Genomic DNA, 72,089 nt, shown 5'->3' on the forward strand with positions numbered 1-72,089 from the left:
ATTTAGTTTACATTACAAACTAACCTGTCATACGATATCAACTGGAAAGTATTTCCCCTTGCGATGCCTTCCTTGATAGTTTTTTGCATCTCTCTAGGGTATTGAAACTCATTCCGTACATCTATTTCTGCTTGGGCTCCCATCTCGTCAAAATATTTTACGAGCTGTCAAAATGTAAACTCAACCATAGCTGAGATAGGTAAGTTCCTTGTACCTTTCAAGACACTATTAAAGCACTCTGCGTCATTGCTGGTCAATACCCCCATCGATATCCATCGTCACATGCAAGGGCCCACTCCACAGGATTCATCTTGCGGACCCAATCGATGGCATCTTGGTTAATAGCCTGTATTTGTTCTGAGTAAGCATTACACTTTCGTCATTGATGAGTACTCCCTACTTTCTATAGAAGTTGTTTCAGTTCCTTATTTTTAAACTTTGTGTTAAAGTTACTACAAACACGTCGAAGGCAGTGCTGATGATATCCAACAAATTGGAGTGAAGGATTCAGCCAATGCCGCCTCACAGCAGCTACAATACTCTCAGCTCGATCAGACATCAAAGGCACTCTCTGTCGGTCCATGACAATATGTTCCTTGATATTTGAAATGAAGAACGACTAAGACTCCAAACTCTCCTTGTCGACAACTACGAATGCAAGCGGTAATACTTTGCCATTGGCAGTGACGATCGTTGCTATAAGCAACACACCAGTGTATTTGTCGTATAAGAATGTGCCATCTATGATTGTAACAGGCCTACAATATCTGAATCCATCGATGACGGGTTTGAAAGACCAGAAAACAAAGTGGAAGACGGGCATAATGGTTGTACCTCTCATATATCTATGCTTCCATTGAACGATGGTGCAAGGATTAGATGTCTGTAATGCATGCTTGAATTTAGGCAACTGCCTATTTGATTCATCCCAATTCCCGAATACCATTCTAATTGCCTTTGCCTTGCATGCCACGCCTTCTTGTATGATATATTGTAGTTCATGGTCTTTCTGATATCTTCGATGACATTCTTAATTGGCATATCAGGTTCATTCTGCATACGACAATCAAATATGAGTTAGATTATTTGGGTGTGAACACTATAAACAAACATATATATATATATATATATAAATTTAATTTTTATACTTACCGCAACTTGTCCCAAAAGATGAGAAACAGTGTAACTGGAGCTAATATTAGTGTGATCCCTGTTCATTCGTGGGTATAAACAATGGTGAGGACCCCTGTACTACTTTATTTCAAAAAGACCATATTTCTTACTAAGAGATGCACGTAACCACCAATTGTAACTGTGCTTGCAAGCAGACACCCAAAGGTCTCGCTTGGAGGTTACAACCTTATGCTCTCGATTATTTATTGCGTGGTACGATTTCTCAACATATACAAGTTGCTTCTTATCGATGAAAACCATCCCTTTGTCCAACTCTGGATTTTCATCATTCCAGATCCAGTTACAAGAACGACATCACGGTTACTCATGTCAAAATCACCACCCATGTGAATGTTCTCATAAAAAGGGATTTCAGGTCTAGGTGGAATGGGAACATTTTCAGGGTTAACAGGGGCGTCAGCATCATCTTCTTCTTCATCATCATCTGATCCGGCCAATAAATTTTCTTCATCACACATTTCATTCTCATCATCATCTAAGACGACATCAGGACCGTACATGTCATTGTCAGCAAACTGCACATAGTTCACCGTTTCTACCATATTACCAGCAACTCCAACTGGAGTGGTATGATGGCTACAGGTGGGCACATCTTATGTGTTATTGTGAAATTCATAATCATATCCACCACGTGAACTTGATTCCACACCATGGCCCTCAAATGTCTGTTATGTGTAGCCCACTGAATAACATTGATCTGGTGCATACATAGGAGTCCGAAACGCTGTCATGTCAATCCCCTGTGTAAGCAATGTAGTGAAGGGATGAGAATCCATCTGTGTCATATTCGGGACATTGTGTACAACCTCTTTATCAATGTACACTTCCAAACAATTTGATGATTGGAAACTTGCACCGATACTTAATACGGTGTTCAACGTCTCATCGTCATTGATCGGTAATATCTTGTATTTGCTGATTGCTTGCCACTGGCGATAAGGATATCTACATTTGAAGTTCAATCGGACACTTTCGCCGTAACATTCCACCTTGGACATGAACATCTCCACCAAATTGCTAAGCGTGGTGCCAAGTTGCACCCCATATATCCCTTTCAGCTCAGCATCATATGACACACCTTCATCAAGACCCCGAATTATGTCTCTCCCTCTGTAGAAGATAATTGAAATAGTCTCCATATACTTGCTTCAATGAAACAAAAAATATTAAAATATCAACAATATACTTATATCAGATTTTACTTCTAAAAGAATTATATGAATTTTAACTCATTCAATTACAATTACTTGTGAGGCAAGAACTTTATTTAAGTAATCAACAATTGTAATCCAACAATCATTATTGATTTTTTAATTAAAATATGAGTTAAAATAATTATTATGTTTTGGATTTTTTAGCTTTTTAAGAAAAAAGGCTTACAATATATAAAGAATGTTGGTTTGTTTTGGCATAACTGTCTATAGAACTCCTGTGTTCTACTTTTTTCATTATTTATTACCATTAACATCATGCTCTTGTGCACGGTAAGTGTAAATTTTTTTTTTCCATGTTTCTTCTTCTTTGTTTTGGTAATATTTCAGTGTTGATTTGATTTTCTTAAATTAACCTACTTTTATTTTTGTGTTGGTTATTTGAATTTGTTTAGGCGGACACTTGGTGGAAGGAAGTTGTGGGAGTCAAAAGATAAATTTTCCTATAAGTGACATTTATATCATAAGTGACGTTTTCCTATAAAAACCAACCCTCTCATTTTTTTCAATTTATATTTTGTAAGATAGAAGGAACTCTAGACGTGAAACATTACTTCAACACTACTAAACATTACTTCAATTTATATTTTCTCCCATTTTTATTTTTCTCTCTATTTGTTTATTATTGTTTATTTTCTCATTTTTGTTCACTTATTTTTATTCATATAAAACAATGGCTGAGGTTTCATCTCTACGTAGAGTTTTTTTTACTCCCTATGTGGAGACTCGTATCTTTTCTGCGTGAAGGTTCTTTTTCTCCATTTAAGATTTATTTTATATTTTGTACTCATATTTATTTTATTAGATGAGTTATTGTTAGATGTATAATATATTAAATCTTGTGTTTTGTCATAAAAAAATAAATGTAAAAATAAACAATTAAGACTTGTACTAAAATTTAAATTTCATATTGTAATTTTGACACAAATAGATATGCAATGTGGAGATTATTATATAAATGAAGGATGTCACATTTAAAAATAAAAGCAAAAAAAAAAAAAAAAAAGAACGCTCCCTGCATACAATCACTATCGAGAATTTTTATGGTACCAAAAAAAAAAGAACGCTCCCTATGTACTACCAAAAAAAAAAACTCTCTTTTTGTCCACTTCAAGAACTTTAATGTAATTTTACCTCAGCATATAATTGTAAAAAAATAAACGAGTGAGAATTGAAGGATCCAAAGATATTAGGTAAATGCTAATAACAACACTCATTTTTAAACTTTATAAATTATTTTGTATATGTATTAAGTATTATTGTGTACTAAGAGTATTAATAATGTATAAATAAAATCACCCAATTTAAAATTCTAATAATTTTCTAGTATTTTTTCTGTTACCCTAATTTTTCCATTTAGTTTTGTTGGATAGTATCTTTTCCATTTATAAATTATCTTTTCGGTTACCCTATCTTTTATGTTACCCTAAAGTGGTTGTGGTTGGATAGTATGAGTTTAACACACATGTCGACATGGCTGCGAAATGTTTTCTAATCTTGATGAGGTAGACGTGTATATTAATAACTTTTTTTTTTTTTAATAATGAACTACATTATTATTTTCTACTAACATAAGAAGTAAAAAAATAATATAAAAAATATATAAAGAGTTTTTTGAAATCTTATGAGTAGGAAAATTGCCCCTCCTACTCCACTCTAGGTCCATTATTGCTTCCTTGATCATTATTGATATATGCTTCATGTACCATGTACAATTTTAAGATTACATCAATAAGGAAATATTAAAGATTATGTAACATGTGCAAGTTATGTCATTTGTAAATTTCATCATTATAAATGACATAATTTTTTGTGAGAGTGCTAATTAAAAATAAAATTTGAATTATAACCGAATATCAAATCAAGCATAACTAAACAACTCTTAGATTGACTTAATGTAATTTTTATTAGAGAACTGTAAGAGACCCACAACTTACACACTCATAAATTCGCCTACAATGATGTGACAAAGGTGTTGAACTCTACATAATTGAGTGTGTGATAAATCAAAAGTTGACACTTGAGACTTGTTTCGGTAAGTCACTATATTAGCCAAAAAGTCAAAAGCTCACTACAAAAAAATCAACTTCCAATATCAATTTTTTTTGTGTCTTTTTATTAAAAAAAAAACAAAACAAAATAAAAATATCACTAAAAATAAATCAATTTTGTAAAACAACCCTTAAACTGCGACATAATTATGGATTTCAAACATTTTTCTTTTTCATATCTTGTTTAGGGCCTTTTTTGTACTACAATTTTGATAAAAGTTGTTTCTTTTTTTTTTTTTTTTTGGTCTTGACTGATGAAGATTTTATTTTATTGTATTTTATTTATTTTTTGTCTTGATTAGGTCATAATTTCATTTATTTTTTCAAACCTCACAATCAAAAAAATAAAAAAATAAATAAGAAATTGGACAATTAGGGAATATAGAGAAGGCTGATGGCAGCTTGTTTTTGGGATATCCGGTAACAACCAGCCAAACCTGCCCCAACTGATTTTATGTAATGTTACTTGGCCCATAATGTGGACACCCAAAAAGAGACAAAAAATAAAATATAAAAAAAAGAATAGTGTTATATGAACAAATTAGTATATTAATTAGTGTACAAATTGATGATTTGACATAATTTAAGAGGTTTTTAATATTTATAATTTGTATAATGATTAGGATTAATAATAATGTCATAACTAATGTTGGTATAATAATTAGTATATTAATTAGTGTATGTTGCACCACCGATAAAAAAATCTAATAATTGAGTGAGGGTGATTAATTTAATGGGCTTTGAAAAGAATGTTGAGCAAATATATATTTGAATAAATTCTAACTATGCTTGGTTTTAGTTTTCAAAAAATACTTTAAAGAAAATTTTACTTTCTTATTTTTTGTGTTTTTTTGTTTTTACTAATTTTTTTTAATATTTTAAGCAATTTTTAAAATTTTTAGGCATATCCAACTTAGATGTATCTAACAAGTACAAAATTTGTGAAGAAAACCTTTTAAAAATTCACTAAATACCCAAAATATAAAAAAAAAATATAAGAATTCAGTATATTTTTATGTATTTATTAATTTTTTAAAATATTTTTTACAAATTTTTTACTTTTTAGATACATTTAAGTAAGATGCATCTAAAAAGTAAAAAAAATATTTAAAATTTAAAAAATATTCACTAAAAATAAAAAATACGAAAATAAAAAAACTTAATTTCAAAAATTCAAACCAAACACACTGATGAAATTACGGTGGGACGTTAATATAATAAATAAATAAATAATATAAAAATAAGCACAAAGAAAAAAAGGCACATACGACGATTATCGCGTTACATCAAGCTAAAAGTTAAACATAAAAAGACGATGAAAACAAATCCTAACTTTCAAAATATAATTTTTGTATCTATCATGAACACCTCGTTACCCTAACCTAGGGTGAGTGGAACCTTGTAGAAAGATTATCCGTTTCGGTTAGGCTGATGTACAATTTAGGGGTTGTTTGGAATGTTTTAAATAAGTGTATTTTTTGTCTTTTTGAACTAAAAAATTGAGGAAGAAAATATGGATGTTTGGGTTAACTTTTTGACTTTTTATGAAAAATGTGTAATAAAAAATTGTAAAAATTGATTTGTAGGGAAAAATTAGGATTGAGAGTTGTGCAGCCGTAATTGTTGACTTTTGGTGAATAGTGTTAACTTTTTAACTTTTTGGATAACTTTTTGACTTTTTTATAATATGCCAAACTTGGCTTTAATTACACTTTGTTTGATTATTTTTCTCACTTTAGTTTTTAATTTTTTTTTTTTTGTTTATTTTACTTTGACCTTAAGATTAATTTTTATTCAAAATTAGATAGAAAATATCACATCACATAAAAAATATATTATTATATTATAGTTTCGGTTTGTATTAGAGGTATAAATTACATATAATAAAATATTTTTATAACACGTGGTTGTCAATGTGTTATTGTTTGTTTAATTTTGGATATAATTTCATTTTTGTAATAAATTAGGAAAAACTTAAAGTATGAAAGGCCAAAGTGAAAAATAATAATAATAATAAATAAATAAATTTGTAAGGATCAAAGTGAAAAAATAGCCAAGCATAAAATGGACAGTGTAATTTATCATTTAAATGACCCTTCTTATCTTTTTGTGCATAATTGAAAAGGATAATAATAATAAATCTTATTGATTAGACTTATTTACTTATTACTCATGAGTGAATTTTATTTTATTTTATTTTATTTTTACCTTGGTGAATATTTGAAGCTTTTAGATTTTTATCATTTTCCGTTATTAGGCAAATATACTTAACCACTTGGATATTTACTCAGCCACTTAAATATTTTGTGCATAATTTAAATGTTTTTTTTATCATTGCATATATCATGTTTCTTAACTTCAAAATTTTAATTTTCTGATTTTCATTATTTTTTTTTAATTTTCTTCAATTTGTACTTTTGTTAGAGCATCTCCAAAGGGATAGTTAAAAAAGACTTGTTAGGCATTTTAGTCAGTGTAACTCTAATTTTGATTCCAATGGGCTGGCTATTGGGCTAGCTACTTTACCATCTTATTTTTTTGGTGACTACAATTGAAGAGTCCCAGAGGCTCTCCAAACAAATATGTATGTATATATCTTAGATTTTTTCTTTCAATTATGTTTGATCAATTACGAAATAACTTATTTTGTATTTTGTATTTTTTTTCTCCTCATTCTACAGGTTTTGAATGTTTTTATGGGCAAATTTATATTAGTAAAATATCAGAAATTAGTATTTTTTGTTTTAAAAATTAATTAAGTTAGTCTGAATGATTAGTTAAAATAAAGAGTATAGTTGAAGAACACAATAACTAAAGTAATTAGGTAAAATAAAGAGTGTATTTTTTTCCTACTTTAATTAGTGAAAAGTAGAAAGTATGATTGGAGTTGCTCTTAGGGTTTTCATGTATTCTTCATCTTTATAATTTTCATCCATTTCACTTTCTTATTCTTTTGTTCTTTCGAACTTCTTTCATTCTGTCCATTTTCAGTTTCATCATCTTTTTCTTCTCCAACAATAATTCTATTAAAATGTTCTTTACAAAAATGCATCTTTATCAAAATCTTGTAGCTGATAATCATTTGCAGAAGATTGTTTCACATGACACTACTAGAAAATTGATTTTTTGTGACTATTTTTTTTTACGACTGCTTGTTTGGCCATCGAAAAAAAAAAGTTCCAATTTATATTTAACATTTATTTTTCGTTTTTTTTTAATTATTTATTTGCTCTATTTCCTTAGTTTTGCCCTAGCTTGGCTCACTCAACCCCTTTCTCTCTCTCTCTCTCTCACCGATTTGAATCTCTCTCACCCTCTCGATCTCAATTGATTGATCTCTCTAAGAAAGGGAAACGTGTCCAAAACGCCGACTTTTTCGGCAACTTTTTCAACAAGATTTTGCCTTGGATCTAATACTTTATACCCATTTGAAATAAACTTTTCACCAATTGTCTCTATTATTTACTGCTAATAAACCAATAAAATAGAATTTCATTACCAATATCTAATCATTTTCTTTTCATTTTCATAACCCAAAAAAAAAAAACCCTTCTCAACTATTAATGATTCTACTCATCTTTAAACTCATATATTTTTATCCTTCAATTATAAAAATGCATTATTTTCACCTCTTAAAAAGAATACCATTTGTCCTATCTTAAAAAAATAATAATAATAACATTTGTACAAGTTTTATAATTGGGAGTCAAAGTACATAAGTTTGTAAATAAGGAGCGGTAAACTAATATTTGCTAATAATTAAAGTAATCTTGGTGTAATTAACCAAGAAAAATAATATCAAATGATCGGGCTTTACAATTTCAATAATGCTAGGAATACAAAAATCAAGTATAGAATCGGCCACAAAGGTGTATAGATGAACACTTTTAAGACTTGTTCATGGAACCTAATTTTACAAGATCTTTTCTAATTTTATTTTTTGGGAAGAAAAGCTATACAAATAACTTCAAGCCTAAGTTATGCATTTAATTTCACATGATTTGGGTCGCACACCCATTGTGAACAAGTAGAGTAAAAAATGCAAGTATGCAATAGAACTGGGCTAAAATATTAAGATTTAAATACAACCTAATTATTTGTTTAATATTGTATTCATTTTTTGTTTTTATTTTTCAAAAATAATAGTTTGTATACTATTTTGGTTTTTTTTTTGTTTTTGTTTTTTTTTTTTATACCAATTCACATTTTAGGAAACAATAAAAATTTCTTTCCTAATTTTAAAAATTGTTTTTGCATTAAAATGGAAATTATATAATTGTGTCAACCTTTCTTTAATTTTGAATAGTAATAATAATAATGCCAAACAAATCAAATATACATATAGATACGGATATGAAACCCTAACCCTAGAATTGTCAGACAAATTCAAATAATTTCACAATTTATGATTTCAAATTCAAACCCTAATTTATGAAACCCTAGAATTCAAACCCTAACCCTAGCCCTAACCCTAATTTATGATTTCAAATTCAATTGAAAACCTTATAACATTTTCATAATTCAAAACCACAATATTTTACCAATTCAAAACCACAATTTCAATTCACAAAGCCTATTCTACCCACATTGATATCAATTTCAATTCACAACATTTTTACATTTACAAATCCTATTCTACCAACATTTTCATCAATTCACAACATTTTCACATTCACAAACCCTATTCTACCCACATTCACATTTTCATAAACACAATAAACACATATAAAATTCAAACTGTGAGAGAGAGACAGACAGTCATACCAGCGATAGAGAGAGCAGAGAGTGACCCACAAAGAGAGAGAGAGCAGAGAACCCATGGACGACGAGAGAGAGTGAGAGCAGAGAGAGAGCGAGAGCAGAGTGTGAGAGAGAGTAGATCGGAAAGGGAAAAAAAACTAAGTGTAAAAAGCGTGGTTGCAAATGAGGGGGGTGGGTCTTTATATATTAGTTATAAAAGTATGGTTACAAACCACGCTTTCCTTTAAATCCGAGTTTTAGTTAAAAGCGTGATTTCTAACCACGTTTTTCATTCTGGTTAAAAGCGTGGATGCTTACCACGTTTTTTGAAGAAAAAAAAAAAACAAATTTTATTTAAAAGCGTGGTTCGTAACCACGCTTTCTATACAAATGAAATTTTCTTAAATGCGTATTTTGTAACAACGCTTTCTTAATTAAAAGCGTGGTTTGTAACCACGCTTTTACAATTTCACCAATTTTCCGCAGCTGGGCCAAAAAAATGGTGAAAGCGTGGTTTGTAATAGCGTTTCAGCTTATTTTGGGAATTCCATCCAATCTAGGCCTAGTTTGGGAAATAGGTTGGTATTTTAACTTATTTAGGGAAAAGCCCCTCAGCTTTCCCAACAATCAAACAGAATGTCAAAAGAAAAGAAAAAGAAAAAAATCTCTATAGTTAGGGCAGTTGCATTTTGTTTTTCTCTTTTTTTCATTTCAATTCATTTGGGTTTTATGTTTCGTGTAATGAGAATGTGGTGTTTTGGGAAGATAGTAAAAAGTTAGTTTTTTGACTTTTTTTGGTGGTTTTTTTGACAAAAAATTGGTTGTTTTGGATTAAAAGCTAACTTTTTTTGCAAAAAAGTCAAAAAGTTGGCTTTTTTGGTGTGTTCCCAAAAGACCCCAATGTTATAAATCCACCGGTGGAGGTGGAGATGAGAATTAAGGTTAGAGATTTTAGGCTTTGGGTGTAAGGAGAAAGAGGAAGATGGTTAGGGATAAGGGTAATAAAGTAATTATAAAAATTTATAAAAATATATAATAAAAAAATTATATTTTAAAGGTATAAAGAGTTGTAAATAGAATCACGCAGTTGCAATTTATGAAAGAGTTACACCAAAATGTTAAGTTGGTTAGGAATTTGAATTCCTCTTTTATTGCTCTCATTCCCAGAGCCTACCCTATTAGTGCCTGTTTGGAAAGTGGATTTGGCGGTGTTTTTTTTTAAGCTAAAATAATCACAAAAAATAAAATAAATATTTTAGTTTAATAAAATAAAATATCATATCTAACTTATAACCATTACATTCTTTTTTTCATAAAAAAAATCCAAAATCTTTCCCAAACTAAATTTTTTAATCCTAAACTAAAATAATTAAAGAAAATCAAAAACTCAACACGCTTCCCGAATCAAGAAAAAAAAAAAAAATTTTTTGTTACAGGAAAATCCTCCCTACCCTCCCTCAGATCCAAGGCCAACCTCCAAACCAACTGTGCTTCGCCCAAGAGAGAAGGAATTGAACCCTCAGATCCAAGGCCAACCTCCAAACCAACTGTGCTTCGCCCAAGAGAGAAGGAATTGAACCCTCAGATCCAAGGCCAACCTCCAAACCAACTATGCTTCGCCCAGGAGAGAAGGAATTGAACTCATGACCTTGGAGCTTAAATCCTGAGTCTTAACCACAATGCCACCCACTTGAGTTAAGAAAAAGTTAATAGAGCCATCTATGAGAACTAATCAGCTTGATAGGGTGTAGACTGTAGTCACAAGAACCTAGCAACAGTGCTTTCTATTAAAAATAATAATAATAATGATAATAATAATAATAAATTACAAATCAAATTTACTTAAAAATCTGAAAATTACCTGAATTTCTAATCACATAATAAATCTGAAAATTACCTCCCACTTCTTAAAATTTCTAATCACACAATAAATAATTCTTTTCAAAAATTAATTATTAAATTAATTAACGATTTTTAATTATTTTAGCAATATATATCAATTAACTATTCTGATAATTTCATTATTGTATAAAAAGATAGTTTTTTTATTATAAATAAATAAATAAATTTGTTAAGCCTGTGTTTGGCAAGTGGGTTTGCAGGCTTTTTTGACTATTTTAGCCACAAAAAACAAAATAGGCTATTTTAGCCATAACAAACAAAACATCACATCCAACCCATAATCATTACATTCTTCTCTCACAAAAAAACTCAAAAAAGCCAAAAAGCCAAAAAGCCCTTCCCAAACCAAGCTTTTAAGCCCAGGCTAAAATAGCCAAAAAAGCCAAAAAGCCAAAAAGCCAACCCACTTCCCAAACGGAGGCTAATTCTATTAAATGGCAAATTCTAATAAAAAAATATTTGTAATATTTAAAACCACAAGAGACGATCTATGATGTATTTGTAATTTACCTATATATATATTAGGGGTAAACAACGGATATTTTGATCTGTCCAAACTGACCGAACCAAACCGAACCAATCCGTTGCATTTTGGACGGATACATGATGATAAACGGACGGTTATGGATTGATTTTTTTCAATCCGCCTAGTTTTAGATGATTGACGAATTTAAAGTTTCTTTGACTGCAACCGAATCGCCACACTGCAAACACCCCTAATAATTTGTAAGACTTTATATTTTCTATTTATTTAAATATTCTGTCTGTATTTTCAATTGAAAAAGAGTTTAGATATTCTGTTTTATTTTCAATTTATTTTCAATTTAGAAATCTTTTTATCAAATGACAAATGTTGATATTTGATATTTTTATGTGAAAAATATAAGACTTAATTGTCATTTTAAAAAAAAACAAATTAAATAATTTTTGAATAAAAAAAGGTAATGAAATCATTTTGATTACGTATACGTATTTATTATTGATATTTAACAATTTACTTGATAATCTTTTAGTTATGCTGAGTTAAATTGTTATAAAAATAAATAAAAATAAAAATATTGACAAGTTGTATTATGTTCAAAATTTATAAAAGTTTAAACAACCAAACCGATTCGCATCTATCTGTCAATCCGCATCCGTCAATCTGACAGACGGATGCAGATTAATTTTTTTCCAATCCGCCAATCAAACGATCGGATGGCGGATTGAAAGTTATCCGGCCGCAACCGAACCACAAACACCCCTAATGTATGTAGTTCTGGTCATGCTTCATGCTTTTCCATAAAATTATCAAGTAACGAAAATTTGCATCAATGACAAATTACAAATTAAGCATTGCATTGCTCTAAAATAACAAATTACAAGGGTGGTGTATATATATGGCATGGTGCTCCATCAAAAAAATTTGCACCTGTGTAAGAACACACAAATAATCCATTTACAAAAACATACAATTGAAGATTGAAAGTTCATAACAACGTATCTTTATATTCTGGAGAAAGGATGGTCCTTAGAAGCTCTTTCAAGTTAGCCAGTACATGGCGTGGGCCTAAACTCGTCACACCAATGAAATTCAAAAGCTGCTCTATGTCCTACATCAAGGGATCGAAAAAGAAGAAAAAAATAATTAATAAGGTAAGGTCCTTCAAGATAATCAGCAAGTGAATGACAAAATCATACGAGTATTTCAATTTATGATTATGTAACATGAACAAAAACATAAAATCCAAATAACTAATAAAGTAATATATATATATAGCCTAACAAGATTAATATATTTATAAAAAAAAATATTAAAAAAATAAAAATAACCGTCATTTACTTGCACGAGTAAAACTCATAAAGCAGCAATTGACATTACATGTAATGAAGGGGGTACATGATTTGAGAAAACAAAGTGCATCCACTATGTGCTATAAATGGTCAAAATCCCTCGAGATGAAATCAGATAGAACTAAACTCAGTAAAACATACTCATCACCTGTAAGGATTGAAACACAAACCAAATACTACGAAGAATGACATCCATGTGATGCATCCCAGATGATGTGGGATTCATAAGAAGAACAATGGTTTATTAATACCCCAAGACAGGCATTAAGCGAATGGCAAAAATCACACAGGAGTATTTCAATTTATACATGCTATAAAACACAAATCGTCTAAGCTAACAAGACTAATAAAAACTTTATTTATTTGTACAAGTAAACTCAAAAAGCAGCCATATACATAATTAATGAAGGGGAATATGATTTAAGAAAATAAAGTTCACTATAAATCGTCAAAATCCCTTGATGAAATCAGATGTCAGAACTAACCTCAATAGAAACATTAGTTTCGTTACCCATTACCTAATCTCCCTCTCTTTCTTGGTTTCTCCCTCTCTTCTTTATCTCCTTCTATATCTTCTTACCATGATCTCTCCTTGCTCTTCCTTGTCTTTACTATCTACATATCATCATATCATATAACCACAGGTTTTGACAAAATTATCATGAAGACCATGCTACATCACCAATCCACCTGAACTTGGTCTGCTAAAATGTTACAAGGAAGTAACAGTCGGTATACTTCAACTGTAGTGTTATCAGAAATTATTCCAAGAAAAACTTGTGCCATTTAATCAGATTCAAAATTAGCCAGGGGCGATTGAAAACTTCTAAGAGCAACAAATTCCATAGGACCTAAATTGACACATGAAAACATAGTTCTTTGCTCAAATCTTGAAGTACAAGATAGAATAAAATGGCACCAAACTTGAGACATGGTAGTCAAACAATTGCATTGAAAATAAAACCAAAACAACTATTGAATTTGCATCCAATTGGTAATAGAAAGTTGGAAATACGGTAAATTGTGCTGCTACTTCTTGAGGTTTGACTTCATTACATTGACCTCGCCGATCTTGAACAAATTTATACTGACCTCTCTATTCAAACTTTTTGGATAGACAGCATTACAATCACTACATCCATAATTTTACATGTATTTAATTACTGTTGTTTCAGGAAAAGACCACCAAATTCAGAATAATACCACCATTATCACCTTCTCTTCCATGAAAGCCATACCACTAGAGACCGCACTAATCAGCTATGGCACATCCCAACTCTGTCCCATGAAGGACAACCAACCCTGGTTACCCCAAATGTCCAACAGATTGTTTGAATTTACCGCATCCCCCATCCCAATATTGTTCTTGAAACCACCATCGCCTATCCTCACCCTCCTTAGGCATGGAATCTGTGTTAATTAATATGCCTTTCCATCACCCAAGGATAAAATAAATAAGAATTTTAATTAATTACATTTCCCCCTATAGTTTGGTCCAAAGACACATAACCCTACTGTAATGAGTAAGAATTAGAATTAATTACATTTTCTCCTATAGTTTGGTCTAAAAACACATAACCCTACCGCAATCGGTGCACGTAACTCCCCCATGGTGTGGTCTTAAGTGCAAAATAAGGGGGTTAATGGTTTCTACTATGTCTAAACGACCCCCTCTCTCTCTCTCTCTCTCTCTCTCTCTCTCTCTCTCATCCAATGCCTACATACTCTTCAAAATATGTTAAATACCTATGTCAAATACTCGACACTTCGACAAAGGTGTGGAATAATACTATCATTATATGTTAATATTGTTGTATAGGTGCTATCAAATGAGAAATTGCATTTTTGTTGCATATAACGCAATTTTATTTGACATATAAAAATATGACACTTTTTTGTCAAGTTCGTGGACCCTTAAATTTGAGGGTTGATAGGACCAACTTTTAGATGTACACCTGCACCCGACACCCATAACCGACTACATGTGACGTAGTACATATCTATGCACACCCTCTCCACATGCATCTCTATACATACCTATATGTGTGTGTGTGTGTATATCAAGCATCTGTCATGCATATATATACATACATATGTAACATATCATTTGTTGTTTGCACACAGAGAGAGAGAGAGGGCTGTAGGTGGTGTCACCTACATGGGCACCATTCTCTTTTTTTTTTTTTTTTTTTTTTGAACAACAAAACAACTTTATTGAAACAAAAGTTGAGAACAAGGGGAGGACAAGAAGTCCTCATACAAAGTCAAGAAACCCTCAAGAAGTCCTCATACATGGGCACCATTCTCACCGTCATCATGCCTGTTGGTGAAACCCTCAAACCCTTGTCCCCATATCAGCTATACCACCAAATGCAGTATGATCTCAGTGAAATTGGAAATGATACTATAGGCCTTCCAGGTGACATAGGGCGTATGGGAGAGAGGATCTGTAAGGCTGTTACTGTGAGGACTTCTTCAAAAAATTTAAAAAAAAAAAATTATGGATATACAACTGAAATTAGAGGTGTATATAGAAGTGTATATGTGTATGTGTGTGCATATATACACTTACACAGAGAGAGAGAGATATGGAGAAGATAAATTTGTGGGTTCATTGTTGCCTTGGCAGCACAATTACAGTTCCCACAACCACCTCACCATTGTTTTGTTTTGATTGCAAAGATGTACAAATGAGAGGGAGGGAGGGAGGGAGGGAGGGAGGGAGGGGGTGACGATTAATGATGGCAATGGTGGTGGGGGGTGGGGCGTGTTGTTTTGTAACCCTTTAAAAGAGAGAATGTGAAGAGAAAAAATGGGTGAAAGTATCGAGGGAGTGAAGTGAGTTGAAGTTTTTGTGAGAGAGTTTTTCCTCCTTTTGGTCTAATAGTGGTAGTGGTCCCTTGGTGGTGGAGACATTGGCAATGGCAGCAATTGTGGTGTGGCTGTGGTGGATTGAAAGGGGAAAAAATGGGTGAAAAAAAAAAAGTAGAAAGAGAAAAAAAAATTAATGAAAAGGGGCATTAGAGTAGTTTACACTTCAAAATTAGTTCCAGCAGAGTCAAAATGTGCCTAAAATAAAAGTGAGTTAAACATGCTCATATCTCTAATGAGCTCTATTAGTTTTGCACTTCAGTCCCAACAACATGAGTAATAAAGAGATGTTTACATGAGTAGACAATGACAGTGAATTCAGAGAACCTGCTGCTCTAGGCCCTAGAAACAACCAATCCTCTTTCTCAGATCTTGAGAGAGGCAAAAGAAATAACAATGACACTGCAGCTCAGAAGGATGGCATAGAGAAAGCTAGTGTAGTGTATATGGTGACAAAAAGATGGGACAGGGACATGAATGATTCTTTTATATAAAGGTGACTTAAGAACTGCCTAGGAAATATATTGGCATTTAAGTTCATTCGTCACATGATGCTAGATCTCCCCTATTCCAAATCCAGCCAAAAAGATGGGCCAGCCACTGTAGTCTTTCCGAACCAAGACATGCGCCCATCTAATCCCTACCCAACCTGTCCTCTAATAGGCCGTTTACAATCTACATTACACGGGCTTCGGTATGAATGTTGGGCGCAAGCATGTATCTGTGTCAGATTCATCTAATTTTCATGTTGAAGAACACTGTGACATGACAAAATATTCATATTTCTTAATATACTTCTTTTATTTTCTAGTGTAAAATAATGTTACCAACGTGTAATTGAGCATTTCATGCATAGTATTGAGGTTTTATACATAGTCATATGGTAAGCTCAAAATACTAAATATATTTACTAGGTGAATGTCTAACTTATATGTCAGACACATACCTATATCCTTACCCAAGTGTGGATTGTCGAACACAGTTACTACATTCAGTTACAGAAGTCCATGTAACATAGGTTATAATTACAATTCCTCAAAAACTGGTATGACATCCACCATTACCAGAGCTAGCAACAATCATTGAAGTGGGGAATGTTGATTACTTCATAAACCTTATCATTCCCTCACCCTACTCTCATATAAGAATAGAAAGAAACAATACACGAATTAGTGAAAGATCAAGCCTATACTTTCACTCTCAAATTTCCCTGTTCTCTCCACAATTTCTATCCGAAATCTTGCAGTACTTTTCCCCTCTACTTCCTCTCCTTAAATCTCTTAGGTCTCCTCCTATTTCTTCTCTACTTCTGTGTTTGCCCAAGTTTACCTCAAAACCAAAGAAAGCATCCAGCCGAAACTAATTAACAAAAGAGGATTTGACCCCTTTTTTCGAATCATATAGTTGAAAAAGAATTTGGTCCAGTCCAACAACAAATACTAAAGGAGTTCATAAACCTAAATCATATAAACCTGAGCAAACCAAAAAAAAAAAAAACTATAAAACATGAGTACGTAATTAGATTCTCTTCAACAAATGGCAGCACAAATTTGATCTTATTATTTGTATCCGCATCTCCATAAGCATTATAAACCCACGGATAGCATTTGAACAAAAAAAAACACACCTTGTTAAGCAAAAATACAGCATAAGCTGCTCTTGTTGTCTCTTGACCATCTAAAAAGAGAGGAAATTCTGTAGGCTTTAAATCGGAGGAATGTAACGAATTTGATGCTGAATCAGATGATGTAGGCTCTGCTGAAGGTGCATGGTCATGAATATATGATCGAGAACCTCCCAATCGCAAAGGGTAACGCAAGGGAACTTTTAAATAAGAAGCAATAATCAAAACAGCCTGCAAGAAAACAAACAAATTAAATCAACTTTTAGTTATTTTGTACCCAGCTAACCAAGCCAGTAAAAAGTTCTGATGACTAAACTGCACCAAAAAGTAATTACACAATTGAAACAATTAATTTCTTCTTTAAAACAATAAAACTAACAATTTCATTGAGTGCAAATAAACATATCATCTATATATCAATTATTCTTTCCTGGAGCAAATGGTTTCAAAAACCATAGATATTAAAATTAATCAACAAGTATGTGCTACTTAATAATTTTATGCCAGGCAAAGAGAAAGCACACACGTGAGCGACATATCCCAGGGCAGTTGCAGATCTCTGAACCTCCTTCTTATCAGTGAAAAAACTCATCTTCTTAAAAGGGAGCACAGTGAGATGTAGACCTGAAATAGTCAAGGGTCCTTCATCAATAGGTTTTGATCCAGCAGAATTTCCTGAAAAGCAAAAAAGGAAAGGAAATAAACTGACTCTCAGAACCAAGTTGTAGATATTAAGACAGAAAAATCATAAAACGTTACAGCTGATGACAGCAGAACTATATGACCTGCATTTAAGAGACTTAAATAATAAAGTAAAGTCCAACCATCGGTTGTATTGTATATCAGCATGTACATCCAGTCAATCATAAACTAAGAAGCATAGACACACATGGATACGGGACAAGGGACGTGGCAATTTTCAAAAAATTAAGATACACGGTGGGGATACTGTAAAAATATATAAAAATACATATTTGTATATATAATTATTCGTTAATTTTTAACCACAAACAACCAAAAACAGTGAAAAGCTAACACTAATTCAACATGAAAAAAAGATTCAATCTATAATTTAAACATCATTTAACATACAAAATATTATTTCATCAACCATGAACCATTGAATCACAAATGTCAAAAGCATTTTAAGTTCAATAATGAATAGAAGATGCAGATAATTATATGTTGTTAGCATTTACCAAAAGTTTCAACCCAAAATTCCACAAAACTAATGCAAATGGGAGCAGATAATTAATATGGTGTTGACATTTACCAAAAATTTTACAAAAAAGAAGAGTTTTAAATGAACTTAACTTGAATATTCTGTGATGCACAGTTTTGATATGTGCACACCAACACAATCACACTCTCAATTTTGTACAATTTAAATATATTTATATATATATATATATAAATCATAACAGGCTTCCAATTAATAACCATATTACCTGATCTACTACTGCCAGCAAAAAATTCAAGTTCTTGCTCATATGCATGCCCAGTCACAACCTTCACGGGATAGAGCAATGACACTTGTGATATCAAATGTTGTTGCCTCACTCTCAGCAACTTCTGCACACTTCTCAAATGAACATAACCTCTTTCTCCGGCAAGTAATCTATTTGCTTCCTGCATTAAATTCATAATCAATTTTCATGTAGTGTAAAAATGTATAAAAGTAGTAACTTTATCCCACAAACCACCCATCACCCCAAAGGGAGCAGAAATGTTGTTAGGGTGTGAGAGCAGACACTGCTGTAAGGGTTAGAGAGAGAGAGAGAGAGAGAGAAATGAAGGTGGTGGGTCAGTGGGTCTCCATCTCTGGGAGATGATGGTAAGCTCATGGTGGTGGGTCTTGGTTTTATAAAGAGGAAGAGAGAGAGAGAGAGAGAGAGAGGGCAATGGTGGTGGAGCTTGTAAAGGGTGGCCACAGCCATGAAAGTTGCAGGTGTGGAGTGTATGTTATTGGGGTTCTTGGGCAAGGGTGGTGGTTGTTCACAATAGTTAGTCGTGATGACAGAAAGAGAGTGAGAGAGATACAAATGGGGATAAGGAGAGAGTGAGAACCATGTGGCATAAGGGTCGCAGCTATGGCAAAGGTTGCCGGAGGTGAAGACAATGGTCACAGTGGTTGCCTTCAGCTACGAGGGGGTCTTTGGGTTAAATTTGGAATCCATGGGGAACATATTAACTATTCCTTCTCTCCAAGAGTAGAATAGTCATTCCAACAAATTGTGAGAATGACCCCATTCCAGCTTCCTTTGCTATAATCAAACATGAGAAAGGGAATGGGAAGCTGGAATGGGCATCAATTCAAGTTAATTCCCACGCGCCAAACATGCCCTTACAAGCGTTGTCATGGGTAACAAAAATTTTGCAGACCAGCTCAACTGTTTGCCTCTCCACCTCATTAAACCTCTAACATATCAGCCTTCAAAAAGCTAACACTAAAGCATTTACTAGCAACTGGACTTTTGCACGAAAACAAACAATAGCAGAGTCATAACTCCTTTTTCGTAGAATATAGATAAAATTGATTCTTGTGAAGAGTTGATAATTAAAGAGAACATGGTGAATATTATACAGCGTAGATGACGAAACCAAATTAGGACCAATCGACGTGGTCAAAAAAACAAATTGGAGAAAACTACTTAATGAACTGATAATTAGTTTTATCCACACGCAAAAAAAAAAAAAAAAAAAAATTATTAGGGTGTCATTAGAGTTTAAGGGCATGTTTGTTTGGACGGACTGGATAAAAGGGGATTGTAATCCAGGGGATTGTAATCTATTGGATTGTTAGTCTTGGTCTTGGTAGTCTTGGGATACATTGTCCTGGACTATTTGGTTGGACTGGATTTGTATCCTATATTTGTTTAGTCATGGGATTAGATGTCTGGATTAGACTATTTTTAATGAATCTAATGTTTGGTTGGACGGACTGGATAAGGATAAATGTATAAATTTTTTATTTAATATATAAATTTAATTTTTTAACAACACTAAAAAAATTTAATTTGTAAGGCCATAATTTTTAATTTATTATTTTTAATTAAATTAAATTTATAATTTATAATTTATATTTTTTATTTAATATAGAATTTTAAATTAACAATACTAAAAAAAGTTATTAAATACAAGAGGATCAAAAATGTAATTTCATACGCTAATCCCATAAGATGAGTTATCCCTTGATTTCTATCCCACCCCCTCCTATGGGATATAACAATCCCATAAATATGGGACTAATAGAGTCTGGAGGAACCATAAGTCCGAAGTAAAAATTAACAACTAAACAACGGACTATTAGTCCATCCGGATTAATAGTCCAATCTCATATCCCAATCCTTCAAAACAAACACCACCTTAAGGTTTGTAAACAGTCCACAGTGTATTAACACAGACGTACTGAACATCACAAGCAGATACATAGCGACTTATAGAATCCAACATGTCACAGAACCCATTGCTATTCACCTATGAAGCAAAGACACTTCAAAATAGGCATCGTAGTAGTGTCGGACACAGAGACATGCTGGGGACATGTAATTTTATTATATTTTTGCACGGAACACTGCAAGGACACAAAAACATCCTCCGTTTCTCTACTTTTGCCCTAAATCCCAAAATCAGAAGAACAGAAAGAGAAAAAAAGAAAGAGTGAACAAGGCTTCCTTCTTTAGCCAATCCAAAAATCAAAACAGCATTTGAGAAAGGAACATCATTGTATATTTATAAAATAACATGAACAAGGCTTCAATTCAAAGTTGTAGTCCCTTTATCACTTCATGCAAGTCCCAGTTAATTGACAACATTGACTACATTCATTATGATAACATTGCAGTACAACAACAGCTGGGCTAACATAAGCAGTAAGAGCCAGTTAATTTTTTTTTTGTGGACTATCAAGTATGAATGAAAAGCATCATTTTGATAGATATATATTAAGATTACCTGCAAACGCTTACTAGCTACAGAAAGAGCTGTCCCAGCAACCAAAAGAGATCTAATTTCATTGCTGAGTCTCTCCTCTTCCTTTTTAACATTATCTTCTACGACCTTCACATGCATTGACATATTTCCCATCACCAGTTTTCGAGATTCCAATTTCTCACGCATATCATCTAGCTGGTTTGACCAATGTAACGACTCTGCTTTTACCTGCCCACCATGTAACCACCCGCTATTCCGCGGGCTCATTTAATTTAAAACCCAATGAATATAACAAGAACATATAAACATGGAACAGTTAACCTTGAAATACAAAACTTCTTCATATTCATTCATCTACTAATTCTTTCTTTAATCTAAGGAACTGCAAAAGCTACGAAAAAGAAAATTAAGTCTCATGTTTTCTACTTTTTCAATTCATTTAAACCAAAAACAAATAAAAGTAAAAATAAAAAAGAAGAAGTAAAAAAGGCGTGTTTAATATCTTTTTTTTTTTTGGTCTCAAAGACAACCAAAATTGATAAGAAAAACTTGTTTGCAAAACTATTTTCTGAAAAGATCCCATTTTTAGAAAACACAATAAGAAGCACAGACTCTTTTAAAAAGGTAGTGTGTATGTATCTAACATATGCTAGACACCTATACTCATCTGGCACTTCCAAAACATGTTGGACACGTGTCCTAGTATTTTTTTTCAAAGAAATTAGACTTGTATATACTTTATGACACTTGCGCAGACACTTGTTCATTGCTTACAGACACATGAAACACATTACATGTTTAGACAAAATAACTTAGGATCTCATGATGAAATAAAAACAATGTAGATTTATACCTATTAATCCATCTCCTCCTTCAAACTTTAGAAATTTGTGTTCAGTTACATATATTTATTAATTTTAAATGAAATATTCATATACAATTAATAAATATATAAAATCATATATTTTGTGTGATTCTCCCATGTGTAATTATTCATTTTTTGAAAATCATCATATTAGTGTATGTGTCATTGTTTGTGCGTGTGACGTGTCACAAGTTCGTGCTTTTCGGAAACCCATTTACGTGTTTTCAAAATTTCTCCAAAATGATTTCCTGCAAAAAGGGTATTCTCAAACTTTTCATTATTTTTGTTCCCAAAAACACGGACTCCCTCTGTTATCATAATTTTATGATTCACAATTCAATTCACGATTCTATTCGCCATTCATGCATAAATCGATACAAATCTATGCATGAATTTATTTTGGGGATAGAATCTATGGTGAATTGCATGATTCACGATTTCGATTAACTTTTCATGATTCATACAATTCTTAAAACTATTGTGTCTAGCAGATTCAATCCTTTTTTACAATTTTTTTTTTTAATGCAAATAACATAATACAACTTCTAAGAGTATTTAGTACAAAAATAACCAATAACTATGCATGATTTGTTATTATTTTAGTGATTAGAGGATTGTTAATAGAATCTAATCGGAACAGTCAAATCTAACAACTTCTTAGCCTTTTCTTTTCATTTTTCCCTAAAACAATTACATAATGCATCTTCTAAACACGTTTAAGGTTAAAGTAACTTGCACCCACAAATTATCTATTGTTATTGTAGTGAAACAAATATAATTTAATATTACATTCATATGGTTTTTATCGATCTTGAGAAAGCATATGATAGAATGCCTCGGGATATAATATGGTGGTGTTAGAGAAGAAATGGGTGACAAAACGTTACATTGATGTGGTTAGGAATATGTATGAAATTGTGGTGACCACTATTAGATCGCTTGCTGGAGAGACAAGTGAATTTTCAATTACTGTAAGGTTACACTAAGGATCAACCTTAAGTCCTTATCTTTTTCCTTTAGTTATGGATAAGTTGACAAGAAATATTTAGGATGAGGTGCCACGGCGTATTCTTTTTGCAGATGATATCATGTTAATGGATGAGACTAGAGAATGAGTTAACACTAAGTTGGAGACTTGGAGAGAAGCATTTGAATCTAAAGGATTTAGGATAAGCAACACCAAGACAGAGTACATGGAGTGTAGTTTTAGTAACAATAACAATGGAAACAGAGGAGAAGTGAAGACTGAGAATCAAGAACTACCTAAGAGTGAATATTTTTGTTATTTAGAATCGATTATTACAACAACTGGGAAGATTTGAGAGAATGCGGTCCATAAAATTAAGGCGAAGTGGCTTAAGTGGAGAAGTGCGTCTTTATTGTACGATAAACGAGTACCTACTAGACTAAAAGGGAAGTTCTATAAAATGACTATTAGACCCAGTGTTGTGAAAATCGCGCCTAGGCGCAAGGCGAGGCGAGGCGAGGCGAGGCAAGGCGCGGCGCACTGCCTGCGACTGAACAGGTACCAGGCGAGGCGCTTTTAGTTAGGCGCGCGCCTTAGCAGCGACTGGAACCAGGCGAGAGAGGCACAAGGCTCTGGCCTAGGCGCAACTGATTGTATAAGAGGTAGATCTGATCTAACGACTCAAATGAACCTTTCGAATGGCTCGTAATCAGAGAGGATTACAACTCATGTACCATATAAGCCAAATACGACTCAAATGAACCCTAATCGAAGTCGCCTCTTCCTCTTTCGCCTCGCAACCGACTTCGATTGGGCTGCTGGAGCTGGACTTCGACTGCGACACTGGACTTCAACTTCGGTTCGCAGGTCTGTTCGACTTCAACTCTCTCTCCCCTTCTCCTTCTTCTTCGTCTTCGACTTTCAGTTTTGCTTTTTTTTTTTTTTTTTTTTTTTTTGGGCTTTGACTTCTTCAGTGCTCTGTTTTGCCTTCGACTCTTCCTCTCTCTCCTTCTTCAGTGCTCTGTTTTGCTTCTTCTTCTTTTTTTTCTTTTTTTTTCAATTATTTGAGTTGAGTCTCTGAAAAAAAATGTAAGAGCAGAATTTACAAAAAAAATTATAAAAATCAGGGGAAAAAAAAATTATTTGTAATATGCTATTGAAAAAAAAAATTATTTGTAATATGTAAGAGAAGAATTTATCTGTTAGGGAAAAAAAATTACAAATAATTAATTATTTGTAAAATGCTATTGATATTTTTTTTCCTTTATCTGTTAGGGAAAAGAATTACAAATAATTAATTATTCACAAATAATTAATTAATACAATGTGGTATTGGTCTTTTTTTTTCCTTTATCTGTTAGAGATTAAATTTGTTTTCCATTTATTCTTTTAATACAATTATTTTTCCATTTATTAAATTTGTTGGTAGAAAATGACATCGGAAAGTAATAGAAAAGATCCAGCGTGGCAATATGCCCATTTGGTAGAGGAGAATAATTTAAACAAGTTCGAGTGTAATTTTTGTAGTAAAGTATCAAATGGAGGTGTTTATCGGGTGAAACAACATCTCGCGGAAGGTTATAGGAATGTCACTGCTTGCCCGAAGTGTCCTTCTCATGTAAGAGACGAGATTAGAGAGTTCATGTCAAAAAAAAAGACACAAAAAGAAGAAATGAACATGTTGCCTGATTTCGATGACATAAACATGGAAGATGAAGATGAAGATGAAGATGTCGATGTCGTTGAGATCAATGTCAATCAACACCGTAAGTTGACAAGTAGTAGCCAAGGTTCATCCAAATCCAAATCAAAAATGCCAAAGAGAAAAGGGCCTATGGATGTTTACTTCACACCCAATCCTGAATCAGTGGTGAAAAATTGAAGAGACCAAGCAAAAGGGAAACAAACCAAATTGATGCAAATGGCCCTTACAAAAAAGAAATGAGAGCTCAGGCAGTGCAAAGATTTGCAAGATGGATGTATGATGCTAATATCCCTTTTAATGCAGTAAATTATGAGAGTTTTGGACCAATGATTGAAGCCATTAGCCAATATGGTCCTGGTATAAAGCCACCGACTTACCATGAAGTGCGGGTTACCCAACTCAAAAAAGAAGTGAAACATACTGAAGATTTGATGAAGAATCATAAAGAGGATTGTGCAAAATACGGGTGTTCCATAATGGCTGATGGTTGGACTGATAAGAGAGGAAGGACATTGATTAACTTTTTAGTTAATTGTCTAAGAGGAACCATGTTTGTTGAATCGGTTGATGCTTCTAGCTATTCAAAGGATGGGCAAAAGCTATTTGAATTACTAGACAAGTTTGTGGAGAAAGTTGGAAAAGAGAATGTGGTGCAAGTTATCACTGATAGTGCTGCAGCTAATGTGTTGGCGGGTAAGAATATTTCCTCATTCCTTACATCAAAATTGTTTACTCATAGTTTGTTTTGTATTTAAAATTTAAAAACTTGAAAATAATAATTCTTCGTTATTGTTACATTATAGGGAGGTTTTTGGAAGCTAAGTATGAACACTTGTATTGGACACCATGTGCTGCTCATTGTTTGGACTTGATGTTAGAAGACAGTTTCAAGATACCTAGACTGAAAAAGACATTTGAAAGGGGTATTGCAGTACATGGCTACATTTACAATCGGCCTACGTTGCTGAACATGATGAGGCGCTATACAAATTTGAAGAATTTGATCAAGCCTGCAAAAACTAAATTTGCAACCGCCTTTTTAACTTTGTCTAGGATGCATCAACAAAAAAACAATTTGAGAAAGATGGTCACCTCCGAAGACTGGACCTCAAACAAATGGGCAAAGGAGCCACAAGGTAAAAGAATGGCACAAACTTTGTTGATGCCTTCATTTTGGAATACTGTTGTGTTTGCCCTTAAGGTCTCGGGTCCTCTTGTCAAAATGCTTAGATTGGTTGATACCGAAAAGAAACCTCTCATGAGATACATTTATGAGGCAATGGATAGGGCAAAAGAATGCATTGCAAGTTCATTTGATCATAAAGAAGAGAAGTATAATGAAATTTTCGAAATTTTCGACAAAAGATGGGATGTCCAATTGCATCGGCCTTTACATGCAGCTGCGCATTTTCTTAACCCAAAATTCTTTTACCCAAAAGCGTTAGAGGTGCAAAAAGATCATGAAGTGATGAATGGGTTTTATGAATGCATGCAAAGGTTGGTCCCGGATGTCACTGTTCAAGATTTGATCACTAATGAGATGAGTATTTATATGAAGGCTGAGAGTCTTTTTGACAAGTCTGTTGCAATTAGACAAATAAATACGAGAGCACCAGGTAATATATTATAAACTCATAGAGTTTATTTTTAGTAATATTTTTAGTAAAACTCAATACTTGGTAACAGTTATTTTTAACTAGTGGATTATCGTAACTGATTGGTGGGCATCATATGGTTCTTATACTCCAAACTTACAAACTTTTGTGATAAAAGTCCTTAGCCTAACATGTAGTTCATCGGGTTGTGAGCAAAATTGGAGTGTATTCGAACATGTGAGTATTTAATATTCTAACTAATTTTTTGTTCAATTCAAATATTTTTTATTCTCATTATATAGAATTTAATATCGTTTTAATACTTGCAGCTTTATAGCAAGAAAAGAAATAGATTGGAACAACGTCGTCTCAATGATTTAGTGTATGTCAAATACAATAGAACATTAAGATTTAGGTATGACATGCGCAACACTCTTGATCCCATATCTTTGCAAAATATTGATAAAAGCAATGAGTGGTTGCTTGGGAGGATGGATGGAGAATCAGATGAAGATAATGAGCCTGTGTTTGATGATGATGATGGCTTGACGTGGGCCACTGTTGCTAGAGCTTCTGGAGTAGAAGAAAGTAGCCATACAAGTAGAGCAACAAGTTCACGCTCAAAGGCACAACTGAGGATATCTAAATCATCAACATTAACTCCACTTCAATTAATAGATGAAGAGGAAGCGGACTCAGATGACACAGAGGAGGAAGATGTTAAGGGATATAAATCAACTAATGGAAAAGAAGATGTTGCCATTGATGTTGAGGATGATGATTGACTGACACCGACCTAACCTACCCTTTCTTTTGATATTGATGTTTTTAAGTGTTAAGACGTATATTAGTATTTATTGGATATTTATATTTTGGATGTTTAGTGTTTATGTTTTTATTTTTATTTTATTGAATGTGGATTATTTGATCTTTGAAAATTGAAATGTTATGTAATATGCACTTTCATGGCTTTGAGAATTATTCTATATTTTGTCTTGAATCTTGATTACTTTTTATTTTTTAAAAAATTATCTTAGTACTATGAATGATTAGTCTATGTTAATTTTTCTATTTTTTACGAAGACTGTGCGCCTTACTTCAATAAAGCCCACGCCTCGCCTTGCGCCTAGGCCCCCAAGGACCTTCAGCACCTTAATGCGCCTTGAGCCTTTAAAAACACTGATTAAACCAGTGATGTTATATGAGTCAGAATGTTAGGCAACTAAGAAAAAATATGTAAATAAGATGAGTGTTGCTAAGATGAAAATGCTAAGGTGGATGTGTAGCAAGACCAGAAAAAATAGAGTTAGGAATAAGTATATTCAAAATGGGTAAGGGTAGTACTGATAGAAGATAAGTTGAAATAGGATAGATTGAGATGGTTTGGTCATATACAACAGAAACTAACAGAGGCAGTAATGAAACGATGCGATATAGTGACAGTAGAAGGAAGGGCTTGAGGAAGGAGTAGATTTAGATTGACGTGGACTAGTGTAGTAAATAGAGACATGAACCTCCTTAATTTGACTAACAAATAGCCTTGGATAGAGTCGAGTAGAGAAGAATAATTCATATAATCGATCCTATTTGATGGGACTTAAAGCTTGGTTTGATTTGGTTTGGTTATTACATGGGTCAGGTAACTCAGACCCAATGGTTTCGCCACTTATGCACACCTTTTAAAAAGTTTTAGGTTTTAAAAGAAAGGACTTCATTTAATTCTTTCTTCTTGTTAGACTCTATATAGGATTCTTAGGTCCATTTTTTTTTATTTTGTTGGCACCAGGTGTCCGGATCAAAGCCCGACTAATCCCCAGCGGTGTACATGCCCTCGGGTAGGGAGTTTCTCGTAAGTGCACCACGGCTAATTTAAGGGATTTTTCTCCGGTCCGATGGCCCAAGGAATTGTTAGCACCTAAGAAGTATCGATCCCTAGAACCTTGGAGGAAACACACCCTCAAGACCCAAAGCCTTGCCATCAGGCCAACTTTTGAGGTTATTCTTAGGTTCATTTTTTGAATATCAAGAGAGATTATATTATGATTTTTGAATAATTTTACCGTTAGGCGAATTTTAAATCACATCTCTTACTATGAAGACAATGCCTTCCGAATTAAATGGTGCAACCATATCCTTACATAAGAACAATTTTATTCCATTCTTTAATATTTTAATATTTTTCATATATACGATTGTTTAACATTATTTTTATACTTTGTATTGAATCTTAACGATTTTCCATTTGATTCGACTTGATTCACATTCGCAAAATTCAAATTTTGATTCACGATAAGATTCTCAATGTGACAACTATGTGGCCTACAAAAAATTTAAAAAAAAAAAAAAAAAAATTGAAAATATCAAACATGATAACAATACCAAACAAGCCCTAAATAATGAACTAAGTATTTCTCTGTGTTAATTGGTTTTTTCAATTTTCCCAAGAACTTAAACAAATAAGTAAAATTTTAATTTTGTTTGTCTTTTCTTTTTCTCAAAATTCTTGAAAGCCAACTAAAGGGTCAAGCTTAAGCAATTGAAGAAAGAAGACAAGTCTTCTAATGATCAATTGCTCCCTAACCTAGCCATTGTTGTCCGTAATTTCTAGATCAAATGCAACTCTTAATCAAACTTCTAACATATATTTCTTTCAAGGCTTCAATTTTCAAAAGTTTCCTTGTCATTTTTCTCCCCAACCAAATAGTTTCAAACACTACTTCTATGAACTTATTACAAGGTAGAAAAACACCATGCCACATGAATTCTCATGCAAATAGACAATACGAATCGGAATTTCCAACTATAACTCAACTTAGGAACTCTTTTTCTCTTTTGTATTTTTTACACAAAGACAAACAAATAGGAACTTCAAGTTTCTCATTTCTTATGGACCCAAAAGGACTCCTTTCTCTTTTTTTTCATTTGCCAAAATTCCACGCTTTTTCTTTATTCCATTTCTTCATCAACTAAAGAGAAGGCATAATTTGAAATGAAAAAGATAGGAGAATAAATAAAATTATTGGACGCAGAAAACCAAGCTTTGAACTCTTCTTGGAAGGGTATATCAAGGTTCGGGACACCATTTTAATTTCATCCCTTTTCAGCCACTTCCTCATCAACAAAATATGGTTACACGAAAACCCTTGCTGCTTTTGGAATGCAAACTTTCTAAGAAGGGAATGCTTCAAGTCTGGGAAGCAAAGAAAATAAAAAAAAAACTCTAATTATCTCTTTCATTCACAACTAGCCTTCATAAAGACCACCTTCTTCTTTTTTCCTCAGTTTTCATTCTAGGAAACCAGATGAACGTAAACCATTATGCTCAAATTTTAATTACATTTTCAGCTAGTTCAGAAGCTAAGAACTTTTAATTAAGCAAACACTTAAATTTTCAAAACTCAAGTAAAGTAAAACTTTATTTAACTTTCAATTCATTACTATATATTTGTCTACTAATTTAACCTCTTTTGTTTTTTTTATTCTCAAAGACCATAAGAATCTAAACCACCTGGCGGAAGAAAGGCAGAAATGAATTGATTTTATATGTCTGTACTCGGTGTAGTGATAAAACCTTAGTTGTTTGAGGAATTCCAAAGGAAATGCCTAAATATTCATAACCACAAAACAAGTAAACCCTCTATTAACTCTCTATCAACTCATTCTTTAACAGCTAATAATAGCCATATTTCAGTCCTCTATTGATTTCCATTATTATTCAAATTTCATCCTCGGAATTAAAAAACTAGGAGAACAAAAACCATCAGATACAGAGCATAAATTATCAAAATTGACAGGAAATGAAGTGAAATTTGAGCATTTAACGAACAGACAGCTTCAATTTTGAGAACCCCAGAACATGTAGGCCCTAATTGTTCTCTTTTTACTTGTCTTTCCCAGCAACCAAACACGTCAGTAATCATCAAAATCTGACATAATAAATGAATTAAAACGCTACCTGTATGTGGGAGTCGAGTTGCTGTTGAAGCAAGAGCTTCTTCTCCTTAGCTTCGTTGAGGGCAGAGGAGAGACTCATGAGACGCGCAAGCTCTTGTTCGAAATCTTCCCATTGAACGACCTTCACAATGTCCTTGTCCTGATTCTCTGCCGCTACTAAAGCTTTGTTCTTCGCTGTTTTTGGGTTCTGTTCCATCGAGAATTGAATTAGGGTTCAAGAAGATGAAGAAGAAAAGATCATCGACCAACCCCACCACCATCGTCCCAATTGGGCCAATTAGGGTTTCAATATCACCATCACCACCATCGAATTCACGTGATATATATATATAGTCGACGCGTAAAGGTCTCAAAGGAGTTCGATTCGAGAGTTTCGATTTCAGGGTAGCTTGGAAGAGCAGAGCGAGGGAGAGAGGTTTTCAGGACTCGTTTGCCTCGTGTTTTTGGGTTGTTTGTTTTGGCAGTGATAGGTCAAAAAGTTAGTTTTTTTATTTTTTTATTTTTTTATTTTTTTAAAAATATATATAAACAAATAAAAAAATAATGCAACATAAAATATGTTAAAATTTAAAATTTCACTTTTAACCATTTACCCAAAAAGGCTTACCCACACAATTTGAGTCTCCAAATTTTGTATTATTAGACCATTTCTATCAAAATAATTAAATTTGTTGTTAAATTTTAATTAAAAGTATATTTTTCTATTTTAAGTAATTATCCTTTCAGATGTATTCTTCAATAAACGTTCTATTCTTTATTTCATTTGTTGGGTCTTTTTTTCCTAACTACACGTAGGTAGTGATTTGATATTCAATTGAAGTAGTTAGTCAATGAATAAGTGTTTTTATGATTTTATACTATAAAATAATCAAGGGAAAAAAATTATAATGAGTTTGATAATAATATTCTTATAGAGGTTTTGGATTCTCAAATTAAAATTGAAAAATAATCATGATGTTTAGTTTCAGAAAATTGTATTCACTTTTTAAAAAAGTAAATTTTTTATTTTTTAAATATACCTAATTGAAATGCGCTTAAAAAATATAATATTTGTGAAAAATATATGTAAAAATTCACTAAATGCAAAAAAATGTAAAAATTTAATATATTTTTGTATTTTGTTGTATTCAATAAATTTTTTTATAGATTTTTTGTACAAATTTTTAACTTTTAAATATATTAAGATTAAGTTGATCTAAAAATTTTATTAAAAAAATGATTAAAATATTTTTAAAAACTCATTAAAAATATAAAAATACAAATTAAAAACTCATAAAAATGTTTTTAAAAATTCAAAACTAAACAGAATAATTTATTTTATTTTTTAGTTTTTAATTAAATTTATTTAAATTATTTTTATTATATGTGTCATAAATAAAAGTTATGTTAAATTTGTTGACACAAATTCTTAAAATAGTAATAAATTTATAAGTAACTTGTATGAGTTGAACCAAATAATTATTGGGACCTCCAATTTTAAAGTGCAATCACATCTTCATACCAAATTACTAGTATGACGCTTCACGTATTATGAGATTTGGTGTAACTTATTATAAGTTAAAAGTTAATAATTAGAAAGTAGAACTAAAAATATCACTTTCTCAGTTTCTAAATAATTTGATTTTCTCAGCTTATTTAAACTATCTCTGCCTAAAAAATTATAAGCAGAAACTATACCAAGTAATTTGACAAAAATTTTCACATTAAAATAAGTTATAATCACCCATATAATCTACACTAAATACCCCTATGAACTTTGTTTTATGGGATATGAGATTCTAAATTAAATATGAAATATTAGACTGTTGTAATACTCTCTTTGTACCCCACTTTTTTTTAACAATTTACGTTGTGAAAAAATTAAATGAATGACAAATCATAGCTTAGCATGTGCATTATACTTTATTATAAATGTGTCATTTAATAGGATGAGTTAGAAAAAAAGTCATATGTAATATTTTATGATTAGTTAATAATATCAAGTGTTAATAATAACATGATATTATTGTTATATTAAAATTTTACTCACTTCAACTTTATCATTTTGAAACCCAAATCTTAATTCTCACTGAACTAACCATGCCCTTAAATAGTAATTTTTACAAATACATTTATTTGTGTTCAAAGGGGGAAAGTTTGCAAACGAACCCAACATGTACTAATTCAAATGAGGGGGAAAAAAATAGTGCATCAATCTCTGAGAAGATGCATTTTGTCTATTTTTATTTTGACTCCACAAGACAAGAGGCAAAATGGGCAAAGGGTGTATGCAATATAGGATATATTTTATTCACATTTTATTTATATTTTTGTTTTTCTTTCTAAATCACTAATCAAATCCATAAATTAAATACAATCTAAAACTCTATTTTTGTTTCCACACGGTAAAGAGTTTTGAAAATTTCCGACCAAACTGCGCTAAGTCATATATTCAAAAACAATAATATTACGAATCAGATTTTAACTATTTAAAAATTATTCAGAATTATCATTTTTTTCATTTAAAAAATATTATCATTTTACAAATATCACGTGAACAATTCTGTCACAACGCAATCAAAAACATATTAGCCATGTTTATTTTGTATTTCTAAAACAATTTTCAAAAATAATTTTTTGAAAAGAATTTACAAAATTTAAAAATTTATTTGGTTATATATTTTGAAAAAAAAAATTTGAAATTTAGAATAATTTATAGTTGAATTGATGAGTGTCAAAAAAAAAAATAATAATTGATATGCCAAAAGAGAAGTAATTTTAAAAAAACTTCCAAAAATTTGGAACCGAACAAATTTTTAAATTTTTTTCTCAAAAATTATCTTTCAAAAGACAAACCAAACAAGGCCATTGTCATTTTTATTTTTATTTTTTTCATTTTTATTTTTGAAAATCATTACATTGCGCTGACTACAGCTTCACAACTTACAAACTTACAATGTTAGGGAACATAACATACACCACACCACAAGAAAATAGAGTCACAACAATAAGAACAAAGCAACTCAAACACAAGAAGACTACACACTGGTAAAGTAGTTCTAACCAAAATACATAGTAAAGTTGCTGTAGTATCTCAAGAGTAAAAAAACCATATGAATTAAACCTCTGCAATCACTAGCCAGAAAACCAAAAACCTCTTCTAATTTTGAAAATACATTTAACTAAAGCTGCATAGATAACAAAAGGAGGAAAAAAAATGCAAATAAAGTAGCCAAAAATCAGAAAATATTGACAACAGGAGCCCAAAAAAGGGACAATATATAAAATTCAAATAAAAACACACAATCTACTATCCATAGCCAAAAAATAAGGCAGAGCTGGAACGAACCAACCGTGCATGGTCATTATATCAATTTCTCAATTCGTAAATAGTGAAATTGCTTATTTTCACATGATGCAACTTAACAAAGGAATATTACACAAGAAAATACTTCCAAGTTTAATAAAGTTGGTCACCTACCCAAAAGTCGTCCTTGCTGCATAGAATAACACTTAAAAAAAGCAGGCATGCCAATAAATATAAGTAAACTAAGCAAAACTCATCAAAAAAACAAATCACATAAACCAACTAGCTATGGCATGACACAGAAAAATAATAGCAGAAACCTTTAATAAAACATTGTTTTAAATTAACAACCACAAGAGTAACAAAGCCAAAGTCAAAACTTAAAACAAGTAAAATATTATTGTCACCACCGCCGATCCAGCACCCAATTCTGAGAGCAGCAACCGAGCGATGGGGACATAAAACTGCAGCAAACAGAGAAATAAACTAGACCAACAAAATGACTTGTGACCATAGGATCACCACACACAAGGTCTTTTTTATGACAGTAATCAATTTGATAAAAAGGAGCAACATCAATAGAAACTCCAACCCGCACGGTTCACTTCTTCTTGGCAGCAGATTTGGTGACTTTAGCACCAGATGGATCCTTCTTCTCCACGTTCTTGATAACACCAACAGCAACAGTTTGACGCATGTCCCTAACTGCAAATCGTCCAAGTGGGGGGTACTCTGAGAATGTCTCCACAACCATGGGTTTGGTTGGTATCATCTTCACCATGCCAGAATCACCATTCTTCAAGAACTTGGGCTCCTTCTCAATCTCCTTGCCAGATCGACGATCAATCTTGGTAAGGATCTCAGCAAACTTGACAGCAATATGGGAGGTGTGGCAGTCAAGAACTGGAGCATACCCGTTACCAATCTGACCCGGGTGATTCATAATAATAACCTGGGAGGTGAAATTTGCAGCTTCCTTGGCTGGATCATCCTTTGAGTTGGATGCAACAAAACCACGCTTGAGATCCTTCACTGCAACATTCTTCACGTTAAACCCAACATTGTCACCAGGCAAGGCTTCTAGCATAGCCTCGTGGTGCATCTCCACGGACTTGACTTCAGTGGTGAGCCCAGTTGGTCCAAAAGTTACAACCATACCAGGTTTGATGATACCAGTCTCAACCCTTCCTACTGGGACAGTACCAATACCGCCAATCTTGTAGACATCCTGAAGTGGGAGACGAAGAGGCTTGTCTGATGGCCTCTTGGGCTCTGTAATCATGTCGAGGGCATCAAGAAGGGTTGGGCCCTTGTACCAGTCGAGGTTGGTGGACCTCTCAATCATGTTGTCACCCTCAAAACCAGAGATTGGGACAAAAGGAATTTTGTCAGGGTTGTAACCAACCTTCTTCAGATAGGAAGAGACTTCCTTCACAATTTCATCATACCTTGCTTTTGAGTACTTAGGAGTGGTAGCATCCATCTAGAAGTAAGAAACCACAATTCAGATGATTACATGAATACAAAACAAAAAAATAAATAAATAAGAATTAACAGGCTACGCATTATTATTATACAAAATAATAATCTTTATGCAAATTGAAAACAGGCAAAACACAGGAAAGAAAAGAGGCCCCACTACACAACAGAAGTATATCAACATTAAAATACAAATCTTGCAAGTTAAAAAATGTAGAGATAGACAAACAACAAGAGAAATTACACAAAAAGCATTATTGAGGATGAAATTATTATAAACTACAGAACAATTTAACAACAAGAATATCAACAGCTACCAAGTGCAACATGTAAAGTGAATATAGCACCAAAGAAACAAGCATCAACAAATTTGAATCCAACGGGACTGACGGGGCTCGAACCCGCAGCTTCCACCTCGAAAAAAGGTGGTGCTCTAACCAATTGAACTACAATCCCGAGATAACAATTTTAATCTAGAAGCTCTTTGTAATGGTCGCCCCTCTCATTTCGCACTTGGTATTAAAGATTTCTCTTGCATACAAGAGACCAGCACTTGCATGCTTAAAATGAGGGGTGCCAGTTCAAAAGAGGTGCATTGAATATCCATTATAGATTGCAAACAGCGCAGAACACAATAATATACTGACCTTGTTACAGCAGCAAATCATCTGCCTCACTCCAAGAGTAAAAGCAAGGAGAGCATGTTCACGGGTCTGACCATCCTTCGAGATACCAGCCTCAAAACCACCAGTGGTGGAATCAATGATAAGAACAGCACAGTCAGCCTGGGATGTACCAGTAATCATGTTCTTAATAAAGTCGCGATGTCCAGGAGCATCAATGACTGTGCAGTAGTACTTGGTGGTCTCAAATTTCCACAAAGCAATATCAATGGTGATACCACGTTCACGTTCAGCCTTGAGTTTGTCCAACACCCAGGCATATTTGAATGACCTTTTGTTCATTTCAGCAGCTTCCTTCTCAAACCTCTCAATCACCCGCTTGTCGATTCCTCCCAATTTGTAAATGAGATGCCCAGTTGTGGTCGACTTGCCAGAGTCGACATGGCCAATGACAACAATGTTGATGTGAAACTTTTCCTTACCCATTATAAAACTCTAGAGTCAAACTGCAATAGAAAATCCAAAACAGCAAGATAAATCAGGTAAATGGGAATAAAACAAAATTCACATAGGCAGATTATAACAATTCAATTTATTACTTATTTCAACTCAAAAACATCAATTGAAATTTTTTGATGGTTACACACATAAAATTGATAGCTCTTCCAGACAAATATGTAGATAAATACACAAGTATTACATGATTCATAATTAAATAGGACTGAATCATTTTATATGGACCCAAAAAGCCATCACAAAACAAAATTCTAAAGGCCAACCAGGAATAGAAATTTTCAAAAAAAAAAAAAGGCTTTGATCAACAAATTCTTTAAGACAATTTTCAAGAGTTTTCTGTTTTACAGTGCTGATACACTAGAAGCACCTAAAACTATCAAAATACAAACAAATAAAACTTTTTAAACAAAATCAGCTTTATTGCCTAACATAATTTTTTTTTCAAACTTGATCTGCTTCTAAACTTTTAGGGGTAGAATAAAAGATCCCAAAACATTAAAAATAAAAATGGATTTAATATATTCTAGGAAAAAACAAACTAGGTCTAGATAATAAAAATTACATCTGAACACAGAATTAAAAATATATAACAGATCTTGAATTCATGAGTAAATAACATCCACAACATGTTCAACTGGCATGTGTACATATCACACCCCAACATAAAAAAAAAAAAAATAGAAAAAAAGTTTTAGAACTCTTACTAGAAAAAATAGAGTGGATAAATATGACATAATCAAGTGACTAATAACAAGAAGAAACAAATTAATAAACAGAACCAGATCATAGATAACAACTTCACACCTAATAAAAAAAAACTAAAAAATCATAGGTGTGTATATATATACACATATACAGATACCAAGATTAGATCTGAAGCATGAACAACAAAATCAAAAATAAAAATCATAGCAGCAGATTTTTCATCATGTGATATCCACAAACAATTCTGAATCTATAAAACAGTAATCAATAAAATCGTTTGAATAACAAAATAACAGATCTAGCAAAATCAGCAACAGATCAGATGCAAACCCAAACCATATACAATCAAGCACACCACATAGTTCAACAGACAGATACATACATATATACGATTGTGAGTGAAGAAGAATGAAAAGAAAATCGGATATACCTTGAAGCGCAGAGAGAGTCTTGAGACGATGCAACGAAGCAGAGAGAGAGAGATTGAGAGAGATAGCGAACTAGGGTTTGTGAGGTGAGACTCGTTTTATAGAGGAAAAGTTTAGTCGAAAGGCTAGGGTTTTGGAAGGACCTCCAACCTTAATAATTTGACGATAATAACCCTGTGTTGAGATCTAAATCACCATTTACCTAACTCCTCCCTTTCTTGTAACCCAAGCATGAAGTCAATGGTGGAACATTTCCTCTTAATATTTAAAAATTAAGTTATTTACATCGAAACCCCTTAAATTATTAAAAATTATTACTGTACACTTCTTAAATTATAAAAATATAAATAGATCCTGTAAATTATTGATAAGTATCGATTTATCCTCTAAATTATAAAATTGTTCAAATGGATCCCTAATTATTAAAAAAAATAAAAATCACTCTACTTGGTTTTGCTTTCCAAAATTTACTTTTCAGAAAAAATCTATTTTTTTTTGTTTTCACTGAATGCTTTTAATATTTAAAACAATTTGTTTAATTTTTAGACACACCTAACAAAAATATATTTAAAAATTATATATTGCGTTTGGTAGAGTTTTGTAAATATGATTTAAGAGTATGAGTTGTATTTTGAGTTTCTGAGTTGTGGAATTATAATTTGAGTGTAGAAAATTTGTTTGGTTATGATTTTTGAATAGAGTGTGGAATTGAGTTTTGAAAGTTTGATTTGACATATAAAGTAAGAAAATTTGTTTAGTTATGAGTTTTAAAAATTTTTAAAACTCAATTCAAATTGTTATAACTCATAACAAAACACACTACTTTCACACTATTGAAAATTCTGATCAACACTTATAACCAAACTCTTTTTAAAATTCAATTAAAGAAATTTATTATTAATAGAAAATAACATTAATCAATTTTTTAATTGAAAATACTACAAAGGAAATAATTTTTTTTCAAAATAAATATTCAAAAAATTTAAATCATAAATATTTAAATAATCTAAAAAATTTAATAAGTACAAAATTAAAATAAATATTCAAAAAATTTAAATCGTAAAAATTTAAATAATTTAAAAATTCAAAAAATTTAAATAATTTAAAATGTTAATATTTTAAATTTAAAAACAACTCTACACTCAAATCGTAACCAAACACATAAAACAAAACTCAATTAAGAAATTATTTTTAAAACTTAGAACCAAACACATAACTCGAAATTTCATATTACTTTTACAACTCTACACTCAAATCGTAACCAAATACATAACAACAAAATTAAAATATTTAAAAATATTTTTATAAAATAGAGTTTGAATTTATTTTTATAAAATATTTTAAAATTTAAAAAATTAAAATCGTAATATTTTGAAATTAAAATATTTAAAAATATTTAAAAAATTAAAAAATTAAAAAAATCGTAACATATTTAAATATTTAAAATATTTAAAAAATTAAAATATTAATTTGAATTGAGTTTTGAAAAGAGTTTTAAATTATGTGTTTGGTTATGAGTTTTGAAAAGTAATGATTATGTTTTGAATTGAATTTTGAGAAATTAGTGTAGAATTATGATTTGAAAGTTCAAAACAAACAATACACTCAAATTAATGTGTGGAACTATAATATGAGAGTTGTGCCAAACAGAGCCAATTTTCTGAAAACAAACTTTAAAAAATTCACTAAATACCAAAAATATAAAAATTCAATATATTTTTCATATTTTTGTCTATTTATTAATTTTTTAAAATATTTTTCACAAATATTTTACTTTTTAGATACGTCTAAGTAAGGTGCATCTGAAAAAGTAAAAAAATTCTTAAAATTTGAAAATATTCACTAAAAATAAAAATAAAAATAAAAATACGAAAAATAAAAAAACTCAATTTTTAAAAAATTGAAACCAAACATACAAAATTGGACCCCTAATGGAAGGGGTCAAAGTAAAACATACTAATAATTTAAGGTTTTATTTATACAATTTTATAATTTATGGGGCAAAATGATACTTCTCAATAGTTTAGGAATTTATTTGTACACTTTTATAATTTAAGAAGTCAAAATAATATTTCTCAATAGTTTAAAATTTTTTGTGTAAATAACCCTTACAAACTGAAAATAAAACGGCACTATTTTAATTTTGTGTTTAGTTTTGAGTTTTAAATATTTTTTTTTATTGTTAGTGTTTTTTAGCCTTTTGTTAATATTTTAATTAATTTTTTATTTCTTAGGAATAGTTAAAAAATATATATTTAAAAAAAAATAGATATTCAGGCCAGAAAATAAATTATAAATTTTTTTGGTCAATATGCCTAAGCTTTATTCTTTTTAGTATAAAAGGACAATTTAAATTTAAAAAAAATATATATTTTACCCTTATTTATTTATCTATTTATTTATCCACGTGTCACCTTGCATTGGTCTATGTGTCACCTGAACTTGGAGAGGGTGTTGTGCATTTATAGGCATAGCACTGTGTTGTAAGATCGTGAAAGCATTTTCTAAATCTAATTCGATGATCTGAATCGTTCATATTGTAAGTTTCGTCAAGTAGATCATCTATGAAAAAAATCAAATAAATTAGACGTTTATAACCCATAATAATACCACATTTATGTTTTAAAAAAATAAATAGCTATCATAATTTTGATAATTTTTTAAAAACAATTATGGTTCGATCATGAAGTTATGCATGTTCGATTAATCTCATCTTTTACATGAATGATATACTTAATGAATCTTATAATATGAACGATTCAAATCATTAAAATAAAATCGAAGCAAACCTCAACCGAGGCGTATCACTCTCATTTTATCCGTATCACCTATCTGCCCATATAATCAACTTATTTGTTCATATCATCACCAGCACTACTATCCTTGTTGGCCACTGTCGTCGAACTTTTCGACAGAGTCCAACGTGGGGTACAACAAAAATTATATATTCAAAAAAATAAACAATTTCATTAAAATATGTCATGATCATCAAAACATATCAAACATATGGGTTGTACGAGTACGAAATAATCTTCTCATATAATCCTGTTGACTAAGTTTGCGCTCTTTCAAACGTCGTCGCTTTGCTACTTGAAAACACGCGTGAGCTAGCTGGCGGGTGTGCGTCAGAAACCCCTCTGATGCCTAAGTCAGCCAGAAGACAATAGACAATAAGCTCTATTTATTTAAGAATAAGAATTGCAATACCTGTTCATAGGTTCTGTCCGGAGTTTTAATAGATTCCGCCAAGCACAATCCTAGTAGGACTCTAACTCTCCTTAGTAGAGTCCTCTTAGGAGTCCCATATCTGAAGATAATATTTATCCTTAGAGCACCCTACTCACTGCAAACCAAGTGAGATGGTTAACTCTAACTCTCCTTAGCAGAGTCTCTATGAATCATTTTCCTACAGGATAATGCCTATCCTAATAACACCCTACTCACTGCCAACCAAGCGAGATGGTTATCACCTTGCTCAGCTCCATACGCCTAGCCAAGCTATCTGGTGCAAATACTTTGATCGGGCCGCACAATCACTAATTGCTTTGAATCCTCTTGTTGGGCTATCTCTAGCTTGACTTCCTTTATGTGGCCGACATAGCATTTCGGCACGCCCACTGACCGCATCTAGAACTCATTGACTGGCTTGTCAACCATTGTTCCCACACCGAGCTATCCTGAGCTCGTAACTTGGTCCACAACGCATCACAATATTCAGAAACAACGCTTCCTAGCTCAACCCAATTTGGCTACACAAATTACCCTCTCAGGGGTGTATAAAAAAAATTGGTTAAACTGATAAACCGGTTTAATCTACCAGTTTGGTCTAATTTTTATTAGATTTGGTTTTGGTTCTGAAAATGATGGAACCATTTAAATCGGTTTGATTCCTAGTTTCAAAACTTTTCTTACTATTCTGAATCGAACAGTACCGGACCGTAATATATTTGTTTATTATTTTTGTACGTAAAAATTAAAATATAAAAAATTTCTCATAAGACTTGAACACTAGTCTTCATTGGAAAATTTATAAAGTCTAACCAACTTACCCAAACTAATTATTGTTAGTTTCTTTATTAATAGAAAATATATATCGTATTTATTGTTATATAAAATTTATAGAACCGTAAAGCCACACCAAATCAGTTTCTGTGGTTCAATTCTGGTCCGATTCCATAGATTTAACGATTTAGCTATGGTTCCAATTTTTCCTGAAACCATATAAATTGGTTCAATTCTTGTTTTACTCTAAAATTTGACCAATTTGATCCGTGTACACCTTAATCAAATCTTAAACTAAATAGCATATGGCCCATGGGTGTTGACTTTTCACCAATTTATCCGTTAAAAAATCTTTAAAAATTTCACTAAATACAAATATATATATATATATATATTTATTGACATTTTTTTTAGATTTCTCTATAAATATTTTATTTTTTAAGTGCATCTAACTTAAATGCATTTAAAAAATAAAAAATAAAAAAAACTAAGGTTGTGTTTGGGAACTAAGTATTTTACCCCAAAAACACTATAAGTTGTCACAGCACTCTCTCTATTTTTTTGCACATATTTTCATAAAAAACTAAAAAATTACTAAAATAGCATGATTCCAAACGAGACCTAAATATATGAAGAAAAAAAAATCTATAAAGACAACAAAACATAAAAAGCTAAAAAAAAATGTATTTAAAAATTCAAAATCAAACAAAGTGAATTTTATTTTTTTTTAGCGAAATTACATTTACATTCCTCAACCATCCAAATAAAAATAAATCAATTTCCATTTATTCTAAATATATGTTTGAATTACTGAAAAGGTTTGGATATTCTCCCAAGTTGGATCACTTGAGAGAAACAGTTGGGCTCGTTTTGGCCCTATTTTGACTATCTAAACAGTTTATTTTTTTATGACACATTAGTTATGTTTGATTCACAAGACTAATAGTGAAGGTATTAATAATCCTATCAAATTAGTGTGTTATTCACTATCTAATTGGATTAGTAGGATAAATTATCCCCTTGTCCATTATTTGATTTACATTGGATAAGAAAACATATGAATGTACGATTACAACTATATTTATTTTCTTTTCCAATATTACATTCCATCAATGTTTCTTCATAATCTTTAATTTATTCAAATTTCTTTATAAACGTGGTTTTGAAAAAAATTATAAATAAATAAATAAAAACAAAATAAAATATAAAATACAAAGGCCATGTTTGGTTTGTTTTTTATTTTTTAATTTTTAAGTATAAACTAATTTGATAAAATAAATATCAATTTTTTTTTAAAAAAAATTAAAAATTATTTTTAACCTTCTAAAATATAAAATTATATAAAAATAGTAAGTGTTTTAATTTTTAGTCAAGGATAAAAAGAGTCTTTTTATTTTATTTCTTAGCTCAGAATATATAATTCCATCCCTACTCCATTATAAATAATCCTACAAATTTGTTAGATTAATTATCCATTGAATTAATAATCCTAAAACAAAATTTCAAAACAAACACATGATTATTAGGTTCACGAATTAATAACCGCAATCTCATGCTTTAATCATGTCAATCAAACATACCTATTGAGTAGAACATGTTATAGACCTTGGGTTGGTCCAAGTGGTTTCCAGTCACACCTTAAAATGTGGTGAGTGAATGGTCGGGAGTTCGAATAAATGAAACAGTGGTGATCCTCCATAAAAATTTCAAAATTAAAATTATTGACATTATACACAAGAATGTTGACATGTAAAAATGACTCTAGAATGTAGACATTATATTGACATTTTTTTAGTGACTTAAGGATGTCAACATTATGGTGGGATTTTATTTGATCTCTAAATTCTCTAGACCTCCAATTTTTTTTTTTTTTAAGTACATCGAAAATAACCAGACCTCCATTATAAATGCTTGCATATCTTATGTGTTTCTACACACACATAAATATTCATTTTAATTTTTTAAAAAGCATTATTCTCGTCTTTTCCTTTATATTTTTCCGAGTACTTCTGTTCTATCAAAGGTTGATTCCTGCATATCCCTCATTGTGAATAAGGGGTGCACACTTGAGGAAGGCTGGTTGTGAATTTTTGAGGGTAGACTGCCCGTACCTCTTGCGCCGAGTTATTATCTCCAAGGGGTGCGATACTACTCTTAAGGAGAGTGTATTCTATACACGTTTACAGGTGGTGACATCTTTCTGTCTCATATTTTAATTGTTAATTTTGCTATTTATGTATATTTTCTAATAGAATTTTTATGTAAAAAATTAACATAATCGAATATCAGTAGCTACATATTTAAATTATATTTATCTTTTAAAAATAAACGATAATTATAATTTTAAGAATATATCATTCATTTTTGTGATACAAATGTAATCTATTCATGTGGTTAACGACATTCCGTTATCTTGAGTTTTTGTATTAATATTTATTCAATGAGTTTTAAAAAAGTGAACGATTCAGATAATCAAAATAAATCTCAAAATGAGCTCATCAAACTCATCTGTCTTTCTCAAGTTAAATGGCTAACTTAAGAGAATTCAAACCTAATTAAGAGAGAGAGAGAGAGAGAAGTTGGATGAAAATGGAAAGGAACTAAGATAAATTTATTTCACTTCAAACACAAAAAATCTCCTTAAAATGAAAACATTAGGAGAGAAAACAAATAAGTGATTACTGATTTTTTAAAATTGTCTGTCTAGTTATTAAACAAGATTGAAAGAAATCACTACATATATTTTTTCTTTTCTCCCCAACTTAATCAAATAAAAATGAGATAAAACACCAAATCTTTTATCTTCTTTCATTTTCTCTCTTAATTTAATATTTTTGTTTCTTTTTTCTCCTGAATTTCCAAACAAACTATAAATAAATAGATACCGATTTAACTGTTTTTGCTTATATTCTTTTGTTTTTCCTCTTTAGTTAATTATTTAAATTTTAACTTTTTAATTCCCTACATTGTCATATTCCATCCCATCAACGTATACAAGGTGAGTTTTGTTTCATTAAATAATAAATTACAACGCAAATTTCTATCACCTTTTCAAAAATTTAATAATTTTAGGTCATTAATGTTAGGGCTAACACAGGTTGGCATTTTTATGACTACCTAACATATACCTTAGGTAGAAGCAAGCTACTACCATTTGGAGGCGATGAATAATTTTTTTTTCATAGTGATTTTAAAAAAAAAATAAAAAAATTTAATTTTTTAGGATCTACTCAATTAGATGAACTACAAAACTAAAAAATAAAATAAAATTTGAAAAAAATAATAACAAACAAAAAAGAAGAAGCTATTTTTTTATTTTTTTACTTTTTAGGTTTATTTACACAAGGCGGATTGAAAAAAAGTATTAAAAAAAAAATTAACACAATTTTTAAAAACGATCACTAGACACAAAAAGTAAAAATAAAAAAGTGCTTTTTTTTAGATATATGCCAAACACCAACTAGTTTAAAACATTCGTACATATAGTTAACATAGTTATTTTTAATTTTTGAGAAAATTATGTAGAGATCTATCTAGATATATATGTAAGAGTTTAAGGAGGTTAAAAGTTTGGCTGCTAGTTAAAGTCCTAAGTTTTCAAATTCTATAAGGATAATGAAAAAAATTGAGATAACTGGTTAAAAATGACCTTACAACTTATGAACCTAATTTTCCTATCATAATTTTTTTCCCTCAGATTTATCTCTCACATTCTTTCAATCGTGATTCCGGTTTTGACCTGACCTATCTTGTATTCTGGACTCCAGTTTTATGATTTCTGAATGTTATTCATATATTTTTTCCTTTTATTCTTACTTGAGTTTGGCTATTGAGTTGGTTGGAGCATGTTTGGAACAGGTTGGTTACTTAGTTTTCAAACCTTTGTTGTCCAGATTTTTGCTCTTCCGCTCGAGCGACACTTCTTGCGCTCGAGCGGACTTTGCAAACGCTCGGTGTTTTTGCAGATTTGCAAAAATACTGGGAGAGTGTATTCTACACTTAAGCGGGCTCAGCTCGAACGGTAACTTCTTGTGCTCGAGCGATGGTCTGTTCTCTACAAAACTACTGGAAGTGTGTATTCTGCACTTAAGCGGTCACTTCTTGCGCTCGAGCGGAACAACTTATTGTATCTAACGCTCGAGTGTCACTTATTGCGCTCGAGCGGACCGTGTGTCTATCATTTTGTGAAAATGACTTTTTACATCACTTTTTCAGATCTATTTCTCTCTAAACTCTAAAGTTAAGACCCTCTCTCTCCAAAACTTACATTCTCTCTACTTTTTCATCAAGATCTAGTGATTTCTCCACCCTTGTGCCTTTGTTAAAAAGGTAGAGAATGTCGTAGGCTCTCTTTTCATCCGAACAAAAGTGGGTTTCGGTGTCTTTGAAGTTCTTCCTTTGCTTTGCTCATCTTCTAACTTTGAGCTAGGGACTCTTCTATGAGTTTTAACTTGGTTATTTGTTGATGGGTATGAAATGTTGAGACTTGTTGTGATTTTGAACAAACCTAGGGTTTGGGTTAAAATCAAAAGAGGGGTTTTCGAATTAACGTATTGGAAATGGTTATGGGAGTAGATATGAGTTTGTGTTGTGTTAAAATAGTTGATTTTAGTGTTTAGAATAAGATTGAGAAAAATGGGGGTTTTGCCCTAAAATGTCTTAAATAATTATTTTATACAAATAATGAAATTGGTATTGAGAATATGAAATTGGATGGATGTTTATATAAATGGTGGAATTAGATATGTATTATTTCTCACCTATGAGAATTTAGACAATTTACCTGTTATAAAGATTGTATTTATGTTTAGAAATATCTATTTTGGGCTATCAGTGGATGATAGCCAGGATTGTTGTAGAAATTGCATGTGAATTAGGCAAATTGAAACAAATCTCTTAGTCATTATCATTGAATATGATTATGATTTATATACATTGTATATGTATAATGTTTGGAAGGAGGAAGTGGATGCATTCCATGTTTGAGAGGCGAAAGTGGATAGACTCCATTAAACTAAGTTGGCCTATGTGTCGAGGGTGAAAGTCCCGAAAATCGCACGTATACATTGGTGCTGATTCCCGCGGACAAAATTTTCGTAAAATGGCAAGTGAATGTATTTTGTATGATAATTGTGTTGGTTGGAGACCTATAGGGTGTATCCTCTGTTTGGTTGACTAAATGAAGTAGATATAACTAATGGATGGAGATGTAAGTGTGACATAACATGGTTTTGGAAAAGGTTATTAAAGATTTGTCATTTTGGGAATTGAACAAGTGCATCATACTATCCTTGTTAATATTTATATATTGTGTTAGATTGTTTTTACTAGGTTTTGGCTCACCCTACTTGGAAAACCATTTTCAGGTGCTGGTGACATGCCTCCTCCAAGGACTTAACTTGGGAGGACCTGTAGACGCGCCCGCGTGGGCCTCATGCTACTACAGTTCGGACTCAATTTGTGTCACGGTTCTTAATCTGAACCAAAGAGTCCAAATCTGGCAAATCGTTTTGAGAAACAGATTTTTGAAAAAGTAGTGCCAAACATGGACTACTTTGCCAGATACAGAGTCGCCACCTAAATATTTTTTATGGGAGAATTTAGGAAACCCTGACTCGGTGCCGAAGGCCACATGTCCGTCATCACCGGAGTTGTCTCGGCTCGGGAGCTTGGGTACGATCGGGGAAGGTCAGCTATGAGCACCCCCTTTCGCCCGGTCCGAAGACCGGCCTCTACTAACCGTGATATCCGTTTTTGAAAACTTTATGTGTTCTTAAACCAATTGTTAGCCTAGAATTACTATGTTATGCGCGCAGCAAACAAGTATAGACCAAATCGCCCAAATTGGAACAAAACATTTCATGTTTGTTTTGAAAATGGTTTGCTACTCGCAAGTAGGCTAAAATGCAGATTTTGCCACCCTCAAGTGGGCTTTTAGAAAAGATGATTTTGCCACTATCTAGTGGGCTTAAAACTCACAGTTTTAATGCATCATTCCAATTTAGGTAATTCAACCTCCATCCACAGGCATACAAGCAGTTATATCACATAAGCAGCTAGCCTCATGGTAATCATGCTATCATGGCAACATTCACACGCATGCGATATGCTAAAGCATAAAAGCTTACCTAGTACTCCGTGCCAAAACAGTAAACTAGTTAGCAAAAATGTGCGTGTCCTAGTTCATGTTAAATTGCCTAATGCAACACATACAAGATGCAATTTAGATAGGCTCAGTTAACCTAAGCATGACATATGTAATGCGATCAATTATCACATATTCGATTTGTAAATTGAAGTACAAATGCAGTTAGCGTGATGTACCGAGCCCGGTGCATGTCAACAAATGCATGAATGCACGCATGCATAACATAAGGTATGCTAAAATAAATATGCCCTAATCTACCATCATAAGCAGGTAAATAAAAGGGAGAAAGAAGTGGGGGTTGGAAGACATACACACACGCACCCACACTTATTACAAGTTTGCCCTCGCTCGGAGGGACCAAAATAATAATACAAATTAATTAACTACGCAAGCTAATTAAATATTACAAATTAATTAATTAATTAACAAATTAACTAATCTAGGAAAGCAGGTAAACCGCCTCGGGAAATGCGCCGCCATGCATAGGCTGCCTCTGTTTTCTTTCCTCTGCTCTTCTGAAGGCTACCAAAACCTCAGGACTGCTTCCTAGGACACTGAGGAGTGCCACCGGCTGAGTAGAATTGCCACCGGCAGTGTGGTGTGGCCATCGGCACAAAATGGAGTCTATCGGCAGAGGAAAGATTGCCGGTCGGCATCTTATACTACCGGTCGGCAGAGTATTCCTGCAGAATCTGCAAATGACAGAGGGCAAGGCAAAGCATGGCAGCACAATTCAAGGCATATATGCACCAACCATGTCCCTTATCATGATAATGACTCAAAGGGGCATGTGCCTCGATTCTCGGACCACCAATCACGCATTTCCATGCATGATGGTCCAAAGAATCAAGTGTGCAACTTCAATTTCAAAATGCATGCAAGCCAAATAAACACACAAGGAGGCCTAACCTCTATCATACTCATCTCAAGAGGCAAGGTGATGCATGCAAGATGCAATGCAACTTAGGCATACGAGCTAAGGATGCAACATGCCGATACAAGAAAACATGCAAGATGAGCATGCAAATAAGCAAAGGATGGTCTTAAACATGAATTAGGCAGCTCTGGTTAGGCCCAAAACAGTGGCCATAATATGAAAATGAAGTGCCTCGAAATGCGTGCACACGGGCACGCAAACCGAGGCAATGGCATATGCAATGCAACGGCTAAAATGGCATATAGAATGCAACATGGACTTATACTAACATGAGAGAGCCTCAGCCACACTCACATAAGAGGCCGATGAATGAAAATGAAGTGCCTCGAAATGCGTGCACACGGGCACGCAAACCGAGGCAATGGCATATGCAATGCAATGGCATGGAAAATGACATGCAAATATGCTAATGGGATTTCAGCACTGAAATATGGGGGAAAACAGCCCCGGAATGAGGCGAAAACACACCCGATGCATGGAATAGTCCCGAAACATGGACTTTGGCACCCGAAATGGCCTATAGCTATATCAAACATGCACAACATGGATATGCAATGAATAGACAGTAGCAAGGCAGCCCCAAAATTAGCATTTTACTAGTACAACTCATGGCCAAAAAGCAAACAAAGATAGGGCAACAATGGCATACAAAAACGGCCCTAAACATGAGATTATGAAGCAACTCACAGCTGCTGTCCCTAAACATGTTAGGGCCCTTCAACAACATTGAAGAGGGGCCCAAAATATGCACATTTACAGTTCATGGAAGCCCCGAAATCAGTATACAAACATGCTAGAAATACAATGCAAAATGAGGCTCCAAAAGTGGCTATAACATGAGGTATACAAAAAATTCACCAAAAAAGAAAATACCCTTAATAAAAAATGTTCAGGAGGTCAAAATAAAGCCACTTTTAGTTCGGACCAAGGTCCAAAAACAGCAAAATCAGGGGCTGCCAAGACATATAAAAATGGGACCAAAAAGAGGATGTAAAGGGGAGTACAACATGGAAGTCCCAAACAGTGTTGAGCCCTTCTTCAATGTTGAAGAGGGGCTCAAAATAAGCCTATTTTCAGTTTACATCAGGCTCTAAAACAGATCACACGCAAGCCAAAAATTTTATGCAAGATTATGGCATTCAAGGAGGATATTGAAGCAAGTGCAAGCTACTGTCCTCAAACAGCAAGAGATCCTCAATCAAACATGAAGAGGACCTCAAAATATGATGGTTTGAAGTTTGGGTCGGAGCCCAAAGATGTAAGCACAAGGAGCTAAGATATAGGCCAAAAAAATGCGCAAAAGAGGGAAAATGAGACTCACCCTTGTAGAACCAAACTTTAGCAACCTTTGGACTGAGTTTGGGAGCTTTTAACCTCTGGAGGACAGCCTCAAGCTGCTGGAATGGGCGTTGGATGCCTTGTGCTATGAGTTGATGAAGAAATGGCCCAAGAACAAGGGTGTTTGATCACTATAACACTCCCAAATGTAGAGAGAGAGGGAGATATAGAGAGAGAGGGTGATATATATGTTATATGTATGTATTAGGTCTGGTTTTGCTGAACCAAATCTCTAACCTCAACAAAGGAGGAGGAGAGGTGCTTATATAAGCAATGCTAAGCTTCTAAGACAAGCTTCAAAGGGGCCAAGGGGTTCAAGGGGGGTGCAAGGCTTCTAGAGGAAGCTAAAACAGCTGGCCAAGCTTCTTGGAGAAGCTTGGCCAAAAGGTTCAAGCTTCTAGAAGGTTAGGGGGTTCAAAGGCTCACAAGGTGCAAAATAAACACACACGTGCGTGGAGGATCAATTCTGTGCATTCCAGCTGGCACAGCTGGAATCCACTCAATCTGCAGAATGCTCCGGAAGGTCGTCGGCTAGCAAAAATTGCCGGTCAGCAAAATAAAGTGCCGGTCGGCACAATAAATGGCCGGTCGGCACAATAAATTGCCGGTCGGCACAAACAGAGTGCCGATGGGTGGCCGGTGAGGTCAAAAAAGTGCCGGTGGATGTCTAGATTGAAGCCCCGGAAGTTAGCTTTCCAATGGCGCAAACCTTGCATTAAAATTCCTTCTGTGTAAAAAGTTATGCCCTTTTTCGTGAAGCCGCGCAGATTCGATCCAACCGGGATGATGCCCGACTTCAACTGATCATATCTCCCCCACCCGGACTTGGCTCTAGGAGATTCTTGAGTGCAAAATGAAGCCCCGAAAGTAAGCTTTCTGACGGTGGTGGCCTCATAGCTAAACTCCAAGTGTACAGACAGATAAGCCCGATTCAGCGAGGGCTGCTCGACTCGCTTCTACCCGGATTCATGCCGAACTTTTCCCAAACTAGTTTTCTCCTCTCCTTTCCTCTTTTCTTCAACTCCAAACTCCTAAACAAAGTGTTTTGAAGGATTTGCCTCTCTCCTTGCCAAAGAAACTGAACATTTCCCCTGCACACCTGTCTCCACCAAGTGAACCATCAATAGCGCCCAAGTCTTAAGGGCGGTCAAAAATGGGGTGTCTACAGGACCTAGGAGTTGAAGGCTCTGTTTTGTCATTTTGTATTTAATATTTGTACAAGCTGAGGGCTTTATATGTATGAAGCTTAAGACTCTCTCTTTTATTGTAACCAAGCATGGTCTTGAAATGATGTAAGCCTGTAGGCCATTTATTTGTTTGATCATTAAGTTGGTATCACATGCTATAGATTCAGGATAGAGCTTATGAATGTATATCGCAGGTGTCACTTGTTGTAAATTAACTATGATTAATGAAAGATTACTATTTTGTTTATGTCGTTGTGCATATGTTGTTGGGGGCCAATTTATGGTATTTATTTCAAGGCGTTACACTCTCTACAATGGATGATCGCTTCAACCATGACCTCTATTGTTCGTCGCCGCTATGGCCTTAAACTGCATTCATCTCTATCGTTGTCACCACTTTCAACCACATCTATATCCTATGTCAACATCTCGTAGAAATTCGAACTATGTCTTCGTTCTTAACCATTATCGAGACTTGAACTTGTGTTTGTTGTTCGCAACCACAGTTTGCACTTCCATTACCTCATTGCCATCAACATAATTCGGCCAATTTTTTATCTGTCTCCATCTTCATTTTTCTCTTAATCTCTCTATATTTTCTATGAGTCATTTATCTTTTATCTTTTTATTTGTTCGGTATTATTCTTCTATTTGATTTTTATGTCGTTGTTTAATAGATATTATTTGTTGTAATGATGTAAAAAGAATTATATTTTTGTTTTTGTTCGTTAGTGAAATTTCTATGGCTTTCTATGTAATGCCCTCAAAAAAGATATAGGGGGTGTTTGTTTCAGCTTTTCAAAGCTAACTTATGGCTTTTAGTTTTGAAAAAATTATTTTAGATTGTTTGGTTAAACTTATTTTAAACAGTTTCTGATTTTAACAGATTATTTTAACTCAAAAAAGCTAATTCTAAGAAACTGTTCACCCCTTACTTCTGATTATCAGTTTCTGCTGTGGACACGTTAATTTATGATTATACTCTTAGATTTTTTTATTTTTTATTTTTTTAAAAATAGAAAAAAGACCCAAATGGACTATAGATTATTATTATTTTTTTTATGAGAAATGTAGACAAGTAGTAAATAACAAAAAATAAAAATTAATTAAGAAAGCTATTTCACAGCTTATTTAACAAACACTATTCAGCAACTTAAATCTATAATCCAACAGTTACACCAAACAGATTAACAACTTCTGATTAAAGTCATAATTTATAATCTGTTAAGTTATAATCTATAAGCTGTTTTAACAGTTACACCAAACGGGGCCATAAATTAATCCAAAAGATTCATAAAAATAATATGAAATGTATTACTTTCATTATTCAGAATTTATATTACAAAAGAAATTACATGCATTATACTTTCATAAATATTCATTCTGAAACTACAACATGTAACACTAATTAATAACAACAAAATAAATACCCTACAGGCTTACATCTTCCCAAGAGATAACTTGGTTACAACAAAAGAGAGTCATAAGCTCTTTACAATTAAAGCCCTCGGCTTAAAAGAAAACATATAAACATAAAAAAACAAAAAACAAAAGTAAAGCCTTCAGCCCTGCCGTCCCAAGCTATGCCCTTGGAGGTGACATGTCACCTGTACCTGAAAATGGCTTCCCAAGTAGGGTGAGCCAAAGCCCAATAAAGATATACTAAAACAACATATGAGATTTAACTAAGATATAAATGCCAAGTATATTTATTCTCAATATTCATAATCACATTACACTCTTTCCAAGACCATTCAACGTAGATTTTTCACATCTCAATCCATTTCTACCCATCCATTTTAAATCAATTTATGAACATAGTTCCTTATTATCAAAACAACTCCAAATGAGACTACAACACTTTTATTCACAATTTAACAACTACCGTTATTCAAACACTTTAATTTCTTGCCATTTTAAGGAATTCACATCTGAGGGAACCGACACCCATAAACATAAGATTTCGGGACTTTCACCCTGGACACTTCGGCCAACTTAATTTTAAATGGAGTCCATCTCCTATCTCCTCCTAAACAATGATACATATACAATGTATTAAAAGCACCGTCATATACAATGACTATCCATGACACATATTCAATATCTTAAACATACCGTTATATTCAATGACGTAAATTAAACAATAGGTTTCGGTTCACCTAATCCACATGCAGTTTCTACAATAATCATAACTATCCTCCACCGATAGCCCAACACAGATATTTCTAAACAGATATACAATCTTTTAAACAGATAATTTATCAAATTTCCAAAAGTGAGTGATTTAACAAATCCAACTACACCATTTATTCTTACACCTTCCCAATTTCATATTTCCCACATCAATTTCATTATTTATACAAAATAATTTATTTAACTCAAATTAGGGTAAATCTCTCATATTTCCCAAATTCAAATAAACGTCTAGATTCCATCATTTTAGCACTAGAGAAACTTCATACACAAGGACTATAGTCATTTTAGAGATCAACATAGAAAACCCCTTTTTCAATTTTGATTCCAAACCCTAACTTCACCAAAACCTTCCCAAATCTCACAATTTATACATAACAACAAATACCTAGGTTAAAACTCATACTAGAGTGTAGAATATCCCTACCTCAAATGTGGAGCTCAAAGAAGAAGAAGGAGAATCTCGAAAATGCCCAAAATCAAGCTTTACTCGGATGGATTGGAAGCCTACGAGATGCTACACCTTTTTCTCAAAGGAAGTAGAGTAAAAACTCTTAGATTCTAAGGGATTTGTAGAGGGAAGATGGATTTTTAGAGAGAGAGACAACCAATCTAGGGTTTTTAGCAAAAGAGATTCAAAAAGTGATGTAAAACTCCTCTGCTGCGAACTGATATACGTGGTATTCGCTCGAGCGAAGGAGTTGTCGCTCGAGCGACCAGACACAACAAGTGATCTCGCTTGAGCGCAAGAAGCGTCGCTCGAGCGTAGAATGCAAAACTTCAAAAATTTTACAGACGCACACACTCACTCAAGCGCAAAAAGCCTCGCTCAAGCGTAGAATACAAACCTTTAGGTATTACCCAGACGCACACCCTCGCTCGAGCGCAAGAAGACTCACTTGAGCGAAGGAACAAATAACACAAGGCTCGCTCGAGTGAAGAACTTCGTCTTCCCCAGAAATGCTGCGTCTAGAAGGAAACCTGAGAATTCCTCATTCACGCTCGAGCGCAAGAAACCTTGCTCGAGCGAATAAGAAAATTACAAAAAGCTCATTCGAGCGCAAGAAGCCCGCTCGAGCGAAGATGCCAAAATCTGGGCAACAATAATCTAACCCAACTAACAACCATCCTATTCCAAATTCGCTCAACAAGCTCTAAAACTCAAACACAAAGGGTCAAAGGGAAAAAACAAGACATGGATATAATATTCCATCACGGAACCCAAGTCCGGAATGCAATGAAGGCCGGGGCAAAACCAAAATCGCTATATTCTACATTTCAATAGATTTAGTCAGAGAAATTTCACTGACTAAATTTATTGAAATTGCAAAAAGTTAGAGAAATTTGTCTATCATAACAATTTTTTCCTACAACAACTACACTTTCCAGTGCTTCTTCAGCATAGTGAAATTTGACTGTGCTAAGTCAATGAAATTTCACATTGTCAGTGTTCACTGAAAATTTGTTGCTGGTAATGATGACCGGATGTAGTTATTGGTGGTAGCAAAGATGTTCAAAGGTTGGTAGGGTAATAAAAGTACACTAAGGATAATTTTACCCAAAAAAAAAACTTAGTGCCCTTAATCTAACAAGCATGTTTTAGTTGTCTTTCAGTTATTACAAAAATCTTTTATAGGAAGCTAAATAAAAAAAATTGAAGTTTTATTTATTTGCACAAATGCATTAGCTGATTGGCTTAGCAAGTACTACCGTATTTTGTTATTGGGTAAATTACAAATACATCCATTAAAATTTGTTTAAAATACAAATTGCCCTTATAGTTTGAAAAATTATAGATTTCTCTTTTCTTTACGTCGGGTTTTTATTATGCATTTTGATAAAGATTTGGTAAAAGAGAAAATTAGTGAAAAATCCACTTTAACAATTGTCTAAGGCAATAGGTTTAGTAGATATTTTTTGTTGGTGAATGGTCCACTTTTTGTGAAATAGTTTGGTAAGAAGTCTTGAAAGACATTTTATTTTTAATTTTACCCCTTGACCTTTTTTTTATCTGTTGACTTTTGTTGACTATCTGTTCAAATTATTTTCTATCTGTTGAAATTTTTTATCGGTCGAGATTCTTATTTGTTCAAATCTTTTTATTTGTTCAATTTTTTTATCTATTCAAATTTCTATTTGTTCAAATTTTTTATCTATTGAATTTTTTTTACATTTTCTTCTATCTATTGAAATATTAAACTAAACAAAATTCTATATGTTGAGTCAAACAAAACTCTTATATATTGTAATACTAAGCCAAAACAAACCATATCTTACCTATAGCAATTTGTTTGTCATGATCCGCTCCTCGTATCCAAAGGTTAATTATCGTAACGGCCAGTAACTGAAGTTATCTCCGGCAAATTCTTAAACAAATTACTAAACGCATACAGAAAAAAATATTTGAGTGAGGGTACCAAAATAATCATTGGAGCTTCTATTTTTATAACAAAATTTATTGACCAAAAAGGCCGATGTTTACATATGAATAATAGAATTATAAATACTATAAAAGTGCTGTGTGTGTCTATTTCGCAGCTCTGTGTCTAAGACTCTCCAAAAGCTATTTCTGAATTACATTGTTTCCTGAAAATTGGTAAACAACTATAAGCACATGGCAGAGTAAAAAATATTATACTAAGAGCATAAGGGCATAAAATTCACCATGGATAATTATTGGCTAAACAAAGCTTGATATTAAAATGCAGAGTATATAATACGGAGATCATTTGACATATAATACGGAAATCATATAAACAAAATAATCATAACTATGGTACAGAACGGAACATAACAGATGTATAGACTCAAGAGGTGGCTCGTACGAACTCTAGAGATAGCTCTTACCATAGTGTAGCACTTAGCTTCGTACAACACTTTGCTCTACACCAGAAAGCATAACCACGGTACAGAACAGAACATATGTATGGACTCAAGAGGTGGCTCGTACGAACTCTAGATGTGGCTCCCACAATAGTGTAGCACTATTCTCCACATCAGAAATTTGAGTGTTAGTGGATCCTTGACATATAGAGGGTCACAAAGTAACTAATTAAAGGGCCAATGGTTATTTAAGTCCTCTAAGGCATGGGACTGTTGTAGTGGTACTTCCAAAAAATAATTGCTTATAAAATCATTGTCAAATAATTAATAAAATTTAAACAAACATATTCATGAGTTTCATTTTAAGCAAATAGAATTCAGAAAATAATCAACATAATTGAAATATTAATATAATTTATAAAACAAAAATTGAATAAAATAAATTATGGTAACTCAAAACATACTCAAGGTATAATATGACTCACCTTAATGTTAATTCAAACTTTTACCTTTCACTTACTATGACCCACGAAATATTCCAAACTAAACTCAAAGTTTTATTGATAAAAAAATATTAAAAAGTAGAAAGAGAGTTTGGGCAATATGATGAGGCTGTTGATGATAGATAGCTATATATATAGAGTGAAGAAGGCGTGGCTAGCAAGTGACTTGGGGGCTACGCATCGTAGTTGTACCGAAAATGTTATATTTCAGTGTGTTTTGGTCTAGGAAAAATATAGAGAAAAATATAATAAAAATATCATAACACTCAGAAAATAATATTGAATAATAATATAAATTTTAAAATTATTTTTTTGAAATCATTTATAATTAAATAATATTATTATAAAATTTAAGGGACAACTTAAATTTTCGAGTTGTTACACTGTTTCATCATCATCACCATCAACAACAACAACAACAAAAACAAAAACAAAAACAAAACAAAACAAATTTTATATATTTGTATCTATTGCAATACCAAACCAAAGCAAAACATATCTTGTCTATAGCAATACGTTTCATCATTATCATTATTAACAACAACAACAATAACAACAACAACAACCACAACCTCAAGTTCACTGCTACACTCTTCCACCACATTGATAGTAGCTCCATTAAGAGCTCATGAAAATAAATGTTTCTTTGCAGAAAAATCAATTTGGTGGTTAATTGACATCACACACTTTGAATTATATTAATTGATATAATCGTTTAAACCATAACGCTAAGACTAAAAGTTTGAAAAGCCTTTCTTTTTTTCTTTTTTTTTTTGTGAAAAAGCCTATTATCAATAATTGATATAATGAGTTAAAACTTTTCTTCATACATAGATGGTATACAACTTAGATGGAATTGTGTGCCTCATAATAGGCCATCCAATTTATGATACAAGTTGGAATTTTTTTTACAAAAAGAACAAAGAATATTATATATATATACACACACATATATACAAATATGTTTGAGGCATATTTGAGATCTTGGATACACAACCGACACCAGCACGACATATCTAAATTAGGCTTCGCCGAAGTAGCAAGGCCAATACAGTGTTGAGCTTTGTTTGCCGACAAACCACGGTGGTGATCTCAGATCTATGACTGGAGGGGCGATTGGTGAAGATCGGTAGGAAGGTGAAGAGAAGAAGAGAAGAGGGAGAGATGGGGTGGCAACAGAGGTGGTCACAGTAGCTATAGTGGTCGCGGAAGTCCCGATGGTGTTGGTGGAGAAGGAGGCATTGGCGTGGGAGGAAGAAAAAGAAAGGAGAGAGAAGAGAGAGAGAGAGGAAGGCGACTTTGCTGGGAAATGTGCATGTGCATACCTTATATATATACAGGGCTATTTTGGTATTTTTGCTTCCATGTGTCCTTATGGACAAAGTATTTTAGCGCTTCAATCTAAGACCATACAATTTTATAAAATGAACTTTTGAACCGAGTGCCCTTGGTAAAATGAAAATAAATAAATAAAAATTTAACTTACATTTCGTTCACATTTTTTCAAAATTTCCCCCAATTTTCAATTATCTACTCAAATCCATGATTAAAGCACGACCTTAAGAAATCGATTTATTTATTTATTTATTTTTTTGGACATTACTCAATTCAAACCAATTTTTAAGTTAGAAAAATTAAAAGGATAAATCAAACTCACCTCTACTAAAGTTTAGATAAAATACAATCTAAACCCATACTTTTGACATAATTACACTGGTATCCTTTAAAGTTTTAATTCACGTAATAGTATTAGACTATTTTTTCATTAGTAATTAGTTGGTCACATCATTAAAAAAATTATATTGTTATCTCTTTTACACTAAAATGTAAACGTCTTTGTTTATTCAATATCTATTCATCATTTATATTAGTTTCGGCCCATTTAACATTACTAAAAGGAAAATCGGTGTAATTATGTCAAAAATATAGAATTGATTGCATTTTTTAGATCTCAAAAAAAGGTTAATATAATTTACCCAATTAAAAAATAGGGCAAATTTTACTTTTATCTTCTTGTGATTTGGCTCATATGTGGATTACCTTCATTTTATTTAGAAATAACCATATAACCCTTTGTGGTTTGTAGACTAAAGTGCACGATTAGAACCGTTAACAATTTAATGAAAATTATTAAAATATCTTTATATATAAGTAACCTACGTATGTGAATTACAAATATTTTAATCATTTGTTAAGAAATAAAATGCACTTTTAACTCCTTGTGTTTTATTCCATGTGCAATTTATCCATTTGAAATTTGCATATAATTTGCTTATGTTTGGTTTTATGTTTCACATTTACTGTTAAGTTAGATAAAATGCTTAACGGTACATTTCAGATCACAAACTGCAAAAGAATTATATGATTATTTTTAAATTAGAGGGGGTAAACTGCACACGAGCAAAAAAATACCAGGGATAAAAGTGAAATTTTTCCTAAGGTCCTATTTGTTTGTAGAATAGAGATGTATGGTGGAGTTGGATTAATAGTGAGATGGGGCTACCCACAAACATTGTGTTTGTTTTGAAGAAATGCCATGATTAACAAATACGATAGGACTATGAAAGCCCTACAAGGAAGAAATTATTAATCCAATCCCATCAAATGACCTTATTGTTCCTATTTTACAAAAATAACAAATTCGCTTTTTATATACTAATAAGATCTTGTACATAATTTTATAAACTTAATTCTAATCAACTAATACCACCGTATTAGTGCACAAACAAATATAATGGACATGTTTCGTATAGTTTATTATAAGTTAAAAGTTGATAAATATAAAACATAAGCCAAAATTACCCATCTCTCAGTTTCTAGATAATTAATTTTTTTCACAATTCATTTAAGTTTTTTTCCCCCTCCTAATAAGCTATAAGGAGAAGGTACACAAAATAGTTTGGCACATGCTCTTGACTTAAAATAAATGAGAAGTAACATATTTAATATCCACTACACACCCAAATAATCCCATCCAATTTAATCTCGTAGCCTTATAGTTTCATTATAGGGCAGTGTGATGTGCGATTTCAGGGTAAATTTATATAACTAAATCGTGAATAGTGGATTGATAAATAACCAACCACGATTTGGGCAGTTTCAACTTATTAGTTGATTCAAAGATAATCTTAAACAATTATTAAGTATTTGCATAATATATAACACTAATTTGTATAATATATTTTATATATATATATAACACTAACTAATTTTACATAATATTTTTCACATATATAATACTAATTTGCAATAAATTTTACATCCTAAATTTCTCTTATACTGATTTTTACTTTGATATTTCATTAAAGGTAATATATATTAACTATAGTGGAGCTTGACAGTTTCGAAACCGAATTATAAATTTTAAACTGCAAATCAAACTAACCTGTGATTAGTGGATCAGTACGAATTGAGTAGTACTTTGTAAATGTTTTGGCAACAACCTAAAAGAGTCCAAACAAAAAAAACTAAAAAGACTACCAAAAAATTTATTATTTTTACATTTTTACATGTCTTTTGGTTTAAAAAAGAAAAAAACTAACTAAAATAACTACTTGTCAAAATATGAGAATCATATTTGTTTGGAGAAATAACCAATCTCACGAGATTAGAAATACCCTCTAGTAAGGGGATTAGCAAGTTCATGGTGGAAGTGGTATTCAAATCCAATCTCATGAGATTATAAACGAAATGATTATTTTATCTCTTATAAAATATCATTGTATAATAATATATTTATACCAAAAATTATATGTATCTACAAAAAATAAAATAAAATAATATAGTATCAAAACACACACATATATATATATATATATATATTTATAAAATACAAGTTTTAACACCTGAGAAGACCCAGGGGCGTTGGAGAGTGCTTATCTCTTTTGTGATTTTCAATCCTCCTGCGGTGACTAACGAGTTTCAAAAACATTTTTATTGTGTAGATATGGGTTGAGAGATTCTTCCCAATTTCTTGCCTAGATTTTTGATTTTTCAATATCCACAATGGTTTTCTCTTACTCTTCATCCCTTGCTGTTGTGAGTGTTTTTCTTCTTCATCTCGGGCTTTCGACGGTGTCCAAAGATAGCAATGACGACAACGGCTTTGGTGGGTTTGGTTTAGACCATATCTTATTTTTTTCAAACCATATTTGTAATAAGATTGGTGATTTTTCCTAAATCGTGATTGATTTTTTAGTGACTTTTTATATTTTGTTGTTTTAAATTTGCATTAGGTTTCTTGTTTGGTCCTTTGAGACCTTGTTGTTCTTTCATTTATGTTGTTTTCTTATTTTAATATAATTGTGTTCAATTTCTTCTAAAAAAATAATACTATTAAAATATATCAAAAACACTAAAGCTATTTATAAAATTTCATGTAGTTAATCCTATCATAAAATAGCAAAAGAAACAAAAATTCTTACTAGTTTGATAGTTGTCAAACAAACACAAATTTATTAATTTCCTCACTCAATCTCATCACATTAATATTCCCCTCACTAGCAACTCTCGTCACTAACAATTAGGGATGTAAGAAAAATTGATAGAATCGAGCTGACCGATTGAAATTTTAGTTTTTGGTACTTTTTCATAGCATACGTTCTATTTTGATTTTTAAATTTGTTATCAGATACAAATCGAATCAACCGAAATATGTGCTCTTTTAGCAACTTGGTAAAAAGCTATGTTTGTAGCTTGTTTTCCAAAAAAGCTAAGTTGACTTTTTTAGCAAGGAGTCATTTGGCAAGTCCAAAAAAGCCACATATAAAATTACAATTATATCCTTTATGTTTTTTTATATATACATGGGTGAAAATATAAATTTTCTACATTGGGTAGGGATAGTTTAGTCATTTTATTGTGATGTGATATCATAAACAAATATTAATTAAAAAAGCCAAAAGTAATTTTTTACCAACTTTTCAAATCACTTTTCTAAAAAAGCCAAAAAGTTGGTTAAAAGCCAAAAGTCAGCTTTTAACCATATTCCCAAAATGCTCCTATATTTAAATACTTTTATATTTTTAGTTTTTAAACATTATATGATAGTAGCAAATATAATACACTTTTTGTGATATAAACTAAGGAGAAAAATAGTTATAAAGCAGATTTCATACCTTTTATTAATTTATTTCAATGTAAATTCTACAATTTTTTATAAAATCCTTTAAAATCTCATGCAAATTTATTTTTTACGTCACTGATAAAACTAAACCGTAGCATACGGTCTGTATCGATTTATCAATTATGAAAATTGAAAAGATTAGTTCTGTATTAAATATACCCTCAGCACCAACCGAACCAAACCATTTACACCCTTACTAACAGTCATATCCAACCTAACTCTAAGAATAAGGAAAAAATATTCAATATTCTTGGAGCGTTACATATTCATATTCAAAGACTAATCATCATATATCATACTCTTTATGTTTCTTAATTACTCAATACAAAATTACGAGTCACACCTTCTCTACCAATCATATCATCTTAAAACAACATATGACCGTATTCTAATAGCACCCAATAATCACTCAAGAACAAGTGTCATCAAGGAATTTGTTTCAATCTATATAACAAAGGAAGGGTTCATTTGAAAATGTCTCCCAAATTAATGGTTCAGATCTATCTAATTTGAAAACCAATGGCTCAGATTTATTTTTACAAATATCTCTTTCACAAACTATCTTTAATGGTCTAGATTTGTCTAATTTAAAAACAATGGCTGAGATTGAAAAGAGTTTCAATGGTCTAGATTTATCAATGGCTAAAATTCAATGGTCCAGATTTGTTTACCTATCACCTTTCACCAACCCACTGCACTTTACATCATATGTATGCTACACTTCACATATGTATGTATGAACAAAGCTCTGGGAAAGCTTTGAAGAAGGAAGAAAGCTCTGAGAAACCCATGTAAGGAACTCTTAACTCCTCACTTTCTATTTGTTTTCCATTCATTTTTTACCTCAGTTTTTTTCCCCAGTTCATAGCTCTGTTTTTCTTTTTTTTCATCATCCCGTCATCCCTACCCATCCAACTTTTCAGTCTTTATATCACGATTATACCTTCAATTTGAATGCTAAACAATGGCTCAAATTTATTTTGCTCTTCCCTGGCTTCACCCATTGTTTTTTCTTGAAACAACAAAAAAAATAAAAAAAATTTGTGTTGTGTTTTTTTCTTAGTTCTTTTTTAACATTAATTCGATTGACCCACTTCTTTTTTCTTAGTTCTTTTTTAAAATTTATTTCATCTTAGTCAATGTTGAGGCTCTCTTTAATTATCAATGGTCACATTTTGTTCTTTTTCAATTTTTTGTTTGATTTCTGATTGTGTTTTAATCTATGTTTTTTGGATTTTCTTTCCTTTTTTTTCTATTTTTCTATTTTTCTATTTTTTTTAAGTTTGGCTGTTGATTGTTGAGAGAGAGAGGAAAAGGAAGTTTGAATCATATGTATTATTGTTTGATCAAAACACAATCTGAAGCAAAAAAAAAAAAAAAAAAAATGTGTGGTGTTTTTTTTTAGTTCTTTTTTAACATTAATGGGATTGACCCAACATAATGGGTTGAGGCTCTCTTTAATTGGTCACATTTTGTTCTTTTTCAATTGTTGAGAGAGAGAGAGAGGAAAAAGTGTTGGAAATGGTTGGAAAATTCTGGGTAAAACTAGAATTTTTTTCCTAAGTTTGGTCTATTGTTTAGGTGGGCCCCGTGCGTCAATTTTCGAGAGTCAAAGTGGTAACACGTTCTATGCCGCGCTGTGATTCACATGGTATATTTGGTTGCTCAAAACTATTACCCAGTGAATGGAAAATTGAAGCCAAAGTATGCTCCATGGAAATGGAGTTTTGGTGGAAAAATCCTTAAAGGTTTGAATAAGGCTTGTCCCACATTGATTTGGTGGGAAGTTTTGAATGGGTTTATAAGGCATGGGTTTGGTACTTAGGGTGTGCCCCAAGGGGTACCCAAGTGTTTTAGAGAGGGAGGTTATGGGCAAAATGGGCTAGACCCATTGGACCCAAAAATCACCACCACCGTCCGGTCGGGCGGGCGGGCCTGGCTGGGCTTGGGTGCGTGGTTGGGTTGGGCTTGTTCGGCCCAATACCTATCTTTTTGGGCCAAAAACATTTGATTTTAATTTTATTTTTTGGTAAAATAAAATCCAGAATTCAAATTAAACTGGAAATAAACTGGTCCGGTTTTTTGCTGCACACCCAAACAGGTCCCTTCCGTTTTTCGAACCCAACAGATTTAAATCTGTTTAAATTCAAAACCGAACAGGTTTCAACCTGTCCAAACAGTGCCTATTTGTTTAAATTGAACAGGTTTTGCACCTGTTTAATTCAAAACTAACAGTCACAATTTTGCCTATAAATAGACTAGCCCTCCATTTGGATTTTTACACCAATTTTCGTACTCCATCTTCTGCTATAAATCTTTGTATTTTGCTGCATTTTTTTCTGAAAAAAAGAGTGTAAACACTTAGTGTGCTCATTAGGCAAACAATTTGTAGTGTTACTATTGTTTGTAGTTGATCATTTCATACTGGAAGATAGACGCCCACTTTCTGAAAGTACCGTGGAAAGGACGAATCTGTCTTAAGGACACCGTGTCAAACACTGGACTTGATCAGATATTTATTAGAAGAAATTAATCAAGTACGTTGTTTAATTTATTATTCTGTTTTATTTGTTTATTAAATCAGATTTTAATTTTGTTTTTGTAACAAAATAAAATCTGTTTTTATTTATATATTTATTTGTTTCTAGTTTGATTTTTGTAATCAAACAAATTCTCTCATTTCCTTTATTTCTTTATATTCTTGTTGTTGTTTAGTACACAACAGAATTTAATCTTTTTAAATACAGTGAAGATTGTCCAACAATCTTAAGACAAACTCATTTTTTGGTATCTTCATCGTATTTAATTTTTTGATTTCATAAAGACATATTCTGGTTGGAAAAACAAATAGTGATTTATTCTATTTGACAGATAGTAGTAATATATTGTCTCTTTTCTTTGACAACTAGTAGTAATATACTGGTATCATTAACAATTGCAGAATATTAATTTGTATTACAGAAAATTATTGTGATATTTTATTTTTGTAGTTTTAGTAAAAAGGAAAATAAAATTATTTTGTGTTATCAATTATTTTCTGATTTTAGTAAATAGAAAATTAATTTGTATTTTAATTTTTTCTGATTTTTGTAATCAAAGATTATGGCTACTACAATTAAAACTACAACTGGTAGTGGTACTCCGATTGTTACACCAACACCGGTCCCTATTCAGAACCATGTTCATGTACCAATAAATCATGGAGAAAAACCGGAAAAATTTAACGGTACTGAGTTTAAGAGATGGCAGCAGAAGATGCTATTCTATCTTACAACTCTTAATTTGGCCCGGTTTCTCCATGAAGAGGCTCCAGCACTTAAAGAGGGTGAAAGTGATCGGCAAGTTGTTGCCGCTGTAGATACTTGGAAACATTCATATTTCCTGTGCAGAAACTACATCCTTAATGGCTTTGACAACATGCTGTATAATGTATACAGTCCTCTGAAAACAGCAAAAGAATTGTGGAATTCTTTGGAGAATAAATACAAGACAGAGGATGCCGGCATGAAGAAATTTGTCGTCGGTAAATTTTTGGACTTCGTTATGATAGACTCCCAAACGGTAATTTCTCAAGTTCAAAGTTTTCAATTAATTTTACATGATATTCATTCTGAGGGTATGTCTCTAAGCGAGTCTTTCCAAGTCGCTGCTTTAGTGGAAAAGTTACCACCGGCTTGGAAAGATTTCAAAAATTATTTAAAACATAAACACAAAGAGATGACCACGGATGAACTTATTATAAGACTGAGAATTGAGGAAGACAACCGAAAGGCTGAAAAGAGGAATGAAAAAAATCCCATTGAGTCCAAGGCTAATGTGGTTGAACAAGTTCGTAAACCACATAACAAAAAGAGGAAGTTTACTGGAGATGGTCCTAAACAAGGCGATAGCACCAAGAAGTTTAAAGGAAAATGCTATAACTATGGCAAGACTAGACATCGAGCTTCTGACTGCCGCCACTGCCCTAAGAAGGATCATGGAAGTACAAGCAAGAAGACTACCAAGAAGACTACCAATCAGGCCAATGTAACTGAATTATATTACATTTCTGACGGAGTGAATGACATCAACCTCTCTGCTGTGGTGTCTGAGGCTAATTTGATTGGAAGTCCCGAGGAATGGTGGGTTGACACTGGAGCAACTCGTCACATTTGTGCGGACAAGAAGATGCTCACTACCTATAATGAGGCTGCAAATGGTGAACAACTTTTCATGGGAAACTCTTCTACTTCTACTGTGGCTGGACAAGGGAAAGTGATCTTGAAGATGACATCAGGGAAAGAACTGACCCTCAATAATGTACTGCATGTACCTGACATCCGGAAGAATTTAGTTTCTGGTTCTTTGTTAAGTAAAAATGGTTTTAGGCTTGTCTTTGAGTCTGATAAATTTGTATTAACAAAGAGTGGCATGTATATTGGTAAGGGATACATGAGTGATGGTCTCTTCAAACTAAATGTAATGACAATTGTACTAAAAGTTGCTATGAATGAGAATAACACATCTTTTGTTTATATTCTTGAGTCAAATTTATGGCATGGTAGATTAGAACATGTAAATTATGATGCTTTGCGTAGATTAATTGGTTTGGATTATATACCAAAGTTTGAAATTAATCCTAATCATAAATGTGAAGTTTGTATAGAAGCGAAACTAACTAAGGCTCCATTTAAATCGGCTGAAAGGAAAACCGAACCTCTACATTTAATTCATACTGATGGATGTGATCTAAAATTTGTTCAAACTAGAGGAGACAAAAAGTATTTCATAACATTTATCGATGATTGCACAAGATATTGTTATGTTTATTTACTTAGAAGTAAAGATGAAGCCTTAGAAATGTTTAAACTCTACAAAACAGAAGTTAAAAATCAACTTGGTAAAACCATTAAAATGGTTAGAAGTGATAGGGGTGGTGAATATGATGCATCATTAAATGAATTTTGTGCACAACATGGCATTATTCACCAAACTACCGCACCTTATTCTCCACAGCAAAATGGTATTGCTGAAAGGAAGAATAGAACCCTAAAAGAAATGATGAATGCCATATTACTAAGTTCAGGCATACCACAAAACTTGTGGGAGGAAGCAATATTGTCTACTAATTATGTTCTTAACAGAATACCCCACAAGAAAACCAACAACACTCCTTATGAATTATGGAAAGGTCGACCGCCTTCCTACAAATACTTAAAAGTGTGAGGGTGTTTGGCAAAAGTTGAAGTTCCTGTTCCTAAAAAGACTAAGATAGGACCAAAAACAGCAGATTGTGTGTTTATTGGTTATGCTCAGAACAGTAGTGCATATCGGTTTCTGACTTATAAATCAGAAATACCTAATATAAATGTGAACACTATTATAGAGTCAAGGAATACTGTGTTTTTTGAACATGTCTTTCCTTACAAGAAAGGACAGGAATTTAGTTTACAGAAAAGAACTTATGATTGTACACAAAGTCAAGAGACTAATGACAATCAAACACAAGAGACTAGTAATGGTCTCGACCAACAGGATTTAACTGATGATGAACCAAGACGAAGTAAGAGAGCGAGAACATCAAAATCCTTTGGTCCAGATTTTCTGACATACTTGTTAGAAAATGAACCTCAAAGCTTTAAGGCAGCAATAACAGGTCCTGAAGCACCTTTGTGGAAAGAGGCTGTGTAACAAGTCCGCAGGGGGACCCCGCTACAGTTCGGACTCGATTTGTGTATCGGTTCTTAATCTGAACCAAAGAGTCCAAATCTGGCAAATCGTTTTGAGAAACAGATTTTTTTTTGAAAAAGTAGTGCCAAACATGGACTGCTTTGCCAGATATAGAGTCGCCACCTAAATATTTTTAAAATGGGTAAATTTAGGAAACCCTGACTCGGTGCCGAAGGCCACGTGTCCGTCATCATCGGAGTTGTCTCGGCTCGGGAGCTTGGGTACGATCGGGGAAGGTCAGCTATGAGCACCCCCTTTCGCCCAGTCCGAAGACCGGCCTCTACTAACCATGATATCCGGTTTTGAAAACGTTTATGTGCCCTTACTCCGGTTATTAGCCTAGAATTACTATGTTATGCGCGCAGCAAACAAGTATAGACCAGATTGCCTAATTTGGGAATAAACATTGCATATCCGTTTGCTTTGGAAATACTTTGGATTTTGCTACTCGCAAGTAGGCTAAAACACGGATTTCAATGAGTTTTTCCAACTCAAACAATCTAACCTTCACCCACAGGCATTCAAACAATTTAACACATAAGCATTTAGCCGCATGGCAAGCATACTGTCATGTTAACATTCACACACATGCGAGATGCTAAAGCATAAATACTTACATCGTACTCCGTGCCAAAACAGTAAACTAGTTAGCAAAACGTGCGTGTCCTAGTTCATGTTAAATTGCCTAATGCAACACATACAGGATGCAATTTAGATAGGCTCGGTTAACCTAAGCATGGCATATGAAATGCGATTAATTATCACATATTCGATTTGTAAATTGAAGTACAAATGCAGTTAGCGTGATGTACCGAGCCTAATGCATGCAGTACAAATGCATGAATGCACGCATGCATAGCATAAGGTATGCTAAATTAAACATGCCCTAATCTACCATCATAAGCAGGTAAATAAAAGGAAAGAAAGACGTGAGGTTGGAAGACATACACACACTCACGCACCCTTATTACATAATTGCCCTCACTCGGAGGGTACAAATAAATATTACAGTCCCAAATGATAAGCAAATAAAATTATTACAGAATTTCTAATTAATTAAAAGAAAGGATGCAAAAGAAAGAAGAGGGTGGCCGCAGCCTCTGCCTCGGGATGCGCAAATGATGCATGCTCGGAACTCGGCTCGCCCGAAAAACCCGTACCGTACCCCTGCCACCTCTGTTTGTACTGCCCTGTCTCTCTGAAAATCGCCAAAACTCCAGAACAGGTTCCTTGCATGCTGCAGAACACCACCGGCCAGACAGAATTCCCACCGGCACTCTACAATTTCCACCGGCTGTTCTTGGACTCATCGGCACTTCAGTGATTGCCGGTCGGCACTAAATTCTGCCGGTCGGCAGAAACTTCCTACAGAAGACAGTTTTGACAGCAAACAGAGAACAGATAGTGCATGGCATGGGGTTTTCAGGCACATGTGAGCATGGTCATACATCCTATCATGCTTTGAACTCAAGGAAGTATGACCTTCGATCCTCGAGCCATCAATGGTGCATGATAGCCCAAGGGATCAAATTTGCCACTTGATGTAAGGATGCATGCAACAAACAAAATGAGAACCAAAGCCTTATCAAGTCGGAGTCAAAGGCCTCGGTGACCGAGAATCAAAGCACATTACATCACTTGTAGTATGAATGTTCCTTAATTCTCACACTTGGTTTGACACCCCAAACCAAGCAATGCAATGCATGTTATGTAAACATGATTCAAACGCAACATGGCGCCAAATATTCAAGTCATGGCAAATGTTATAGAACTATCGTGACAAATATGCAATGCTAAGCATGCAAGGTGCAAATGTGATGCAAACATGGACCAATTTACCATAAAGTTAGCATGGGACTACACATTTATGAAACAATTATGTAGCAAACATGAGACAAGCATGCAAGAGGGCCTTAAAGTGATAAAGGTGCAGGCCTTAATTAACCTCAAAATAGCACCAAAAAGTGCTCAAAATGATGGGCAAGCTCTCATGTCAACATGCAAGCCAATAGACCCAAGGCTAAGGCACCAAAAGGGTCACTTCATTTCCAACAACAAGACCAAATCATGGCATGGTTTAGACAAGTAAAAACACAGTTTTTGCAGACAAAATAGGACTCCAAACCCTCCTAATATGGCAGCTAAGATGGCCCCCAAAGAGGTGTATGCACCAAGGCTCAAATGTAGGCATAAAAGGGTACACCCTCAAGGCACAAAAGGAACGATGAATGCAAGCATGCTAGCATGATTTAGGGACTGAAATAGCATGGCAAACGACTTCAACTCATTAAAGTGGACCAACTAAGGCATGCTTGTGACTCATATACTTGAGGGCTCACAAGCCAAAATGCATAGCAACCATATCAAACATGTCAAACATGACCAAATGGATAACCAACAGACTTTAAGCATGGAAAAATAGTGCTAACATCTTCAAGGAACCAAGCCAACACATGCAAAAATCATGGTCTAAACACAAGGGACATTTCTAGGCCAAATGGAGCAATACAAAGCAAGTACTACAAGCATACAAGGAGGCACAAATCCGGCCAAAAACAGAGGTTATATATGACCTAAAACATCCAAAAAACTTCTGAAATAAGGCTCAAGATGATCAAACATACATGCTACCTTTTTAGGCCAAAATGTAAGGAAACAAGACAATGAAGGGAGAGGGGTGTCCCTCCCCTATGCAAGACTTCAAACCACCTTTTTTAATACTGAAAATCAACTGGTTTTTAGTGATGAAAAGACCAACACACTCAAGCAAACAAGGCCTCTCAAAAGAAGCACAAAAGAGGCCAAATAAAGCCTAATGAGGTGAGTTAGCACTCAAACCACAAAATAACCTTAATGAAAGTTCTAAAGCATGAGAATACAAGCCTTTTTCATGTTATACACAAAAGCTAAATCAACAAGCAAGATAGGTAAAAGACTATTGCAAGTTTGGGGAATATAAAGCAAGATGCTCACCCTTGAAGAACCTTTGAAGAACAAATGGTCCAGCCCTCTTCTTTTAATCAAAATCAGTCCAAAAACTCAAGAATCAACCCCCCAAGTCCCTCAATCTCGGGGCAAGGTGTAATAGTGTGTGTAATGGTGCAAAAGTAAGGTAAAAACACACTTTTGGGCCAAAAATCACACACAAAGGAGGAGAGAGAGGGAGATATAGAGATAGGATATATCTATATCTCTAAGCTCTGGTTTTTGCTTCTAACTTTCTAACCTAGATCAAAGAGGAGAGCCCTTCCTCTTATAAGACTCCCTCTTGCAAAGCTTATACAACAAGCTTGCTTAGAGGGAGATCCCTCCATACACGTGTATGGAGGGAGGCAGAGTTGGTGCCAGCTATCACAGCTGGCACAAAATATCTCCAAAAAGTAGATGAACAGTGGTCGGCTGCCCAAAAAAGTTATTTCGACAAAAAAAGGTGTCGACCGGCAACAAACTATGCCGACCGGCAATAAAATGTGCCGACCGGCAACAAACAGTGCCGATGGAAGCAAAAGACCAGCCGGTGGCCTCTAGCCACTGCCGGTGGTATGTGGGGATGCCTCACAAGGCATTCCCTGCCCCTCCAAGGCAAAACACAAGTGTTTGGTGTGAAACCAGACACTAAACAGTGAAGTTCGGAGATCCTGAGGCAGGGCGCGCGAGCCGAGACGTCCGAGAACTCCAAACGAACACGAACATGGATAATCACCGAGTGTTCCAAGCGATGACGTCCAAGTCTCGAGGACGGTCAAAAATGGGGTGTCTACAGGCTGTTAATAATGAAATTGAATCCATTATGCAAAATCATACTTGGAAATTGGTGGATCTTCCACCAGCTTCTAAACCTCTTGGATATAAATAGATATTCAAGAGAAAAATGAAAGCAGATGGTTCAATTGACAAGTATAAAGTAAGACTTGTAGTTAAAGGTTATAGACAAAAGGAAGGTCTGGACTATTTTGACACATATTCTCCTGTGACAAGAATAACTTCCATTCACATGCTTATTTCTATAGCAGCGTTGTTTAATTTAGAAATAAATCAAATGGATGTTAAGACAGCTTTCTTAAATGGTGATCTAAATGAAGAGATCTATATGGAGCAACCCGAAGGGTTTGTAATGTCGGGGCAAGAAAAGAAAGTTTGTCGGCTTGTAAAGTCTCTTTATGGATTCAAACAAGCACCTAAGCAATGGCATGAAAAATTTGATCATGCAATGCTTACTAATGGGTTTAAAACAAACGAATGTGATAAATGTGTTTATGTTAAAAACACTGACCAAGGATATGTCATAGTTTGTCTTTATGTGGATGACATGCTTATCATTGGAAGCAGTCAAAACATGATCAAATCAACTAAGCAAATGCTTAACAAAAGATTTGATATGAAAGATATGGGGGTCGCAGATATTATATTGGGAATGAAAATTACTAAAACATCTGACGGATATGCGTTATCTCAATCTCATTATATTGAAAAAATTCTTGGTAAATTTATCAAGGATGATATGAATTTAGCTAGAATATCTGTAGACGTCAATCTTTATTTATCAAAAAATAAAGGTGATGCAGTGTCTCAGTTAAAATACTTCAAAATCATTGGAAGCCTAATGTACCTAATGAATTGTACTCGTCCTGATATAGCTTAT

At 33.0% G+C, this 72,089-nt stretch overlaps 3 protein-coding genes across 5 annotated transcripts; 1 reads left to right on the top strand and 2 right to left on the bottom strand.

Annotated features, from left to right (window-relative positions):
• Positions 1-12,417: 12,417 nt before the first annotated feature.
• Positions 12,418-30,922, bottom strand: LOC114279883 (UV radiation resistance-associated protein). 3 transcript variants are annotated; one of them, XR_003635416.2, is made up of 7 exons: positions 30,447-30,913; positions 21,381-21,587; positions 18,875-19,055; positions 17,953-18,101; positions 17,430-17,657; positions 13,417-13,546; positions 12,418-12,690 (listed from the first exon to the last, which is right to left on the bottom strand). XR_003635416.2 is itself a non-coding variant. In XM_028222165.2 (6 exons), exons 1-6 carry the CDS (start codon positions 30,639-30,641, stop codon positions 12,568-12,570), a joined length of 1,083 nt encoding a protein of 360 aa, XP_028077966.2. In that variant the 5' UTR covers positions 30,642-30,922; the 3' UTR covers positions 12,418-12,567. The 3 variants fall into 3 exon arrangements, 2 of the variants coding, with proteins under 2 accessions (XP_028077966.2, XP_082734058.1); XM_028222165.2 differs by lacking the exon at positions 13,417-13,546 and having other exon boundaries at positions 30,447-30,922; XM_082877932.1 differs by lacking the exon at positions 13,417-13,546 and having other exon boundaries at positions 21,381-24,268; positions 30,447-30,888.
• On the top strand, positions 24,251-27,276 carry LOC114303470 (uncharacterized). The gene is made up of 4 exons (XM_082877230.1): positions 24,251-25,589; positions 25,700-26,512; positions 26,670-26,728; positions 26,821-27,276. Exons 1-4 carry the CDS (start codon positions 25,133-25,135, stop codon positions 27,274-27,276), a joined length of 1,785 nt encoding a protein of 594 aa, XP_082733356.1. The 5' UTR covers positions 24,251-25,132.
• A 3,116-nt stretch (positions 30,923-34,038) lies between the features above and the next one.
• LOC114279885 (elongation factor 1-alpha) lies at positions 34,039-37,721 on the bottom strand. The gene is made up of 3 exons (XM_028222167.2): positions 37,485-37,721; positions 35,858-36,339; positions 34,039-35,214 (listed from the first exon to the last, which is right to left on the bottom strand). The coding sequence occupies exons 2-3, from the start codon at positions 36,317-36,319 to the stop codon at positions 34,333-34,335; spliced, it is 1,344 nt and encodes a 447-aa protein (XP_028077968.1). The 5' UTR covers positions 36,320-36,339; positions 37,485-37,721; the 3' UTR covers positions 34,039-34,332.
• Between the last annotated feature and the right edge of the window lie 34,368 nt (positions 37,722-72,089).

This window comes from Camellia sinensis, chromosome 7, assembly GCF_055761805.1.
Source record: "Camellia sinensis isolate YWXY chromosome 7, ASM5576180v1, whole genome shotgun sequence".
Classification (NCBI taxonomy): Eukaryota; Viridiplantae; Streptophyta; class Magnoliopsida; order Ericales; family Theaceae; genus Camellia; species Camellia sinensis.

Bases quoted from the DNA above. Each gene is read 5' to 3' on its own strand.
- LOC114279885 (XM_028222167.2), bottom strand. From the start codon at position 36,319: ATGGGTAAGGAAAAGTTTCACATCAACATTGTTGTCATTGGCCATGTC. The intron at 35,215-35,857 runs GTCAGTATATTA...TCTTACTTCTAG, and splicing joins TGATTTGCTGCTGTAACAAG to ATGGATGCTACCACTCCTAA.
- LOC114279883 (XM_028222165.2), bottom strand. From the start codon at position 30,641: ATGGAACAGAACCCAAAAACAGCGAAGAACAAAGCTTTAGTAGCGGCA. The intron at 21,588-30,446 runs GTAGCGTTTTAA...CATGGTGGGCAG, and splicing joins AACTCGACTCCCACATACAG to GTAAAAGCAGAGTCGTTACA. The intron at 12,691-17,429 runs GTGTGTTTTTTT...CCCTTGATGTAG, and splicing joins CTGTATTTTTGCTTAACAAG to GACATAGAGCAGCTTTTGAA.
- LOC114303470 (XM_082877230.1), top strand. From the start codon at position 25,133: ATGAGAGCTCAGGCAGTGCAAAGATTTGCAAGATGGATGTATGATGCT. The intron at 25,590-25,699 runs GTAAGAATATTT...GTTACATTATAG, and splicing joins TGCAGCTAATGTGTTGGCGG to GGAGGTTTTTGGAAGCTAAG. The intron at 26,513-26,669 runs GTAATATATTAT...TTGTGATAAAAG, and splicing joins AATAAATACGAGAGCACCAG to TCCTTAGCCTAACATGTAGT.